The 71,593-nt window shown below is 45.5% G+C and overlaps 1 protein-coding gene, 1 long non-coding RNA gene and 1 pseudogene across 3 annotated transcripts; all 3 read left to right on the top strand.

Moving 5' to 3' along the window:
* Nucleotides 1–26,721: 26,721 nt before the first annotated feature.
* LOC129491948 (interleukin-9 receptor-like) lies at nt 26,722–32,649 on the top strand (annotated as a pseudogene).
* A 5,691-nt stretch (nt 32,650–38,340) lies between these two features.
* Nucleotides 38,341–46,679, top strand: LOC134731610 (uncharacterized). 2 transcript variants are annotated; one of them, XR_010114029.1, is made up of 3 exons: nt 38,356–38,827; nt 41,252–41,425; nt 46,209–46,679. It is a non-coding gene; the product is annotated as an uncharacterized lncRNA (long non-coding RNA). The 2 variants fall into 2 exon arrangements; XR_010114028.1 differs by lacking the exon at nt 46,209–46,679 and having other exon boundaries at nt 38,341–38,827; nt 41,252–44,082.
* Nucleotides 46,680–68,666: 21,987 nt separating this feature from the next.
* On the top strand, nt 68,667–71,049 carry TUBB8 (tubulin beta 8 class VIII). The gene is given in 5 exon segments (XM_063611022.1): nt 68,667–68,723; nt 69,035–69,143; nt 69,220–69,330; nt 69,942–69,990; nt 69,992–71,049. Coding segments are annotated over 5 exon segments (1,329 nt in total). The 3' UTR covers nt 70,995–71,049.
* Nucleotides 71,050–71,593: the final 544 nt, after the last annotated feature.

Raw genomic sequence — 71,593 nt, 5'->3', positions numbered from 1 at the left:
GGGAATCACTCCAGGAGCTTTTGCCATCGAAACCCACATTGCAGTCCCCCTGCAAAAAGTAGAGGCAGGTTATGCTGAAAGTAGCACACATGTATGGTATGAAGCTCACAAAGGAGCTGGCCTATAATGCTCTGTCCACTTAAATAGCAATCTCAGCTGCATCCCAAGATTTTAGAGGTCTTTATCTCATCAGAAAGGGATCAAGAACAACTGCTTCTCTGCCTGGTGTATAAATCTCAGTGTATTCCATTCCTCCTGAGCTTTGCTTTGTTTCTTTCTTTCTTTTTTCTTCTACTTCTTCTTCCTTCTTTTGGGGGTGGATGGGTTCCATTGTCTATTGCTTTGCTTTCTTATTTTTCAACAGAGAAAACCCTGAGGATTACAGAACAGAATTTTTCCTTCTGGGATCCTGTGTCATTCTGTTAAGTTACACAGTATTCTTCATTTCCCCATTAAGTACACTAATTTCCTAGACATACGCTTTGTCTTCATAATAGTCACAGATGTTAAGTTTCATGTATATGTATACAAAATAAAAAAAACTTAAGCCACATGAAAGGCTTACTATGGGAGGTTAAATTTAATTACTATCACATATATTTACTTATGTAGTATTACTTATTGCTATTGAGGATGACACTGACCTTTTTCTTCTCTTGTCCAAATTCCTATCTAAGGGGCCTAGGTGTCAGAGGCATTTGAACAAGAGCAACTCCATCTTGAATAGGGCTGGGTAAAACAAGGCTGAGACCTACTGGGCTACCTTCCCAGGAGGTTAGGTGTTCTTAGTCAAAGGATGAGGTAGGAGGTCAGCGCAAGATTCAGGTCACAAAGACCTTGCTGGTAAAACAGGTTGTAGTAAATAAAGAAGCCAGCCAAATTCACCAAAACCAAGACGGCTACAAAAGTGACCTCTGTCCTCACTGCTCATCCATACACTAATGATAATGCACTAGCATGTTAAAAGACACTTCCACCAGCGCCATGACAGTTTCAAATGCCTTGGCAACATCAGGAAGTTACCCTATATGGTCTAAAAGGGGAAAGAACCCTCAGTTCCAGGAATTGCCCACCCCTTTCCTGGAAACCTCATGATGAATTCACACCTTGTTTAGCACATAATCAATAAATAACTATAAGTATATTTAGTCAATCAGCCCATGTTGCTGCTCTGTTTATAGAGTAGCCATTCCTTTATTACTTTGCTTTCTTAATGAAATTGATTTCACTTTATGGACTCGGCTATAATTCTTTAATCCGTGAGGTCCAAGAACCCTCTCTTGGGTTCTGGATTGGGTCCCCTTTCTGGTAACATAGGGAGTCATGCCTACAAACCATAAAGTCTCATCAGATGTGTTTTATTTAACCCTATATAACATGGCTTACTTTCCAATCTGACCCTAGCATAATGTCACATGACAGATAAAGAAGGAAATCAAAATATTTTATCCCCAAATATGTTTATTTGTAATATTTTGAAATGGCCTGCAAAGCCATTCTGTGGAGGGAAATTCTATCTGTAAAGAACCTCTAATAATGTAAGTAGATCTTTCGCTGTTCCAGGCCCTCCCAATGCTGAAGAGAAACTGAAAGTCTAGGTCCCTTTAGAGGTCTGAATAAGAAACATTTGCCATCTATTGTCTCTAAGGGTGGTTTTATCTACATAATAAGAATCCTGATCTCCACAACCCCTTATCCTGACCCAGCCACTCCTTTCCATTGATTCCATGCCTTTAGATAACATCTCTTTCAACCATTTGCCAATCAGAAAATCTTTGAATCTGCCTATAACCTGTAAGTCACAACCCTTCAAGTTGTCCCTCCTTTCTACACGGAACCAATGCATACTCCAAATGCATTGATTGATGTCTTATGTCTCCATAAAATATATAGAACCAAGCTATAGCTCAACGACGTTAGGAAAATGTGCTAATTACCACCTGAGACGGGGCCTTGAGACTTGGCCACTCCTATTTGCTCAGAATAAGCTTCTTTAAATATTTTTACAGAGCTTGACTCCTTTCATCACTATTTTTGAAACTCAGGTAATGGTATCTTATAGTAATGAGAAATAATATCTTCTGATGTAAAATTCTATTTCTGCCCTGTCCTTGTGTATTTAAGGTTAATAATTGTCTCTTCCATATTAATGTATGTATCAATCATTCTTAAACTTTACAAGTGAATATCAGAAGTTTTCTAAGTTATTCTAGGCAAAGTCTGACAAAATAGAGTATCTGAGTATTTATGTATTTACAAAATATTTTATTTGAAGATTCTGATTGTTTTTGGTAGATGCTGTTACTCGGTGGTGGTTTAATATGTGCCTTTGACATCTGGAGTAGCATGTGGCAGTAATATCGATGGCAGTGGCAGGAGCCAGGAACAGGAGGGAGCCCTACCCCTTCCAAGTTGCGGCAGGAGCTCCCTGGGTGCTGCTGCAGCCACTCTAGTCACAGCTGTGGACCCGGGTCTCTCCCTCCAGAGAGCAGGCAGGAGCCCCACCCTCCCGGGTGCAGCTGTAGCTGCAGCTGCGCAAGTCGTCGCTGCGGGCCCGGCCTCCCTGTGCTCTTGGTGGTAGGAGGGGGCAGGAGCAGGCAGGAGCCCTGCCCTCCCAGGTGCAGCTGCAGCTGCCCAAGTCGTGGCCGCAGACCTGGGCCTCTGGCTCCACGGAGCAAGCAGGAGCCCTGCCTTCTCAGGCACAGCTGCAGCCACCCAAACCGTGGCTGTGGACCCAAGCATGTCTGCACCCTCGGGGACCCAGGAAGGCCCCCCCACTCCCCTCACAGGCTCCAAAGTTCCTGCTTCCACTGCTGGCTTCTTCCTGCTCTCAGCCCCTGCTCCAATCTCGGAGCAAAGTCGGGGCCAAGCCTGGGTGCTTTCACAGCCCAGCCGGGTGTGCACACACTCAGGGTGGTGCTAACACACCAGCCCCCTGTCGCCTTGGATCCTTCTGGACTTTGGGTGCTGATCAGCATAGGAGGGAAGTCAAGGGGGTGCTGAGGGAAGCTTGGCACTGGCCTGCAGGCACCCCTTGGCACCTACAGCCTGGGCACCGTGAACAGCAGGAGACAAACAGGTTCCAGGGTGGAAGGGGGTGTGTCCCTGGTGAGGCCTCACCTTCAGGCCAGCTGGGTCCTAAAGGCTGGTGACTGGGCTGCCAGTCCCACAGACCGGAGAGGGAACTTGCGGTGCCTTTTCTGGACTTGCCCATGGACCAATTGGTACACACTTCCTCCCCTCTGAGGCCCGTAAAAGCTCCAGGCTCAGCTGGGACTGAGCACACACTGGGATGACCTGCCAGCAGAGAGAAGCTACCCACTCCAGGGCCACTTCTCTGCTGAGAGCTGGAAAGATGACAGGGTGACCTGCCTGCAGAAAGGAGCTTTCCACCCAGGGCCTCCTCCTTGCTAGGAGCTGAACACTCGTTGGAACACCCTGGCTGTGGAAAGGAGGTACCCACTGTGGGTCTCCTCTGAGCTGTTCTGTATCATTCACTAAAGCTTCTCTTTGGCTGGCTCACCCTCCACTTGACTGTGTACCTCATTCTGCCTTGTCGCAGGACAAGAACTCAGAACCCATTGAATGGCAGGGCTAAAAGAGCTGTAACACAAACAGGGCTGAAACATGCCCCTTGCTTGCCATGTTGTGGGCAAACAGAAGGAAAGAAGAGCTGTGGCCCTTTGGGGAGCCCAGACCTGGGAGTTCCCTGAGTCAGGGCTGTGACTCCCTCTTTAGGGCCCTGTGGTTCTGCCATCTCTAAGCTTCCAGGCACCACTGTGTTCCCTGGTGCCAGCCATGGAAGCTGCTTGCAGTGCACCTGGTCCAGCTGCAGCCTTGCGGAGAGCTGGTGTCACCTGGAGCTGCCCATCCCACTGCAGCAGCCGGCATGTCTAACTGTGCTGTGGTCAGACCCGATGCTCGCTCACACACCTCTCACTGCCCCATGCCTGGCTCACCCTTGGCAGGCATGGGATCCAGGCTGGTGGCATAAGCCAAGCGCAGCCTTCCAGGCCAAGTGTGCAGAACGAGCCCAGAGTGCCTGATCAAGACTCAGGCAAAGGCACCACCGGCCAGAAAAGTGACACCTCAAGGGTCCTGTAACAGTATGTGTGTCACGCTGGTACATGCATGGAAGTGACTTTGTATAATTTTACATTTTTTAGGTCGAATAATGAACGCCAATCAACAGGGAACAGAAGTCTATGATTTCCCCTTTTTTGAACTCAGGTTTAGTTGGCTCTTTTTGGACATTTCCATTTATATATTGCAGGAAGTAATAACTTCTTGGTGCTTTTTTATTGACAAACAGGTCCAGATCTGGGAACGATTTTTCTTTTCTATCACTGCTGACTTATTTTTGGTCATTGGAATACAATTCCATTATATTCATTAACATGAGACTGATTAAATGAAAGGTTTTTTAATTGAAAAGAATCAAAATCCATCTTTGTAAATAAGGCTTGAAACCACTAGCTAGACACAGATCTCAGGAATCACACCACAGGGTTAGAACTCTCTACGCTGTGGACCAAAAGGGTCAAACATCTACCAAATAGATTTAAGATATACATTGGTTTGGTCCAGAACAATGCACGAGTTGAGTGTGGGGCTGGGGGTGAGGGGTGCTTCCAGTTTATAAGTAGATTTTTAAATTTTGTGATTGGTAATTGGTTGAAAAAGTTACTGTCAATAGAAATGAATGTTACAATAAGAGGTAGTGGAGACCAAAGTTTTGTTTTTTGTTTTTTTTTTTGAGATGGAGTCTCGCTCTGTCGCCCAGGCTGGAGTGCAGTGGCACAATCTCTGCTCACTGCAAGCTCCGCCTCCCGGATTCACGCCATTCTCCTGCCTCAGCCTACCGAGTAGCTGGGACTACAGGCGCCCACTACCGTGCCCGGCTAATTTTTTTAATATTTTTAGTAGAGAAGGGGTTTCACCGTGTTAGCCAGGATGGTCTCGATCTCCTGACCTCGTGATCCGCCTGCCTCAGCCTCCCAAAGTGCTGGGATTACAGGCATAAGCCACCGAAGTTTTATCATCCAGACTAAGCCTTCAGGTAGCAGGCTTCAGAGAGAATAGGTTGTAAATGTTTCTTATCAGACTTAAGGTCTGTGTTGATGTTAACGCTGGAGGGTATAATGAGGCATGTCTGACCCCCACTTCCCACCACTGCCTGAACTAATCTTTCAGGTTGCATTTTAGAGTGACCTGGCTCAGGAGGAAGTTCATTCAAATAGTTGGGGTGGCGAGGGGAGCTTAAAATTTTGTTTTTGGTTTAAAACTCCCAGAGGCAGAGCTCTGTATTTAAGAAAAGAAGCTGGGACAAGAAACAGCCAAGTCTAAGGCCACAGGTAGTTCTAGATATGAGGAAGTAACAGTTCTTCTACAAATGGAGTGCGGGCTTCTTGTGATTTTTTCCCATTAAAACAAAACTGCATAGATAGCCTTAGGTTTTAAAATACTACCTTTCTATGTGTAGTGCATAGTTTAGGTGTATAGTTCTTAGAGACGAAATTTTGCACTGCATTCAGCTTTTATTGCTAGTCAGTTCAAATACCATAGTTGCTCTGAGTTAACTTCTTTCTCTTAGCAATAACAGCAGTCATTTAGCGCTGTACTGTATGCTATCTCGATTCTCAGGGTACTCCGTAAGGTAGACTTTATTGTTCCTGTTTTACGTGGGAGAAACTAAATTTCAGAATGTCTAAGTGGGTTTTCTAGGATCATATACCCAAATTTCTCTGAATCCAAGGCAAGTACTCTTTGCATTTACACTATAAAACTTCATCTCTGTAACCTTACCTTGGTTGGACAAGACAGGGGCTAAATCAAGGAACCTTCTTCCATTCAGATTCGCCTTCAATTTTCGTAAAACACATTTTGGTCTCCTAATACACTTAAACACTGTGAATCATAAAAAGTTAACATTTAATGAGGCACTTGCCTGGCATATAGATTCTCTCTACTTCTTGCTTCTCCTTTACCTCCTCTGTTACTGCAGTGGCTTTGTTAAACTGGATTAGAGGAATGAAAAATGAAATTAATTGATAGCAGTACTGGCCAAAGATTGCCAAAGCATAAGACATGAATAAAATTTAGTCAAGGGATATGGAATTTTAATTTATTCTTATTAGTCTATTCAGGCTACCATAACAAATTTTCATAGATGGGGTAGGTTAAACAACAGAAATTTATTTTCTCACATTTCTGAAGGCTGGAAAGTTCAAGATTAACATTCTAGCCAGTTTGGTTTTTGGTGAGCACCCGCTTCCTGGCTAGTGGACAGCTGCCTTCTCACTGTGTCCTCGCACGGTGGGAGAAGAGAGAGAGAGAGGAAGAGAGTTTTTTGATGCCTCTTATAAGGACACTAATTCTATTGTATCATTGTATCAGGGCCCTATCCTTATGAAGGCCATATTACAGTCACATAAGAAGTTAGGGCTTCAAGATATGAATTTTGGACAGACAGAATTCAGTCAATAGCACTCCTAATTTTTCTATTTATTATACTGTGCTTGTCTGAGAGTAGAGCAGGTATGTCATTGTCATGAAAATCACATAATCCATCCAGAGCTTGAATAGTAAATCATTGGAGAGGAATTTATAAACATCTTGTTTACTTTTATTTTAAATAAATGTTTTTGAGACACGATCTCACTCTATCACTGAGGTTGGAGTGCAGTGGCACAGTCATGGCTCACTGCGGACTTGACCTCCCCACCTAGCCTCCTGAGTAGCTGGGACTACAGGCACATGCCACGACACCTGGCTAATTTTTGTATTTTTTTGTAGATGTGAGGTTTCACCATGTTTCCCAGGCTGGTCTCAAACTCCCGTGCTCAAACAATCCAACACCTTGGCCTCCCAAAGTGCTAGGATTACAGGCATGAACCACTGCACCCAATACAAAAAATTTACATTACATATAAATATGTTTAACTTATTAATAAAATTTATTGTCATTCAAAAAGAAATAATCATTGTTAACTATTTCTTCAAAAGTAATGATTTGGCCAGGTGCGATGGCTCACACCTATAATCCCAGCACTTTGGGAGGCTGAGGCGGGTGGATCACCTGGGGTCAGGAGTTCGAAACCAGCCTGGCCCACGTGGCGAAACCCCGTCTCTACTAAAATTTCAAAAATTAGCTGGATGTGGTGGTGGGCACCTGTAATCCCAGATGCTCGGCAAGCTGAGGCAGGAGACTCGCTTGAACCTGGGAGGTGGAGGTTGCAGCTAGCCAAGATCACACCACTGCATTCCAGCCTAGGTGATAGAGCAAGACTCCATCACTGTATCTCAAAAAAAAAAAAAAAAAAGTAATGATCTGACTCAAAAGTGCTCAGAATTTAGAATTGACATATAAATATTATAAAACAAACTTCACATTTAAACCAATCCAACCTATATTCAAGCCAGAGAAACACAGTTCTACAGGTATCATGGGAAATATGTGCTTTATTCCCTATAAAAACATATTAGCTATTGTGATGGTTAATATTGAGTGTCACCTTCATTGGATTGAAGGATGCAAGGTATTGTTCTTCAGTGTGTCTGTGAGGGTGTTGCCAAAGGAGATTAACATTTGAGTCAGTAGACTGGAAACGGAGGCCTACCCTCGATCAGCTGCCAGCAAGGACACAGTAAAAGCAGGGAGAAGAACATGGAAAGACTAGACTGGTTTAATCTTGTGGCCTACATATTTCTCCCATGCTGGATGCTTCCTGCCCTTGAACATAAAACTCCAACTTCTTCAGCTGTGAGACTCCGACTGGCTTCCTTGCTCCTCAGCTTGCAGATGGCCTACTGTGGGACCTTATGATCGTGTGAGTCAGTACTCCTTGATAAACTTCCCTTTCTATCTACATCTATCCTATTAGTTCTGTCCCTCTAGAGAAAGAACCCTGATGAATATAGATTTTGGTATCAGGAGTGGTTCTAGAAGAAGAGAATATTAAAGATGGAGGTCTTTCATTGGTTTTGGGGTTTCTGGAGTTGGCTGCTTAATATGATTAGACCCAAAAATACTAAGGACCCTACTTCTAATAGTATGGAGAACACTGATAGTCCTTGGCATGAACTGTTTAGAGAGTTATGCACAATAAATGCATCTGATACTCCCCGATACACTGCTCATGAAAGGCAAGGAGTTTAGTGACACTATACATAATACCTTTGACCATATGTGGAGAACTAAGGAATGTAATGAAGTTGATTGGTTGCTTCTAAGTTCACTGGCCAAAGTAGTGAAAGAAAATGATGAACTCAGGGATTCTAACTCCCAACTTCAGAAGTAGATACTGAGCCTCAAATCTGCTAAGATTGCCCTGAGCAAGAGTCTTATCTCCTGTAGAGAAAGTGCCGAAATTGTGGAAAATCAGACACAAGCTCTTATCATGTGAATGGCTGACCTGCAATGAAAGGTGCACACACACCCCTGCCAGGTGTCTGCTGTTAAGGTGAGGGTATTGATTGGAAAAGAGTGGGACCCTGCAACATGGAATAGGGACATGTGGGAGGACCCTGATGAAACTAGGGACACTGAGCTGGTGAAATCTGATGAGCCTCTTTTGCCAGAAGAAACAGCTTCCCTATCCCCAGTAGTGGCAACATCCCCTCCCTGACCCACACTGCCATCAGCCTTTCCATCTTTGTGTGAGGAGATAAACCCTGTGTGCCTGAGGCAACAGCGATGGCCTCCCCTGAGGCAGTTGCCAGGCAAGACGATGTTGATTCTTCTCAGGTCCCACCTGCAACACCCTTGTTTGCTTCTAGACCTATCCCTAGACTTAAGTCCTGGTGGGCACCTAGAGGTGAAGCTCAGAGTGTGACCCATGAGGAGGGGCAGTACACTCCAAAAGAACTGCTTGAGTTTTCTAATTTATACAAGCAGAAATCTGGAGAACAGGCATGGGAATGGATATTCAGAGTGTGGGATAATGGTGGAAGGAACATAGCATTGGGTCGGGCTGAATTTATTAATTTGGGCCCACTAAGCAGGAATTCTGCATTTAATGTTGCCGCTCAGGGAGTTAAAAAAGGCTCTAATCATTTCTTTGCTTGGTTAGCTGAAATATGGATTAAAAGATTCACTGTGCGGCCAGGCACGGTGGCTCACGCCTGTAATCCCAGCACTTTGGGAGGCTGAGTCAGGCAGATCACGAGGTCAGGAGATCGAGACCATCCTGGCTAACACAGTAAAACCCCATGTCTACTAGAAATAAAAAAAAATTAGCCAGGTGTGATGGTGGGTACTTGTAGCCCCAGCTACTCTGGAGGCTGAGGCAGGAGAATGGCGTGAACCCAGGAGTCGGAGCTTGAAGTGAGCCAAGATGGCGCCACTGCACTCCAGCCTGGATGGTAGAGCGAGACTCCATCTCAAAAACAAACAAACAAAGAAACAAACACACTGTGAATGGGCTGGAAATGCCTGATTTCCTTTGGTTTAATGTAGAGGAGGGATCCAAAGGCTTAGGAAGATTGGGATGCTGGAGTGGATTAGTCACTTTAGACCTACTCATCCCGGCTGGGAGGGTCCAGAAGATATACCCTTAACCAATACTTTTTGAAATACATTGTGGCTTCAGAGAGAATAGATGGTAAATGTTTCCTATCAGGCTTAAAGAGTCTGTCCTAACAGTCTTAAGGTCTGTGTTGATGTTAATGGTAATGAGACATGTCCAACTCTCCCTTCCCATCATAGCCTGAACTCGTTTTACAGGTTAACTTTAGGATACCATTGGCAAAGAGGAAATGCCATTCAGATGGTTGGGAAGCTTAGAATTTTATTTTTTGTTTACGGTAGGTGTTTCAATAAAGAGAATGGATAAAATCACTTAGGAAAGGTATTTAGAAAGAAGACAATAGGAATACTAACACTAATTCTTAAAATCAAGAATACATATATGCCTACATGTGTATCAGCCCTCAATGCACAAAGTATGTTACCATCTATAAACACTCAGGCATACTCATAAGTTTTCCTTTAGGCCTATTTGTGAGAATCACTGAATTATTTGTTGCTTCTTAAGTATGCTTTTCTTTCTTTTAAATTAGGGATCTTCAAAGAAATTGGTCTGATATGGTTTGACTCTTGTCCCCACCCAAATCTCATCTGAAATTGTAATCCCCACATGTCAAGGGAGGGACCTAGTGGAAGGTGATTGGATCGTGGACATGGTTTCCCCCATGCTGTTCTCATGATAGTGAGTGACTTCTCATGAAATCTGGTGGTTTAAAGGTTGTATGATTCCACCTGCCCCCTCATGACACCATGTAAGATGCACCTTCCTTCTCCTTTGCCTTCCACTATGATTGTAAATTTCCTGAGGCCTTCCCAGCCATGCAGAACTGTGAGCCAATTAAAACTCTTTTCTTTTTAAGTGACACAGTCTCAGGTAGTTCTTAATAGCAGTGTGAAACAAACTAATACAGAAAATTGGTACTGAGAGAAGTGGGACATTGCTATAAAGATACCTGAAAATGTGGAAGTGACATTGAAACTGGGTAACAGGCAGACATTGGGTAACAGGACGTGACATTGGAACTGGATAATTGGACCAGTATGAAGGCCTCAGAAGAAGACAGGAAGATGTGAAGGTTTGGAATTTCCTAGAGATTTTTGAATGGCTTTGACCAAAATGCTAATGATATGGACAATAAACATCTAGGCTTGGGTGGTCTCAGATGAAGATGAGGAACGTATTGGGAACTGGACTAAAGGTCATCCTTGCTATGCTTTAGCAAAGACAATGGTGGCATTGTGCCCCTGTCCTAGAGATCTGTGAAACTTTGAACTTGAGAGAGATGATTTAGGGTGTTTGGCAGAAGAAATTTGTAAGCAGCAAAGCATTCAAGATGTGACCTGGCTTTTTCAGAAAGCATACAGTCATATGCATTCACGCAGAGATGATCTGAAATTGTAACTTATGTTTAAAAGAGAAGCAGAGCATAAAAGTTTGGAAAATTTGCAGCCTGACCATGTGATAGAAAAGAAAAACCCATTTTCTGAGGAGAAAATCAAGCTGGCTGCAGAAATTTGCCTAAGTTGAAAGAAGCCAAATATTAATCACCAAGACAAAGGGGAAAATGTCTCCAGGGCATGTCAGAGATCTTCACGGCAGCCCCTTCCATCACAGGCCTGGAGGCTGAAGGGAAAAAATGGTTGTGTGGGCCAGGTCCAGGTTCCCACTGCTCTGTGCAGCATTGAGAATTGGTGCCCTGCATCTCAGCCACTCCAGCTCCAGCTGTGGCTAAAAGGGGCCAAGGTGCAGCTTGGGCCATAGCTTGACAGGGTGCCAGCCCCAAGCTTTAATGGCTTACACGTGGTGTTGGGCTTGCAGGTGTGTAGAAGGCAAGAACTGAGCTTTAGGAGCTTCTGCTTAGATTTCAGAGGATGTATGGAAACACCTGAATGCCTAGGCAGAAGTCTGCTTCAGGGGTGGAGCCCTCATGGAGAACCTCTACTAAGGCAATGCAGAAATGAAATGTAGGGTTGGAGCCCCCACACGGAGCCCCCACAGGGGCACTGCCTAGTTGAGCTGTGAGAAGAGGGTCACCATCCTCCAGACTGCAGAATGGTAGTTCCATTGACAGCTTACACCATGCACCTGGAAAAGCCACAGGCACTCAGCACCAGCCCATGAAGCAGCTGCAGGGGCTATACCCTGCAGAGCCACAGGGGCAGAGCTGCCCAAATCATATGCAAATTTCTAAACCTGGCTTGAGTTTCTTCCCAGAAAATGGGTTTTTCTCAAGGCCTTGAGAGCCCACCTTTTGCATCAGCATGCCCTGTATGTGGAACATGGAGTCAAAGGATATTACTTTGGAGCTTTAAGATTTAATGACTGCCCTAGATTTGTCACCATGCTTGTACAGCCTGCAGAAATGTGAGCCAAATAAGCTTCTTTTCCTTATAAATGACCTGGCCTCAGGCATTTTGTTGAGCAACACAAACAGACTAAGACAGTAGAAATCCTTGTCTTGTTCCAGATCTTACAGGACAAGTTTTAAGTATGATGTTAGCAGTTGGCTTCTCATAAATGACCTTTATTGTGTTGAGTTACAGTTCTTCTTTAAAAAAAATTGCACTCGGGGTATCCTTAAAGAGGTACACGCCTTCTATGTCTAATCTGGTGAAAGGTTTTTTTCATCTCTCTCTCTCTCTCTTTGCTTAGAGAATGGAAGATAAGAGTTTTTGTCATAAAAGGATATAAAATTTTGTCAAATGCTTTTTGGCATCTAATGAGATGATTATATGGTTTTTGTCTTTAAATTCTGTTAATGTGGCATGTCACATTTATTGATTTGCATTTGCATGTGTTGCAAATATCATATTGGCACACCATCCTTGCATTCCAATGATAAAAACATTTCTTTTTCTTTTTTTTTTATTAATTTTTTTTGCATACAAAAACAATAAACATTTTCTAAAAATACATACAAACAAAAAGATGCATATCAAACATATTAGGAAGGTTGCACATGGGAAGTCGGGGAATAGAAATGGGGGTGGGAGTTAAAATAAATGAGAGAGGGACTTTATATGGATCAGTGATAATAACTCAATCCTCTATTTGACAAAGAAGAGGGAGAAGGAAGAGGAAGAAAAAGAAAGTGGGATAAAGGATCAGAAAGGGAGGAAAATAGAGAAAATTAGAGTATGACTCCAGGGTAGACCTGTTTTGTTGTCATTGAGTTGGTTGGTTGGTTTGTCTGTTGTATTCTTCATGTTTCGCCAAGTTGGCCAGACTGGTCTCGAACTCCTAGCCCAAAGTGATCAACCCGCCTCGCCCCCCAGAGTGCCGGGACCACAGGCGTGAGCCACCACGTCCAGCCCCCACATTTCTTCTGGCCTCCATGGTAGACCTCCCAGATGGAGCGGCCAGGCAGAGGAGCTCTTCACTTCTACCCAGACATGGGGCGGCCGGGCAGAGGGGCTCCTCACTTCCCAGACGGGGCGGCCAGGCAGAGACGCTCCTCACTTCTTCCCAGACGATAGGTGGCCGGGCAGAGGCGCTCCTCACTTCCCAGACGATGGGTGGTCGGGCAGAGGCGCTCCCCACTTCCCAGACGATGGGTGGCCGGGCAGAGGCGCTCCTCACTTCTTCCCGGACGGGGCAGCCGGGCAGAGGCGCTCCTCACTTCTTCCCGGATGGGGCGGCTGGGCAGAGGCACTCCTCACTTCTTCCCGGACGGGGCGGCCGGGCAGAGGCACTCCTCACTTCTTCCCGGACGGGGTGCCCGGGCAGAGGCGCTCCTCACTTCTTCCCGGACGGGGTGGCCGGGCAGAGGCGCTGCTCACTTCCCAGACGGGGCGGCCGGGCAGAGGTGCTCCTCACTTCCCAGACGGTGGGTGGCTGGGCAGAGGCGCTCCTCACTTCTTCCCGGATGGGGCGGCCGGGCAGAGGCGCTCCTCACTTCTTCCTGGATGGGGCGCCCAGGCAGAGGCGCTCCTCATTTCTTCCCGGACGGGGCGGCCGGGCAGAGGCGCTCCTCACTTCCCAGACGGGGCGGCCGGGCAGAGGCGCTCCTCACTTCCTCCCGGATGGGGCGGCCGGGCAGAGGCGCTCCTCACCTCCCAGACGATGGGAGGCCGGGCAGAGGCGCTCCTCACTTCCCAGACGATGGGTGGCCGGGCAGAGGCGCTCCTCACTTCCCAGACGGGGCGGCCGGGCAGAGGCGCTCCTCACTTCCCAGACGGGGCGGCCGGGCAGAGGCGCTCCTCACTTCCCAGACGGGGTGGCCGGGCAGAGGCGCTCCTCACTTCCCAGACGGTGGGTGGCCGGGCAGAGGCGCTCCTCACTTCCCAGACGGTGGGTGGCCGGGCAGAGGCGCTCCTCACTTCCCAGACGGTGGGTGGCCGGGCAGAGGCGCTCCTCACTTCCCAGACGGTGGGTGGCCGGGCAGAGGCGCTCCTCACTTCCCAGACGGTGGGTGGCCGGGCAGAGGCGCTCCTCACTTCCCAGACGGTGGGTGGCCGGGCAGAGGCGCTCCTCACTTCCCAGACGGTGGGTGGCCGGGCAGAGGCGCTCCTCACTTCCCAGACGGTGGGTGGCCGGGCAGAGGCGCTCCTCACTTCCCAGACGGTGGGTGGCCGGGCAGAGGCGCTCCTCACTTCCCAGACGGTGGGTGGCCGGGCAGAGGCGCTCCTCACTTCCCAGACGGTGGGTGGCCGGGCAGAGGCGCTCCTCACTTCCCAGACGGTGGGTGGCCGGGCAGAGGCGCTCCTCACTTCCCAGACGGGGCGGCCGGGCAGAGGCGCTCCCCACCTTCCAGATGGGGCAGCGGCCGGGCAGGGGCTGCAATCCCAGCACCCTGGCAGGCCAAGGCAGGTGGCCGGGGGGTAGAGGCTGCCGCGAGGCCAGACCACGCCACCGCACTCCAGCCCGGGCAACACCGAGCACTGGGTGAGCGAGACTCCGTCTGTAGTCCCAGTACTTCGGGAGGCTGAGGCGGGCAGAGCACTCGGCGTCAGGAGCTGGCGACCAGCGTGGCCAAGATGGCAAACGCGTGCCTGCATCCAAAGGAGAAAAGGCAGGCAGCGGTGGTGCGCGCCGGCAGTCCCAGGCAGTCCGCGGCGCGGGCAGCAGCAAGCCGAGTAGATTGTAGTGTGGGCCAGAGAGGGACAGAAAGAAAGAGAGAAAGAGAGAAAGAGGGAAAGAGGGAAAGAGGGAAAAAATGATAAAAACATTTCTTAAAAGAAGACATGCAAATAGCGAACAGATATATGAAAAAATGCTCAGCATTACAAATCATTAGAGAAATTAAAATTAAAACCACAACGAGATATCATCTCTTACCTATCAGAATGTCTTTTAAAATGTTTGTTAACCAATTTACACATCTTGAACATGTACCCTAGAACTTCAAATAAAATAAAAATTAAATTTAGAAAAGATTTAATGACTGCTTTGTTGGGTTTTGGACTTGTGTGGGCCCTGTAGCCCCTTTGTTTTAGCCAATTACTCTCATTTGGAATGGGAGCATTTATTCAATGCCCATACCCCCATTGTATTTTGGAAGTAACTGACTTGCTTTTGATTTTACAGGCTCATAGGCAGAAGGGACTTTCCTTGTCTCAGATGAGACTTTGGACTTGGACTTTTGAGTTAATGCTGGAATGAGTTAAGGCTTTGGGGGACTGTTGGGAAGGCATGATTGTGCTGTGAAACGTGAGAAAGACATGAGATTTTGGAGGGGCCAGGGATAGAATGATATGGTTTGGCTCTGTGCCTCACCCAAATCTCATCTCGAATTGTAATCCCCATGTGTCAAGGAAGGGACCTGGTGGAAAGTGATTGGATCATGGGAGTGGTTCCCCCATGCTGTTCTCATGATAGTGAGGTGGTTTTAATGAGATCTGATGGTTTAAATGTGTGTGGCAAATTCCTCCTCTCTCTCTCCTGTTGCCATGTAAGACATGCCTAGCTTCCCCTTCACCTTATGCCATTATTGTAAGTTTCCTGAGGCCTCCCTAGCCATGCAGAGCTGTGATTCAATTAAACCTCTTCTCTTTATAAATGACCCAGTCTCAGGTAGTTTTTATAGCAGTATGAAAACTAACTAATACCTAGTCAGAAAATTTCTTTTAAGTAAATCTTCTGTCTAAACAAAAATAGTTTTAAGAAGTTGACAAGATTAATTCAGGAGATAGAAGATTCTGGTTAGAATTGGATGTTAGGTTAAAGACAGGGTCCTGGGGTGCTAAAGAACAAAGTAGAAAGAAAGCCCTGGGGACAGGGAAGGAATTTGTGCTTTCATCATACAAAAGGGAACTTCTGAGAATAAACGTGTAGTCTCATGACTATTATTTTCCTAAAGCCAGAAACCCTTTATTTTGCTTTTATTTAACAAGCTACACTCATTATTCAGCTTAAGGTCATTCACTGAGCAGCCATCCCTTAATACAGAGTTTATATCCCAGTAGACTCAATTTTAAAACAAAGTTCCCTGAGATAGTATCTATATTGTATTTTAGACCAAATAGTGGATCATGTATACTAGGGTTTCCTCTACCCCACTAATATTGTGATTTTACTAAGAAAATCTCTTCATTATTAGACCTGGTTTGTTCTTTAACATTTCACTATTATTTATTATTTTTAGTTTAAGTCCATTTCCAGAAGTTTTCTACTACACGTAATTTTATTAAGGTATTTAAATTGGATTCGGTTTAATATCGTTTTAAACAAAACCTTCATTTTTGTCTTTGAATTAGTACCATATTTGCTTTTTAGAAGTAATTACTGTTTCCTAGCACAAAGCAATTTAAAAAAATAACTGGCTTTGTAGACAAACCAACTTTTGCAAATAACTTTATGTAAAACTACTTATTTAAAATTTCCTAGGGATCCCTTCTCCTGTTTTGGAGAATGAAGTGTGTGTGTGTGTGTGTGTGTGTTTACACCAATACACAAATTTTGCAGAATGACATTTCTTTCTTTTTTTATCGGGTTAAAAGCTAAAAAAAAATGACTGAACTTACCCATTGAGAATCACAACATTTTCATGGTTAATTGGTGGTCTTTTTTCCCCTGAGATTAATTCAATATTCTGTTCTGTATTAATTTCCCCCAGAAAACTTATACTATAATGCATCTTGTTTTTATATGCATTCTAACCATTTTCTATTTTTATATTTAGTTGCTTAAAGAAGACCTTAAAGAAACACTAATTGGATTTTTCAGATTTATTTTCTCCATTTTTCAATTATGGAAAATTGCAAACATAAACAAAAGTCAGTGAAGAGTGGGAGTGATTCATTTTCATTTACCTCTTATCCAAGTTTAACAATTATGAACACGTGGTCAATCTCACTACATTTTTATATATTTTTACTTTAGTTGGCTTGTTTTTTCTTGTGTTTATTTGAAATGCTCTAACTTTATCTCCTGTTGTATTCAACATTTTACCCTAATTTTTGTGTACAAAACTGACCATGTTTCTGAATTACTTTAAATTTACTGTTAGTGGGAACCAATTTGTTTGGTTTTGCTTTCTCAGGCATTATTCATGCTTCATGGTGAACATTTGGATGGGTGTTCGGGGACTCCTATATGTGTTGACAAGAAAGCATTTTTGATTTAGACCTACCTGGATTCTGAGTAGAGGAAAAACTGGTGAAACCAGTTTGACTGACATAGGAAATGTGACTAAAAATAGTACATTTTTCAAGTTCGGTGAAGGTTGAAACTGACAATGTTAAGTTTCCTAATAATGGCTACACCATCAACTGTATTCCTTTGTGTTTTTCTTTCTTTGTATAAGAGGAACATTGAAGCAAGGAGTCAAAATATCATTGACTGTGTGAGGGAGGTTGGCTTCTGTTACTTTAACAAGCTCTCATTTTCTTATTCTTTCTAATGTCCAAGGAATGCTGTGGATATTAGAAATTTATTAAAACGTCAGCGAGTCATAGGTTACTGGTTCATATATTTTCTACAGTGAATTAATTAATGACAGTAATGATGCAATATGGGTCACTTTAAACAGTGCCATACAAAAGTTAGGAAAAATTTAAAAGGGTATCATATCCAGATATCATATCTGCAGACCTGTGCCTCCCACTCCATGGAGCAGAAAAGAGCCTCGTCCCCCCAGGCACAGCTGCAGCTGCCCAAACCACGGCTGTGAACCCAGGCATCCCTGCACTCTTGGGGGCCCCCAGGAAGGCCCCCCTTTCCTCACAGGCTTGGATGTGCCTGCTCCCACTACCTGGCTTCTCCGTGCTGTCAGTGCCTGCTCCAGTCTCAGAGCAGACACTCTCACAGCCCAGCCAGGTGTGCACACACTCAGGGCAGTGCTGACACTCCAGCCCCCAGCCTTGGCCCACTGCAGACTTTGGGTGTCGACGAGCATAGGAGGGAAGCCAAGGGGAGCTGAGGGCAGCTTGGTGCTGGCCTGCAGGCACACCTTGGCACCTACAGCATGGGTGCCATGAACAGCAGCAGGAGGCAGACAGGTTCCTGGGCAGAAGTGGGTGGGTCCCTAGTGAAGCCCCACCTTCAGGCCAGGGAGGACTTTAAGGCTGGTGACTGTGCTGCCAATCCCATGGATCAAAATGGGAACTTGTGGTGCCTTTTCCCGGCCCACCCATGGACCAATCAGTGCACACTTCCTCCCCTCTGAGGCCCATAAAAGCTCCCAGCTCAGCTAGAGCTGAGCAGGCATTCGGACAACCAGCTGCAGAGAGGAACTGTCCACTCCAGGGCCTTCTCTGAGCTATTCTGTCACTCAATGAAGCTCCTTTTCACCTTGCACGCCCTCCACTTGTCCGCATACTGCATTCTTCCTGGACACAGGACAAGAACTCAGGACCTCCCAAATGGCAGGACTGAAAGAGCTGTAAGACAAACAGGGCTTAAATACGTGCCTTGCTTGCCACATTGCAGGCAAAGAAAAAGAGAAATTCTGTGGCCTTCAGGGTGCCCGGACCTGGGAGCTCCCTAAGCCAGGGCTGTGACTCCCTCTTTCGGGCCCTGTGGTTCCTGAAATCTCCAAGCTTCATGGTGCCACTGCATTCCTTAGTGCCAGCTGTGGAAGCTGCTGGCAGTGCACTTGGTCCAGCCACAGCCTCATAGACAGTCAGCACCTGTGCTGGCACTTGGAGCTGCCTGCCCCACTGCAGCATGGTTGACTGTGTGCGGTGGCCAGAACCCACGCTCACTCACTCACACACCTCTCACCACTCCATGCTTGGCTTGCCCTTGGCAGGCATGAGATCCAGGCTGGTAGAATGAGCCAAATGCAGCCTGCCAGGCCAAGTGAGCAGAATGAGCCCAGTGGGCCTCCTCAAAACTCAGGGAAAGGCGCCATTAGCCACAGAGGTTTCCAGCCAGAAAAGTGACACCCCAAGGATCCTGTAAGGATGCTTGGCTATATATTTTTTTTTTTTTGAATCAGAGTCTCACTCTGTTGCCCAGACTGGAGTGAGTGCAGTGGTGCAATCTTGGCTCGCTGCAACCTATATCTCTCGGGTTCAAGCAATTATCCTGCCTCAGCCTCCTGAGTAGCTGGGATTACAAGTGTGCACCACCACACCTGGCTAATTTTTGCATTTTTAGTAGAGACAGGGTCTCATCATGTTGGCCAGGCTGGTCTCAAACTCCTGATCTCCAGTGATCCACCTGACTCGACCTCCCAAATTGCTGGGATTACAGGTGTGAGCCACTATGCCTGGCCTTGTATTTTTGGTACAGACGGGGTTTCACCATGTTGCCAGGTTGGTCTCAGACTCCTGAGCTCAAGTGATTCACCCGTCTTGGCCTCCGAAAATGCTGGGATTACAGGCGTGAGCCATTGCACCCAGCCAGAAGGCATTCTTTAAGAGCACACAGCACAACTCAAATTCATGTGGTAAAATTGTTTATATGTCTGTTTCTATGTTGAGTCCATAATACCAAGGGCACAGTCTGTATTTTATTCATCTCTGTATATGCCTTACAAACAGGAAACAGAACATTTATGTCCAAGTGAATAAAGGAGTGAGGAGATCGATATTTACATATAATGTCTACACACCAAATCACTTGTTTAGAGTACTTAGACATAGCAAACTTATTTTGAGTGAGACCACTAGGTTGTAAAACAGTGATGGTCTTTGTAAATGATGTTGGAGATGAAAATTTGAGGATAGTAGTTGTTTATGTACTTCCTGTGAAGTACTACAGGCCAGGCATTGATGATTAGAAGTTCACTACCCACTTGCGAAGTTTTAGAAAGAGAGTGCTTACAGGAAGCACATCATGGCCAAGGTTCAGGAAAGAGGGTAAACACCAGGGATGAGATTGCATCTGCATATATTTTGTCTACAAGGGCAGCCCCTAAAGACTTCAGAGCACACAGAATAAGGGCATTGCAGTGTTAGTGCGCCAAGAGCGCCTAAGAATATTGTGCAAATAGAAAGCATGTGTGTGCTAAGAATTAACCACAAAAATAGCCTTTTAAAGAGTAACCTTTATCTGAAAGTTTGGAAAATTGAGTAGTTTTGGTAACTGAAGATAACTTTAAAAGTTAAGTTGCTTTGAAAATATCATTTTGCGACACTAAAAAAAGTTGGAATAATTCTCTCTCCTTTTTAGTTGTTTTAATATCGTGGACCTGTGTGCAAATTATTTGATTTAGCTAGATATGTTATTTTTTAATTACTAACCTTATAGAAATATATTTCTTCTTTGTATTTGAATATGAAATGACACACCATCTTTATTTCCTAGCAGTTGATAAGGGATACTCTGCTCTCATTTTAAGATTAAGAGGTTGCTAAATAAGAAAGTAGCAGGTGGGGAGCATGTGCCTGTAGTCCCATCTACGCTACTTGGGAGGTTGAGGTGGGAAGATTACTTGAGCCTGGGAGTTTGGGGCTATGGTGCATGATCGTGCTTATGAATAACACTCTGGCCTGGGCAAGATAGACCTTGTCTCTTTTAAAAAAGCAATTAAAATGAGATTTTCAGAAAACACTTATTTGCACATGATGTTGCATATGCGAATCCAGTGTTTCAAAGAGCAGCGTGAAGAGGTAGAGACTGAATTTGAAGACACATTTATTCTGTATAAATCAGACCATGCAATCATTTTCTTGCTAGACAGGAAAATCTCTCTCCTTTCCTAGTAGCTTAATATGTTAACATTACTGGGAAAGATTCTTAAGCAACAGTTTCCATCCATGTATTATTTTTAGCTGGCTCCGAATATATAAAGAGCCCCAGGACATAGTACAAGTATGTCTTAGGTATGTATTATTCTTTTTGTCAGTCATAGCTTGGATGAATGATATTTTCAATATATCAGCAATCTGCACAAATGGCCTGCTACTGTTCAGTTATTTAAGAAAAACCCTATGCCACCCACCTCCCAGAAGGGGTGTGTGTGTGTGTGTGTGTGTGTGTGTGTGTGTGTGCGTGTGCGTGTGTGTGTGTGTGTTTTCCCAAAGTTAGGATTTTGTTTCAAGTTGGTGATGAATAATGAGAAATTGAGCTAGTTGTAGAATAATTTACTCTAAAGCTTTATAATGTTCTTTGCTCTGGGGTTATCTTATCTTGGGAGGCAAATCCAGAAATACCAGTGATCAGTTATGACTGGCCAGGAAGAACGGCCCCTTCTGGCCACTTTCTAGAGAGCCTGTCTACCTTCTAGAGAGCCTGGCCACCTTCTAGAGAGCCTGGCCACCTTCTAGAGAGCCTGTCTACCTTCTGGAGAGCCTGTCTACCTTCTGGAGAGCCTGTCTACCTCAGGGCTGTCCCTGGAAAGAGTGGGGATTCCCTTCAAGGTATGGGTTGTTCAGAGTGGGCTTGTGAATCCATATCCTGCTCTGAATGAAGCCTCTTCATCTAGTGCTTCTTCTTTCAATAGAGAGTTCATTCCCTGCTCGTTCTGGATTCCACTCAGGAATTTTATCTCATGTGTAGAGGATCTGGCCTGAGGCAGGCACCCTGGGTGAAGCGGGAGGAGATGCAGACACACTATTGCCTGGAGGGGAGGGCCTGAGCAACAGCTCCTGAAATATCGTCCTTGTTATTTTTAAATGTTGCAGGTAGATGGAGTCATGCTGTAGTGCCCCTCAGTACCCCCCACCCCCACTGGAAGTTAATTAGTCTAAGAAGTTAGATTCTGAGAACTGGCTGGTTATATGGTTGTTGTTTATATGCAATGAATCATGACGGGCCCACAGTAGCTGCAAAAGTATAGAGGTATGAAATCTATTTACAATGAATATTTGATGAACTGTAAACACTGTAACCAAATTGCATATCCCAGCTGTATTTCTTACATGTGATGCACTTTATGAATCAATGGTCTTAGATGCTGTTTTAAAAGATGTAATGTGTGATTCCTGTGTTCAAGGGATTTAAAATCTCGTTGAGGAGTGAAATATTAAAGGCAAAGATGCAGACACACCATAGGGAAGTATTTATTTAAATAAAAAATGACCTAAAATTCAAGAAGGGAAGTCTTCGCTGTGAGCTGGATTTATTAAATCTTAGAAAAGAGCCTGGAGAAAGACTTTGAAAAGTTAATAAGATTTATCTCAAGTCTTTCTAAGAAGCCAAGAAAATTGAGATTTATGGAATGAGGAAAAAACTAGCAAAAATGCAACATACTTGAAGTCTTCCTAGAAAGGCAGAAAACTTAAAACTAATTTACCTGATCCTTCTTATACCTTAGATTACGACAAAACAATGAAATTGGCTTGACAAGGCATGAATAACATGAAGGAAAGAGATTCCGTGATGGGCCCTGGAGGAGGTGATGAGGATGGGAAATGTCAGTAGTGCCCAAGCCAAGGTCTGTATGCTGAACTGTTGTTAGACACCCAACCCTGCAGGTTTTCTCCAAAAACACGTTTATTTTTAAATGAGTGATTGATTGAGACAGAGTCTTGTGCTGTCGCCCAGGCTGGAGTGCAGTGGTGTGATCTCAGCTCACTGCAACCTCCGCCTCCTGGGTTTAAGCGATTCTCCTGCCTCAGCCTCCTGAGTAGCTGGGATTACCGGTGCCTACCGCCATGCCTGGCTAATTTTTGTATTTTTAGTAGAGACGGGGTTTCACCATGTTGGCCAGGCTGGTGTCGAGCTCCTTACCTCAAGTGATCCGCCCACCTCGGCCTCCCAAATTGTTTGGATTACAGGCATGAGCTACCGCTCCCGGCCTCCAAAACAAGTTTAGTTCATACATGACAGACATAATTATTTCTATGCCTGCTCCTTTCAGCATGGAAAGGACCTCACTCTAAGGGCAAACTGAACATGACCATATCAGAGAGCTGCAGGACTTACCTCTGGTTACTTTTAAATGTTCTTGATTTTCAGAAGTGTGAGCATTTCTCTTAAAATTCCTATGTCTTTTAGAACTAAAGATGATCAAGATGCTTCAGAGAATAAAGGTCAAATCTACTTTAGGGTATAATGACCTGTCAGCCTTTCTATTTTAACAAGCATCACTGTTTTATTACACACTTAATATATGATATTTTCACAGTGAAGCTTTCTTTCGCAAATTCATCTGCAAAAGACCATCAAGTATCTACACATATGCCCTTGTGTTTTGATAAAGAAAAACACTCTTGAATGTGGTTAATGAAACTGGCTCATGTCTCTGAAGAAGTTATTTGAAACTGTATGAAGAAATACATCTTTCTAGATGAGATCTATATGAACAAGCAGGTGCACCTGGTTGAGTAGGGGTACCGTCCTAGCCCAGTGATCCACATTTTCTCATCCTGATTCCTTTTACTGTTGCTTTGTTCCAGAATAGCAACTTTTACCTGCTAAAAAAAATCTGATGCTAGAGACCAGGTTTCTGCAGATGGCATAGAAATTTGAATTTGAGACAGCTTAGAAACAATGTAGAGACTTAAGGTAAAATGTGGGGCATTTTGGTGTGTGATGAATTATTTTTAAAATTCAAAAATTTTTAAATAAATTGGCTGCTAAGCTCTTCCTCTTAATTTGTGCAAGCAGGAAGCCTGAGTGAACATTTAGATCTTGCAAAGTCTCACTTTGCCCTTCTGTAGGGTCACATAATTTGGGTATATAACAGACTCTGGATCCATTCATTGTATAAATATCTTCTCCAATATTGTTCTATATTTCTTTCTGTCCTGAGAACTGACTGATATGAATTGACAAGATTGTCTCAAATCCAAAACTTTGTTAACATCATAATAAAAAATTTAAGTGAAAATATTATGAAATATGGAAATTAAAGTCTCCATAGTATATCAGTACATTGATAAACTGTAATTTACTAGTATAACTAACAATTACAAAACATTTAGCATGGTACATTGCATTAGCAGTGCTAAGTTTATGCATTACTCAAAAGGTGTTCATATAAAATTTAGGATTTTTGTATAACATTATTCTTATCCACCTAGCAATACTACATATTAAGCTGTCACAATCTAAACATGCATGACAGATCATGAATATAAAAGATGAAATACTATTTTAGATACTATTTATACACTGAGGTAATTTCTTCTATGCTGGGAAGATTAGATGGGGTTCAATGAAGTGATTAGTACATTTACCAATATGCAATGGAAGATGGATGTGTTTGCTTTGATTTTTTTAGTCTCCCTGCTCAAAAGAGCATTTCATTTTCTTTAGAATTATGAAATAATTTTGGATTAGATCCATGTGAGAAAGTCAGAGAAATGTAGTTAGCAGAATTTCCTAGAGTTCCTAAATCCAAAACTAATAACATAATAGTTTGGGTAAGGGCACGCTAATGATGACATCCAACCCTAATCATGAGTTACAGGTCATCTGAGATCACTTAACAAATAAGCAGGCAGATTCTTAGAGTGTAGGTCTTTCCCAATTATCCCAGCATTGTAATCTTTTAGAGCTGCCTGTAAAAGATGTCTTGTCCAATTATCTCACTTCATAGAAGAAGAAACTAAAGGTTAGCCCAGACCTGCTGGCTTTTTTTTTTTTTTTTTTTTGGCAGGGGTCCTGCTCGTCACCCAGGCTTGAGTGCAGTGGCATCATCTCACCATCTCAGTTCATTGCAACCTCTGCCTCCTAGTGACATCCACGAGCAGGGAGCCTGCAGGTCTGGGTGTGTGCACGTGCCCTGACTGCCTGGCCCTGTGGTTAAGGATGGGGAAGGCAGCTCTGCCTGCAGCTCCACCCCATTTATAAAGCACTGTGGTGCCTTCTGCTGGGGCATGTGCTGAGTGGTGCCTCACAGGCACTGCCCTCGGGAAGTTCACTGGCTTGTGTAGAAGCTGGTGGGAATGTGCTAAGAACAGAGGTGTCAGGAGCCAGGTATTGGGCAGGTCCCAGGTCTCTGAGCCTCGGTTTCCTCATCTGCAGGAGGGTGGTAACCCTGCCCTGCTCAGCTTACCAGGTACAGATGCAAGCTTTCAGTGCAGAGGAAAAGCAGAGACCTTCCCCTCAGATGGCCATATTGCCTTATTGTGGTATCCAACTCTCCAGTGCTCCCCCAGGGGGTGTCCTGGCCTCCTTTGTAGCTCTCAGGTGTCACATGTGGGTCCTGCCCTAGCATCCCCTCTCCCTGTCTAGAAATGAGGCCTGCTGAGCTTGGAGCCACCCACTCCCTGCTCTCAAGCCATTTGCTCCTGGGTTAGCTTGTGGCTGGCCTGGCCTGATTCTACACAGATGTGGGTGTTTCTCCACTGTTAGGGCAGCGGTCATCCATCCTGGGGCCTGGGCCAGCTCTCAGCTGTGGCTGTTGTGCCTGTGCTTCCCCCAGGTCCTGGTGGTGACTCCAATCCTGCCCTCAGATGTCCCAAGAGCAGGCTGACTGTCTTCCCCATTCCCACCTTTTCAGTAGCTGCTGCAAGAAGGGACAGACACTGCTGCAGAGAACTTGCCACGGTGTTTCATGCAGTGGCTGTTGGGGCCAGGCTGCACGCTCCGTTCCAGGGAAAAGTGAGGATTCCTGATCATTGGTCTTAACAGGGGACTGTCCAGTGGGTACCTGGATAGGCTGCCAGGACTGGGGTGGAGTTGGGTTAGAGTAGTGCCTGCTGCCCGTTGAGGGTGTGTGGGTTCCTTAAGGGTGTGCATGTTGTAGTCTGCGTGCATGTCTGGTTTTTTCTCCTCCTTATCACTAATCAGTCTTGTGTAACCAGGTTGGCCCTGCTTCCTGCCTACAGGCTATGGGTGTATTACTGGAGCTGCAAATGGGATGATGGGGCACCAGCAGCTTTCCCACACCCAAGAGCTTCCTGACACCCAGCCCCTTATCTCCAGCCAACCTCTGGCTCCTCCAGGGATCCTGGGACTCAGGCTCACACTCCAGCATGGGGGGCTTTGCCCTTCTGGTGGTACTCTCCTTTGGAGGCACTTTGGAACAGGGGTGCAACAGAGTTAAGGCAGTGCCATCTGTTGCATGGATACCCCGCTGCCACTCTCGTCCACCTTCCTGGGGCAAAATCCTGGAATGGATCTTTATTTCAGAAGACAAAAGGGAGAGAGAATGCATAGAGGCCGGGAGCAGTGGCTCATGCCTGTAATCCCAGCACTTTGGGAGGCCAAGGCGGGCGGATCACTTGAGGTCAGGAGTTCAAGACCAGCCTGGCCAACATAGGGAAACCCTATCTCTACTAAAAAAAAAAAAAAAATTGGCTTGTTGTGGCAGTGGGAGCCTGTAATCCCAGCTACTCGGGAGGCTGAGGTAGGAGAATCGCTTGAACCCAGGAGTCGGAAGTTGAGTTGCAGTTAACCAAGATCACACTACTGCACTCCAGCCTGGGCAACAGAGGGAGACTCTGTCTAAAAAAAAAAAAAAAAAAAAAAGTGCATAGAAGTTGTCTGTGTGACCCTGGGCAAGTCATTTCCCTTCCTTCCCTCCTTGGGACTCAGCTCCTTGCCTGTGAACGGGGACAGTGCTTCTCCCTTACAGAGCTGTTGTGAGAATTAAAGCAGAAAATGCACCTGTAGTGGTTGTTGGTAGTGAGTTGTTCCCCCAATCCTGACTCCCCTGCAGGATGAGGCCTGGGCCCAGGGACAGGGGATGGACTGGCAGAGGATGCCTGTCCTAGAGAGGAGCCTTCTTTGCAGATGTGGAGACTTAGCTAAGTCAGAGTCCGAGATCTAAGTTGGAGGGTGCATCTTACACCCTGCAGCCAGGAGTCTGCAGCTGGGTCAAATGGCCTTTCTGAGCTTCAGTTCCTTATCGGTAAAGCCTGGGCAGTGGTGCCCAGTGTCTTTCACAGGACACCATGTGAGTGCAGATGGAGACCCACTGAGCAATCTGCTGGGGAGCAATTCATGGGGAGCACCCCTCCAGAGAGGGATGGCTCGCACGGGGCCCTCAGAGCAGTCCCTTGCAGGCTGGACCTTGGAGAGTGAGGCCCTGAGGCGAGACATGGGCACCTGGCTCCTGGCCTGCACCTGTGTCTGCTTGGGAGTCTCTGTCTCAGGGGATGGACGAGGTGAGGGCTGGGCACTAGTGTCTGTATGAGGTGGGTGGAGAACTAGGGTATGTTTGGGGGACTGGGTTGTCCAATGTCGGGCCCCTAGGGAAAGGTTTGGCCCAAACTGTGCTGGGGCATGTCCTCTCGGGGTCAGCCTGGACCTCAGTCTCTATTCTCCCTACCTTTACCTCCCCACCTTCAGTCCCTGGACCCACCCTAGTCTCCCTTCCTTCACCCTCTTGACGCCTCTCTGGGTCTTACTTGCCCATGTACCACGGGCCAGAGCCCATCACTTCCCAGGCCTCCCAGTGCTTCCCTGGACAGATTCTGGGATCATTCACTGGTGACTGCCCTGCTAGGGTGTCAGCTGTCAGATCCTCCCCAATCCCCCAACTCAGCTCTGCCCTGAAGCACTCACGGTGGGCTCCCAACCGTCACTGTCTCCAGGGCCAAGGGCTGGAAACTTCACCTGCCTCACCAACGACATTCTCAGGATCGATTGCCACTGGTCTGCCCCAGAGCTGGGCCAGGGCTCCAGCCCTGGGCTCCTCTTCACTAGGTGAGGGTGGAGGGCCATGCCCACCTGGACAGGGATGAGGGTGAGATCCCCAGGATGGCAGCAGCTACACCAGGACAGTGTAGCAGCCCCGTGGTGCTGACACTTGCCCTTTCTAGCAACCAGGCTCCTGGTGGCACACATAAGTGCATCTTGTGGGGCAGTGAGTGCACTGTAGTGCTACCACCCAAGGCAGTGCTCCGGCCGTCCGACAATTTCATCATCACTTTCCACCACTGCACGTCTGGGAGGGAGCAGGTCAGCCTGGTGGAGCTGCAGTACCTGCCCTGGAGACACGGTATCATCTATAGACCTGGGGCAGGGCCCCTTGCCAAGAACATCCTGGCTGCTTGGGGGCTGAGATCAGGGCCCTGCAGCCTGTGACCCCTGTGGCCCAGTGAGTGTTCTCAGTCCCTGCCAAGTGAGATCCAGGGCTGGGGGCAGGCTTGGCCCCTGGGAAGGGAGGGCACACATGGTTACTGCAGGGGCAGGGTTTTGGCAGAAAATAAAGATGCAGGGCTGCTAGTTGGGGCAGGGGCTGGCATTTCAGTCATGTGAAATGCACTTCAGTCATACCAGGAGGGACTCCAATAAGATGCTGGGAAGAGCTTCCAGCAGCAGACTGTGAAGGAAAGTGAAAGCAAGATTTAGAAACCACCTAGTCTAGCTGCAGAGGCCAGAGGAAGTCACTGCTGTCCCGTCACCTGGGGCTTTTCTGGACCAGTCTCCCAGTGAGGTGCCTGGTCTGAGAGGGCCTTGACCATGCCCCTTGGGAATCTTTCAGACCCAGTCTTGTGTGTGCTGACTGGCACACCCAGACCCATGGGGCTTCAGCCTTACATAGATTCTCTCTGTTCCAGTGAAGCTGGACCCACTCTCTGACTTGCAGAGCAATGTCAGCTCTGGCCACTGCATCCTGCCCTGGAGGCTCAGTCCTGCCTTGGAGCTGATGACCACACTTCTCAGCTATGAGCTGGGCTTCAAGAGGCAGGAGAGGTAACACTTTGACTGGCTTCCCCTGGAGTGCTGTCTCCTGGGAGCAGCAGTCCAGGGCAGACTCCCCACTCTAAATAAGGAGATGTCAACTTGGAGTGATGAGGAGGCGAGGAACTGGAGCCAGGTGTGTGTGTGCTTTGTGTGTGTGAGTAGGGTGAGTGTGCCTGTCTCTGTGAGTGCGTGCACATAAGTGTGGTGAGTGTGCATGCATGTGTTTATGTGTGCACACATGTGTGCACTGAGGCTGCTCACAGCCCTTGGCCCTTCCTGCCCACAGGCCCTCTGATCCCACCCTGTGGGCGGCCAGGCAATACCTTTGTTGCTGTGTCTGTCTTTCTCCTGCTGACTAGCCTGACCTACCTCCTGTTCAAGCTGTTGCCCAGGTAGGTAGCTGATGTGTGTGTGTGTGTGTGCGTGTGTATACATGTGTGAGTGGGCAAGAGTGTACATGTTAGTGTGTGTGTGCAGATGTGTCACTCTGTGCATGTGAGTGTGTGGTGGGTGGGCTGTCAAGGGCCACCCTTGTGTTGTTCCTCCCCTCCCCTCTCCACTGTCTGGTCTTGGATGGGGTGGGCTTTTCCAGTCTCTACCCTGGTCCAGAAGAGGGTTCTCAAGTTGCCAGGGGAGAGAAGGGAAGGGGGATCTGAGGCAGAGGCTGAAGATAAGGGCTGCTTGGTCCCGACCAGACCCAGAGTCACTGAGATCAAGAGCCGGAGGTCCTAGTCTCCTGCCTCTGGAGGAGCTTGGTTTGTTCTTTTGCTCACATGTTCTACGAAAGGACAGTTGGGGCATCTGGTGTGCACAGGACTCTGTTCTCACCCTGGCCAATGCCTTAGAGAACAAGATGGACAAGGACCCTCCTTAAATAAACTGTCACACCTCATGCGCCATATGTCAGCTTACAAGAGGGGGTGCAGGGGCCATGTCAGGCTGCAGATGTGAAGAAGAGTGTGTGGGTAGAGGGGTGTTGGGTGGGGCTAAGCAGGAGGATGCTTGACTTCTCCTTGGAGCAAAGGAAAGTGTGAAACTGTAACATGACCTAGTTTATGTTTTGAGGAATGGATTGCTGGGACAAGGGGACATGGGGGACCTGCTGGGGGCCAATGGGGGCCAGTGGGGTGCCCACAGGGAGATGATTTGGCATGAGCCAGTGAAAGAAGTGGAGATAGAGCAAGATGGAGGGAATTGCAGGGTCTTAGGGGGAGAAATAGAGGGGATGTGTGACTGGATGAGATCTGAGTGGTGACCCCTGAGGTGGGGAAATGGGGGACATCCTTGCGGGGAGGTTGGTGAGGTCTATTTGCACCTGTTGGGTTGGAGCCCCAGGTGACATCCTTGTGGGAGGGTCAGTGGATCTTTGGCAGCAAGTCAGGTGCTCAGGGAGACACTGGGTGGGGTGGGAGCCACAGACCTTCTGCTGATGTCAAAGATGAGGTTCCTGGAGGTGCTGGCTCCCTCTGCAGGCTGAGGACCCAGCTGGTAACTCCCCACTCTGAACCCACCATTGGAGGTCATGCTGTAAAAGACGGCTGCCTCAGTATAAATCAGTTCTGTGCGGCCGTTAGGCAAAGAGGCCCAGTTGAGACCTGCCCTGAGAGTGGGTTGGGATGTGATGAGATGGGAGAGAGGCAGTGGAAGGGACGAACTGGGCGGGCTTCCTGCTGATGGAAGGAAGCTCAGCCTCTGCAGTGACCTCAGGCCACCTGGGTCCCCATAGGCCTCTGACTGGCCTCTCCTGACCTCAGGGTGAAGAGAACCTTCTACTAGAACGTGCCCTCTCCAGCGGTGGTCTTCTAGCCCCTCTACAGTGTGCACAATGGGAGCTTCCAGGTGTGTGCAGAGACCACGGCAGCGCGTCGGGGGCAGGGGGTGCCCAGAGCTCTGGCCTGCCCGAGATATTGGCTTTCATGAGGGTTGGCGGCCAGTATGGGAGCCTTGTCAGTGCTTGGAGCCTTTTTTGTATATTCAGTGTATTTCAATTTATACGCTGTGTCTCAAATGGGGAAAAACTAGCTTTATTCTCCATTACTGATTTCTTTTTGTTCTCATGTCTCCAGTTCCACTGTTGATGGAAAATGTAAATTTCTCATGACTTATCTCTGTCCCCTCTGGTTTGCAGCTGTCTGCACACACCATGTTCCTCACCTCCTCCTTCTGCGAAGGTGTCTGTCCTGTGGCCGTGGGGAAGGGTCTGTGGTGTGTGCGCTGCCCTTGGGGCTCTCACTGCCTCTGGGCTCCTGCTCTGCCTGGTCCCCTGGCCCCCACAGATCGCATGCTGGCACCACAGATGTGGAGTGGGCTCTTCACTTCCCCCTCTGTGGCCCTGTTGGGCCCCCACAGCCCAGGAACCAGTGAGCAACTTGGGGGTTGCATCAGCCCCTCCCCTCCTTGCTGGGCTGGCAGTTCATGCCCCCTGGGTGGGAGGACGGGGAGAGGGAGGGCTCCAGTGAGTGGTCTCTGGTTGTTCCCCTCAGACTCCTCACTTCGGGCAAAGGACAAGAAGCAGTGAGGGCCCCTCCCTGGGTTCTGGGCCAAGCTGACCCCTCTTCTCCAGGATCTTCCCTCCCTGTGCGTTAGGGCATCCCTGGGCCCTGTGTGGCAAGGATGTCCCCTCCACACCGCGGCTCCAACTTACTATGCAGAAAAATCCTTCTCTCTCTCAATGAGGAGCCTAGTTTTCAAGATTTTTGTCCAAATATTCAATTTGAACCATAAACTGGGCACCTGGCTCTTGGCAGAGTCTCCCCCTTTCCCCAAGGTGGTAGGTGTGACTGTTAAAAGCCTGGGCAGCCGAGTACAAGGCTGAGCAGGACACAGATCGTGACTGTCTCTTGGACTGTCATCCTGTTGCAGGTACCAGCTCTTCCCTAGAGAACAAGGGCACCTGCCAGGGGTTATTTAGACCTGCGGGTGGGGATCTGGTGCCGTAGGTTTGTCTCCATGGAGCAGTGCAGTGATGGAGGGTGTGGTGTGTGTTGTGCGTGGCATGGAGACTCCTGGTCCCACCAAGGAACAGCTTCCTTTTGGAGGCAGGGGCCTCCTGTGGCCCCACAGAAGGATCCAGGTCTGCTGGCCATAGCCCAGCACTTTGAAAGTCACCAGTCCTGACAGCAACTCGTGTGTGTGTGTGTGTCTGTGTGTGTGTGTGTGTGTGTGTGTGTGTGTGTTGGGAATGCCCAGTCTCTGTAGCTGCTGAAAGGCCTTGAGGCACATGCTGTCAGGAGTTGGCTCTGTCCCGAGCAGATATCACCATCTGTACCTTGGTTCAGGCTGCTGTGAGCACCAGGCCCTGTGCTGGGGGAGCGGTGAGGGGCCTGAAGGGACTCAGGGTCCCACGATGAGGATGGGCTGGCACGTGGAGGAAAGATAGAATGTTCAAGACACAGGCGCTGCTTGGCCTCTGGGTGTGGACTTCAGAAGGGCTTCCTGGAGGAGGAGGGAGGCTGGGCTTGCCAGAAAGGAGGCAGCTGCTCCCAGGATGAGTTCTGAACATGCTGCCTGAGCCCTTCCCTCCTCCCACACTCTGTTCCAGACTTGGATGGGGGCCCACAGGGCCGATGTGCTGCTGAGCTAGGATTGTGCTGGCACCCGACGAGGAGCCTTGGAGCCTGCGTCCAGGAGGCCACTGCACTGCTCACCTGTGGCCCCAGCGGGTCCTTGGAAATCTGTGGTCCTGGAGGAGGAGCAGGAGGGCACTGGGACCAGCCTCTAGGGGAACCTGAGCTCAGAGGATGTGCTGCCAGCAGGGTGTAAGGAGTGGAGGGCACAGCCGCTTGCCTATCTGCTACAGGAGGACTGGGCCCCCATGTCCCCCACCAGGCCAGCTCCCCCAGACTCAGAGGGCAGCAGCAACAGCAGTGACTACTGTGCCTTGAGCTGCTACGGGGGATGCCACCCCTCAGCCCTCCCAGGTAACATGCAGAGCCCTGGGCCCATCCCAGCCCTGGCCTGTGGCCTTTTCTGTGACCATCAGGGCTTGGAGACCCAGCAAGGAGGTGCCTGGGTGCTGGCTGGTCACTGCCAGAGGCCTGGGCTGCATGAGGACCTCCAGGGCACGTTGCTCCCTTCCGTCCTCAGCAAGGCTCGGTCCTGGACATTCTTGGTCCCTGACTTGCCAGATGCATCATGTCCATTTTGCGAAAATGGACTTAAGTCTCTGGAACCCTGTCTGGGACTGAACCTCCTGAGAACGGGCCCCTAGCAGGGGTCGGAGGGCCTGTCTGGATGGAGGCTCGGGGCAGCTTCAGGGAGGAAGGATCCCTCTGCTCAGTGCCTGTGGGGAGGAACCTCTACCCTCAGCATCCTGCCCACAGTTTCCTCCTTCCGGTGTCCCTTTTCTTTATCCCTGACCTCTCGGAGAAGAGGGGTGTGGTTTCTCAGCTGCTCCACCTTCATCCCCTGAAAGGGCCAGCATGGGCCCAGTGGACACAGGTAAGGCACCATGACCACCTGCGGTGACCTCTCTGTGCCTTCCTGAGGCACCTTTCTAGAGATTAAAAGGGGCTTAATGGCTGTTCCAAAGTGTTGATGGCTGGGAGGAGGGGCCAGAGGAAGAGGGAGTGGTGAGGTTTGGCCAGCCCTGGGTTTTCTGGGCTCTAGGGACAGCGTGTTGGAGGCTCAATGACAGTTTTGGGGACAGCAGGGTGGAGGTTCAGGGACAGCTTCAGGGACAGCAGGGTGGAGGCTCAGGGGCAGCTTCAGGGACAGCAGGGTGGAGGCTCAGGGACAGTTCCTGGGAGGCCAGAGCCCTCATTCCTCCTTGTCCTCATCCTCCCATCTGCTCCAGGAAACTGAGAGCTGAGGCTGGAGCTCCCAGACAGTCAGTGCTGGAAGTGACCATCCAGCAGTGATGGTGGCCTGTGAAGGGTCCTGCTTCTGTCCTCAGCCTCTCATGGGGTGGGCTTGGGGAGGAGCTGTGGTCTGGAGAGAGCGGCAGATGGAGCAGAATGTGCCTGCATTTGTTTCCTAGGGCTGCCGTAACAAAGTGCCACAAAATGGGTAGCTTAGAACCACAGAAATTTGTTGTTTCACAGTTCCAAAGTCCAGAAGTTGGAAATAAAGATGTTGGCAGTGTTCCCGACTACATGTTCTTGGGCTCCCATGAAACAGACATTGATACAAGGCCAAGCAAGCTTCCCAGACAAGGCTTTATTAAGTCTTATGCCCCTAAAGGTTGGGCAGAAAAGAGACATATTAAGTCTTATGCCCTAAAGGTTGGCCAGGAGGAAGGATTCTTGGCTGGCTCCCCAAGGGGAATGCATTGTGGTGTCTTAAGGAGGGTGACATGCATAATTTATGAGTTAGGTGAGTGTCATTACACGTATGGGGTGGAGTGAAGGGTGCTCAGATGCAGTAAAGAATCATGTTAACACATATGTTGTGTGATCAGAAAATAGCTGAAAAGCCCATACCTGGGTGGGGACTTTAGTATTATAATGAGGCCACGGGTAAGGATCAGTCATTCTCCTGGCCTCGTGCACAAGTGGGTGATAGAGTCAACTCCCTTGAGTAGGACTTACAGCCAGATGCTGCTTATCTTAGTTTATTTCAGACAGTTGGCAAGGTCTGGCCAGCGAGTATGGCACCCGGAGGGTGGTGCTGCAAGGTGTGGTGGTCAGCAGGCACGTATGGAACAACACGTTAGTGGGGGTGGGCTGAGTCCCATTTCTACTCTGTCTCAGCAGGGCCATGCTCCCTCTGAAGGCACTAGGGAAGGATCCGTTTTGGGCCTCTCTTCAGCTTCTGTTAGTTTCTTGGCTTGTGACAGCAAAACTCCTTTTTTTTTTTAAGATGGCATCTTGGTCTGTCGCTGAGCCTGAAGTGCAGTGGCGTGATCTCAGCTCTCTGCAACCTCTGCCTCCCCGGTTCAAGTGATTCTCCTGCCTCCACCTCCCAAGTAGCTGGGATTACAGGCGTGAGCCACCACACCCAGCTAATTTTTGTATTTTTAGTAGATACAGGGTTTTGCCATGTTGGCCAGGCTGGTCTCAAATTCCTGGCCTCAAGTGATTGCCTGCCTCCCCTTCCCGAAGTGCTGAGATTACAGACATGAGCTACTGCACCCGGGCATGTCATCTGTAGATCTTTTTTGGTGAGGTGTCTATCTTTTAATTGGGTTGTTTTTCTTTTTGTTATTAGAATTTGTTTGTATATTTTGCACACAAGTCTTTTTCAGGTTTGTTTTTTAAATATTTTCTCTCAGTCTGTGGCTTGTTTTTTGATTCTCTTAATGGGGTATTTCACAGAGTAGTCATTTTAAATTTTAATAAAGTCCACATTATCATTTTTTTATTTTATGAACTGGCTTTTGGTATTGTATCTAAAGACTCAGCACCAATCCAAAGTCACATGGATTTTCTTCTATAACTTTTACAATTGTATATTTGAAAATTTAAGTCTACAGACATATCTTGAGTGATTTTTTAGGGGTGAGTTATGAAGTTTGTATCTACGTTCACTTTTTTCCCTATGGTTTCCAATTGTTCTGTCGCCGTCTGTGGAACAGACTTTTCTTTCCCCATTGAATATTTTTGCCCCTTTGACAAAAGCAGTTGACTACATTTATTTGGGTCTTTTGGGTTCTGTATTCTATTCTGTTTATCTATTTGTCCATTCCTTCACCAATATCACTCTCTTCATTACTTTAGCTTTGTGGTAAAGCTAACGGTAATGAGTGTATTGCTCCTAAACAAGGAGTATCTGCATTTATTTATATATTTTTTATTCTTCCCAACCATGATCCAAGGTTTTCTGAATGCATATTTAGATGTATTGTGTTACATTTATGCTTAATAAATTCAATTTTGGGGGTGCTATTGTAAATGGTATTTTTTTTAATTTCAAGTTCAAATTATTCCTATACATTATTGCTGATTGAAAGAAAGTCAGGCAGTGCATGGTGGCTCATGCATGTAATCCTAGCACTTTGGGAGGCTGAGTTGGGAGGATCACTTGAGCTTGGGAGTTCTAGACCAGCCTGGGCAATATAGTGAGACCCACACCCAATAAAAAATAAAATAAAATAATTAAAATAAATAAATAAAAGAAAATCAGGTGGGCATGAGCACGGTGGTTCACACCTGTAATCTCAGTGCTTTGGGAGGCTGAGGTTGGACAATCTCTTGAACCTGGGAGCTGGAAGCTGAACCCAGGAGCTGTGATTATGCCACTGTCCTCAAGCCTGGGTAACAGAACGAGACCCAGTCTCTTAAAAAGAAAAGAAAGACAATCAATTTAGTTTTGTCTACTAGCTGTCTTCTTTTTCTTTTTCTTTTTTTTTTTTTTTGAGAAGGAGTCTCGCTCTGTTGCCTAGGCTGGAGTGCAGTGGCACAATATCAGCTCACTGCAACCTCCGCCTCCCGGGTTCAAGCGATTCTCCTGCCTCAGCCTCCAGAGTAGCTTGGATTACAGGCACGCGCCATCATGCCTGCTAATTTTTGTATTTTTAGTAGAGACGAGGGTTCACCACGTTGGCCAGTCTGGTCTCGAACTCCTGACCTCAAGTGATCCACCCGCCTCAGCCTCTGAAAGTGCTGGGATTACAGGCGTGAACTGGCCATCTTCTTTGACGACTATCTCAATGCGTTCCAGTCAAGGCATAGGATGGCGGGCTCCATTTCAGTCGAAATTTCCAAAATATCGGCCTGGAAAAATCCGAGACGCTGAGTTTTAGAGATTCTACAGAGCTGCCGCGAGGGGGCGCCCGGCCCTGCCAAACTCGGAGGGCTGCGCGCGCGAACCGTGTCCCAACCGCACGGTGGAGTCCTGGGGCGTCCACTGTGAGGACAGAGCTTCCTCTCAGCACCCACCCAGGAGGGGCCGGGGCTTCGGGACACCTGGGGACACCTGGGGCCACGTCCGCTGTGAGGACAGGGAGACGCTCCGGGACACCTGGGGCCGCCGAGGAGAAAGTGAGAAAAAGGTTTCCTGCCCCCGCTGTGAGTGCAGCGGAGTGAGCGCGGCGCATTTCCCGCCTGGCCATTTGTACCCGCACTTCACTTTGTACGAGCGTCCCTTCGTGGAGGCTTGGGCGGCTCACCCCCAGCACAGGACAAGATGCCGGTTACGGATGCGATTTTGTTTCTGGGGAGAGACCTTGGTCTCGGGAGAAGAGGAGGAAGGTGGAGACGCCCTTGTGCTGTCGGGCGGTCGGGATGCTGGGGACTGGCATGGACCACAGCCTGAGGCCGAGGAAACACACGCCCCCTGATCAGTGCTCATGGTTTTTTTTTTTTTTTTTTTTTTTTTTTTTTTTTTGAGACAGAGTTTCGCTTCGGTTTTCCAGGCTGGAGTGCAATGGCGCGATCTCGGCTCACTGCAACCTCCGCCTCCCAGGTTCAAGCGATTCTCCTGCCTCAGCCTCCCGAGTAGCTGGAATTACAGGGACCCGCCATGACGCCCAGCTAATTTTTTCTATTTTTAGTAGAGACGAGTTTCAGTATGTTGGTCAGGCTGGTCTCGAACTCCTGACCTCAGGCAATGCACACGCCTTAGCCTCCCAAAGTGCTGGGATTACAGGCGTGAGCCATCTCGCCTGGCCAGTGCTTGGTGTTTTAAGGCTTATTTGTTAACGTAGTGGAAACAACACAGGAAAATGGAAAAGTAGCACATTATCATGCTCACGGCACAGCACTCCATTCTGGGCGACAGAGCGAGACCATTTTTAAGAATAAAAAGAAAAGAAAGAAAATAAATAGAGTTTTGTCTACTGGCCATCTTTTTTTTCTTTTTCTTTTTTTTTTTTTTTTTTGAGACAGTGTCTTGCTCTGTCGCCCAGGCCAGAGGGCAGTGGTGCAATCTTGGCTCACTGCAACCTCTGCCTCCCGGGTTTAAGCAATTCTCCTGCCTCAGCCTCCTGAGTAGCTAGGATTACAGGCGCCCACCACCACATCTGGCTAATTTTTGTATTTTTAGTAGGGATGGGGTTTCCTCATGTGGGCCAGGCTGGTCTCAAACTCCTGACCTCAGGTGATCCACCCGTCTCTGCCTCCCAAAGTGCTGGGGTTACAGGCGTGAGCCACCACGCCCAGCCTTTTTTCGGTTTGTTTTGTTTTGTTTTAAGAGAGAAGGTCTTGCTGTATCACCCAGGCTGGAGTGCAGTGGTATGATCATAGCTCACTGCAGCCTCGGTCTCCTGGGCTCTAGCAATCCTCCGGCCTCAGCCTCCCAAGTAATTAGGAGTATAGGCACCAGCCACCATGCACAGCTAATTTAAAAAAAAAAAAAATTGGCCGGGCACGGTGGTTCATGCCTGTAATCCCAGGCGTGAATGACTTTGGGAGGCCTTGGTGGAGGGATCACCTGAGGTCAGGAGTTTGAGACCAGCCTGGTCAACATGGCAAAACCCGGTCTCTACTAGAAATACAAAAATTAGCCATGCATGGTGGCGCGTTCCTGTAATCCCAGCTACTCGGGAGGCTGAGGCAGGGGAATTGTTTGAACCCTGGAGGTGGAGGTTGCAGTGAGCCAAGACTGTGCCATTGCACTCCAGCCTGGGCAATAAGAGTGAAACTCCGTCTCAAAACAAAAAAAAACAAAAAAACCACAAAATTTTGGCGTGGACAACAGGATCTTTATGTCGCTCAGGTTTGTCTTGAACTCCTGGGCTCAAGTGATCCTTACACCTCAGCCTCCCACAGTACTGGGATTACAGGCGTGAGCCACTGCACCTAGCCTGGAGTCTCTTAACTTCCTTCTCCCTTCCCCTTTTTTCCTTCTTCTTTCCTTCTTTCTATTTTTTTCTTTTTCTTTTTTTTTGATATTGAGTCTCGCTCTGTCGCCAGGCTGGAGTGCAGTGGCACGATCATGGCTCACTGCAACCTCGGCCTCCCGGGTTCAAGGGATTCTCCTGCCTCAGCCTCCAGAGTAGCTGAGACTACAGGCCTGTGCCACCACGCCCAGATTTTTGTATTTTTAGTAGAGATGGGGTTTTACCATGTTGGCCAGAATGGTCTCGATTTCCTGACCTCAAGTGATCCGCCCGACTCGGCCTCCCAAAGTGCTGGGATTACAGGCGTGGACTGGCCATCTTCTTTGATTGCTATCTCCATGCGTTCCGGTCAAGGCACGGGATGGTGGTCTCCAGTTCAGTTGAAATTTCCAAAATCAAGGCCTGGAAAAAATCAAGGCGCTGATTTCCAGAGATTCCCCAGAACTGCCGCGAGGGGGCGCCCGGCGCTGCCAAACCCGGAGGGCCGCGCGCGCCAACCGTGTCCAATCCGCACGGCGGCGTCCTGGGGAGTCCACTGTGAGGACGGAGCTTCCTCTCCTCAGGACCCACCCAGGAGGGGCCGGGACTTGGGACACCTGGGGCCGCGTCCGCTGTGAGGACAGGGAGACTCTGCTGCAGCTCCGGGACACCTGGGGCCGCCGAGGCGAAGGTGAGGAAAAGGCTTCCTGCCCCCGCTGTGAGTGCAGCGGAGCGAGCGCGGCCGCGTTTCCCGTCGGGCTGTTTGTACCTGGACTTCACTTCGTGCGAGCGTCCCTTCGTGGCGGCTTGGGCGGGTCACCCCCAGTGCAGGACAAGATGCCGGTTACGAATGCGAGTTTGTTTCTGGGGGGAGACCCTGGTACCGGGACAGGAGGAGGAACGCGGAGACGCCCTCGGGCGGTCGGGATGTTGGGGACTGGCAGGCGCCACAGCCTGAGGTCGAGGAAGCAGGCGCCCCCTGATCAGTGCTCATTTTTCGTTTTTTTTTTTTTTTTTTTTTTTTTTTTTGAGACGGACTTTCGCTCTTGTTTCCCAGGTTGGAGTGCAATGGCGCGATCTCGGCTCACTGCAACCTCCGCCTCCCGGGTTCAAGCGATTCTCCTGCCTCAGCCTCCTGAGTAGCTGGGAATACAGGTGTGCACCAGGATGCCTGCTAATTTTGTATTTTTAGTAGAGATGGGGTTTCACCATGTTGGTCAGGCTGATCTCTAACTCCTGACCTCAAGTGATCCACCCGCCTCTGCCTCCCAAATTATTGGGATTATAGGTGGGAGCCACTGCACCCAGCCATTACATCTTTATTTATTGATTTTTTTTTTTTTTTTTAAGAGGGAATGTCTTGCTCTGTCACTCAGGCTGGAGTGCAGTGGTGTGATCATGGCTCACTGCAGCCTTAACCTCCTGGGCTCCAGCAATCCTCCTGCCTCAGCCTCCCAAGTAGCTTGGACTATAGGCACCAGCCACCACGCACTGCTAATTTAAGCAGGATCTTTACATCGGTCAGGTTTGTCTTGAACTCCTGGGCTCAAGTGATCCTTACACGTCAGCCTCCCAAAGTGCTGGGATTACAGGCATGAGCCACTGCACCCAGCCTAAGGTCTCCCCCACTTTTTTTTTTTTTTTTTGAGACAGATTTTCACTCTTTTTTCCCATGCTGGAGTGCAATGGTGAGATCTCGGCTCACTGCAACCTCTGACTCCTGGGTTCAAACGATTCTTCTGCCTCAGCCTCCCAAGTAGCTAGGATTACAGGCATGTGGCTAATTTTATATTTTTAGTAGAGATAGGGTTTCACCACATTGGTCAGACTTGTCTAGAACTCCTGACCTCGGGTGATCCCCCTGCCTCAGCCTCCCCAAAGTGCTGGGGATTACAGGTGTGAACTACTGTGCCCGGCCCTGTGGTATTTTTCTTTTTTCTTTTTCTTTTTTTTTTGAGATGCGGTCTCACTCTGTTGCCCAGGCTAGGGTGTAGTGGTGTGATCTCCGCTCACTGCAACCTCCCCTTCCTGGACTCAAGCAATTCTCCTGCCTCAGCCTCCGAAGTAGCTGGGACTACAAGTGTGTTCCATGATGCCTGGGTAATTTTTTGTGTGTTTTTAGTAGAGGTGGGGTTTCACCATGTTGGCAAGGCTTACTCCTTACCTCAAGTGATCTGCCCGCCTTGTCCTCCCAAAGTGTTGGGATTACAGGTGTGAGCCGCTACGCCCTGCCCTTGGGGTCCTTTTTTAATGGGGATCTCTAAGGGTCACTCCAAGCTTTTCTATGCTAATCGGTGTATTTAAATTTTCCTTATTTTAGAGTCCATTTTGTTAATGTGTATTTTTACTAGGAAATCACCCATTTTCTCTTGGTTTCCAGTTTGATTCAATAAGTTTCTCCTTTTTTTTATTTTTTTATTTTTTGAGACGGGGTTTTGCTCTGTCTCCCATGCTGGAGTGCAGTGCTGCAGTGGAGATCTCGGCTGACTGCAGCCTCCGCCTCCTGTGTTCAAGCAATTCGTCCTCAGCCTCTTGAGTAGCTGGGATTACAGGTCTGCACCACCATGCCCAGCTGATTATTGAATTTTTAGTAGAGACTGGGTTTCGCCGTGTTGGCCATGCCATTCTCAAACTCCTGACCTCAGCTGATCCACCCGCCTCCGCCTCCCAAAGTACTGTGATTACAGGCATGAGCCATGTGCCTGGCCAATAAGTTTCTCTTATTTGACTTCTAATTTATCTCTTTCTAGTTTTCAACAGAATTCTTAATCCTATGTATTTGTGCTATTTGTTTCCATCAATAATATTTTTAAAATATACTTCTTAGTTTATCTTGTTTTCAATTGAGGGAATTGTTATATTAAACAATTTCTTATGACCCAATGACAAGCTTTAATTATTTTAAAATAATTCCTGCTTAATGCAACACCTTTTGCAGGAACCAGCTGTCAGTGGTATTTGTTACTGACCAGAGTTTCTTGGCTCTCTGGTAATAGAAATTGACATGAAGATGAGCAAGTTTCCCAGACAAAGCTTTTATTTAGGTGTTTTGTTTGGCTTGGTTAAATTTATTTCACAAAGCTTTTATTTTTGTGTTTTATATTCAAACACAAAGGACGCAGCAGAAGAGAGAGAATTCTCTGGCTCCCTGAAGAGTCAGGAGGAGAGTGTTTCTAAGGTCTGGCCCGATTGCCCAGGCTGGAGTGCTCTGGCACCTTCTCGGCTCACTGCATCCTCCTGGGCTTAAGCCATCCTCCCACTTCAGCCTCCCGAGTAGCTGGGACTACAGGTATATACAATCGTGCTCAGCTAATTTTTGTATTTTTTTTGTAGAGACGAGGTTTTGCCATGTTGCCCAGGCTGGCCTCAGACCCGCCCAAAGTGCTGGGATTACAAGCATGAACCACCATGCCCAGCCCAGTGTGTTCTTATTAAATTTCAGTAATTAGTCGTGCCATTTGTCTTTTGTTCAACACTGAGATTTCATTTTTCTTTCCTAATTGTCTCATACATGGACTTTGGTTCCATTAAACTATTATTTCCTTGATCTACAAATTGCGGGTGATTCTTGCAGATTAGCTAAGAAATAATTATGTTTTGTTTTTAGAAAAACCACATTATTAACTTTACTACTGTTAGATACCACAACTGCTGTGACTTTAAGGACTTTGCTGGACAATGTCTTAGACGATTTGCTAAGGGTCGACATTGGGTGAATGGCTTGAGGGAACATGCATTAAATACTCGAGACACCCAGGAGGCTGCTGTGTCCGCTTAAGAGAGAGCATATGAGACTGCAGGCCATTGGGGTTGAATGCCTTGGAAAGGGCAGTATGCAGGGGCACACAGTGTGTGGAGGTCATGGTCAGTCCTGCTGTCCTTGTTCTAAGGCCAGTGGGAACCCATTGTAAAAGTTAAATCAGAGAGTGACATTATGAACCTTCGGTTTGAAAATGAGAATTTTGCCATTATAAAGTTGAGATCACCAGTTGTGGGCAGGTGGATTGTGCTCTTTCTGGTGGGTTGCACTGAGGAGAGCAAACATTGGGCTGAGGTGTTTCCGCTGGGAACGCAGGGTCTGCATCTGCTCAGGAGGAAACATGAGGCAGACCCAGCTTGGAGTTATCTGCCAAAGTTGTGAAACTGAGGGACAGCTCAGGAACATTCCAGAAAAAGGAAAACCCAATCCAAATGGAAAGAGACACTTTCTCCCAGTTGGGGCAGGCAGTGAAGTGAAATGGGTCTGTGGATTGGATTGTCAGGTAGAGAACTTGTATTTCCTGATTTGGGGGTTATGTGGTGGTTAGCTGGGAGGCTGTCTTTGCTTTGGTAAAATACACTGGAGTGTTTTGTGTGGAGTTGCTGTAACTGCTGAGGAATCTAAGAGAAGGGATAAGTTACACTTTACACTGCTATTGCAAGATTCCTAGAAGTATGAAATTACTGTAAATTATAAACAACCACAGTAATACCATGTCAGTAAAGCAGAGACGACATGAAACTTCACTATAGAGGCCAAACCCAGTCCAAATTCAGGTCAGTGGAAGCTGTGTACCAAGCACCCCGGTGAGAGTCTGGATGCTGTATCCATATTGTGGCTGAAATATCAGTATTGAGGATGTCACATTAGTCTTAGGGGAATATCAGTATTGAGGATGTCACATTAGTCTTAGGGGTGTGATAGCAGTATTGTGGGTGTCGTATCTGTATTGTGTGTGTCATATCAGTATTGCAGGTGTCCCATCAGTCTTACGAGTGTCATATCAGTCTTACGAGTGTCATATCAGCCTTACAGGTGTCATATCAGTATTATGGGTATCATATGAGTCTTAGGAGGGTCATGAATTTTGTGGGCTTCACATCAGTCTTATGGGTGTCACAGCAGTCTTGTGGGTGTCATATCAGTATTACGATATGCCTTGATATGTTATACCAGTATGATACCTCTTCTGAAAACACCTTCACAGACATACCCACACATAGTGCTTTAACAGCTCTCTGTGTATCCCTTAATCTAGTAAAGTTGACACCTAAAATTAACCATCACAGTAATTATGCCTGATTCATGGCTAAAATTTTAGAATTTTTAAAAATTTTAGAATGAAAGCTGGGCACCATAGCCAGACACCGTCCCTACAGAAATATTAAAAAGTTAACTGGTTGTGCTTGCACGCATATGTAGTTCCAGTTACTCTAGAGGCTGAGGTGGGAGGATCTTTTGAGCCCAGGAGATTGATGCTGAAGAGCTAGGATTGTGGCACTGCATTCCAGCCTGGGTGACAGTGTGAGGCTCTCTGAAAAAACAATCAACAGTAATAATATTCTTTGGAATACATTTAACCAAGGTACAAGACTTGTACATGAGGCTGGGCATGGTGGCTCATGCCTGTAATCCCAGCACTTTGGGAGGCCAAGGCGGGTGGATCCACGAGATCAGGAGATCAATACCATCCTGGCTAACATAGTGAAACCCCGTCTGTACTAAAAATACAAAACATTAGCTGGGCATGGTGGCATGCGCATGTAATCCTAGCTACTTGGGAGGCTGAGGCTGGAGAATTGCTTGAACCTGGGAGGCAGAGGTTGCAGTGAGCTGAGATCTCACCACTGCAGTCCACCCTGGGTGACAGAGTGAGACTCTGTTTCTGGAAAAAACAAACAAACAAAAAACAACAAAATAACTTGTGCATGGAAAATTTCAAAACATTGCTGAAGTAAATTCAAGAAAGCTTACAGAAATTTAAAGACACCTCATATTCATAAACTAGAAGACTTAATAATTCTTAAGGTGGCAGTACTACACAAAGCCATCTACAGATTCTTTGTGATTCCTGTTACAATCCCAGCGTCCTTTTGGCAGAAATCAACAGGCTGATCTTGTCATTTATATGAAATTTCAAGGGATGCAGAATAGCCAAAATAGTATCAAAAAAAAAAAAAAAACAACTCAGAGGCTCACATTTCCAAATTTCAAATCTTTCTACAAGGCAACAGTAATAAAATCAACATGATTCTGGTACAATCAATTGAGTAAATCAATGGAACTGAATTTTGAGTTCAGAAGTAAACCCATATTTCTATGAGCAATTGCTTCATTTTTATTTTTTTGAGACAGGGTCTGACTCTGTCTCCCAGGCTGGAGTGCTGTGGCACGATCATGGCTCACTGCAGCCTCTGTCTCCGGGGCTCAAGTGATCCTCCCGCCTCAGCCTCCAAGTAGCTGGGACTACAGGTGTGCACCACCACATCTGGCTAATTTTTTGATTTTTTGTACAGGTAGGGTCTTGCTGTCCTGCCCAAGCTGGCCTCAAACTCCTGTTCTCAAGTGATATTCCTCTCTTGGCCTCCCAAAGCATTGGGATTACAGGTGTCAGCTACCATGTTCAGCCTGTTGACTTTTTAAAATGTAATTTCTCTTTCTTTCTTTTTCAGGGCATGGTTTTGCCCTGTTGGCCAGGTTGGAGTGCAGTGGTGCGAACGTGGCTTATTGCAGCCTCCTCTGTCACCCGAGTAACTAGGACTACAGATACGCACCATCACACCTAGCTAATTTTTAAGTTATTTGTAGAGAGAGTGTTTTCCTGTGTTGGCCAGACTGGCCTGAAACTCCTGGGTTCAAAAGATATTCCTACCTCAGCATCTCAAAGTGCTGGTATTACAGATGTGAGCCACCACCCCCAGCCTGGAATGGTTTTCATAATTATATTCTCATGTTGTTTGTTGTTAGTGTCTGGAAATACAGCAGATTACTGTGTATTGACATTTTGTGTTGTAATTTTGTGTTGTAGTTTACTAGTTTTAATAATGTTTTGGGGGTTCGTCATGATATTTCTGTACATAAGATAGCTCATGTGATCTGTGAGTAGCCATTTTTATTGCTTCCTAACACATATAAGTGCTCTTTACTTCTTTTTCTCTCCTATTTGTTGTGGATGGAACTTCCCATACAGTGTTGAATACGGTGATGAAAATGAGCATTGGTGCCTTGGTCCTGATCTTAGGAGTAAAGCACTGGGCCCTAACAATGGAGTTGGTGCTGAAGTCCTATTGAGGTGTTTGGAAAATTCCTATCCCTGGTTTGTTGGGTGTTTTTGTGATGAAATGGTGTTGACTTTGTTTAAAGTACTTCCTGCATCTGTGGAAATTAGTATGTGGGTTTCTTCTTTATTCTGTGTATTTGATGTTCCTTTGCAGTGATGGCTTTAGTATGCCAAACCAGCTTGATTTTCTGAGAAAAGGATGTAGTGATCATGTTGTGTAATCCTCAAAGTACGTGCTAGTATGAAATTACAGTTATTTTCTTGAGCATTATTATTATTATTTTTAAAATTTTTTTGAGACAGAGTCTCACTCTTGTCACCCATGCTGGAGTGCAATGGCATGATCTCAGCTCACTGCAACCTCTGGCTCCCAGGTTCAAGCGATTCTCAGCCACCTGAGTAGCTAGGATTACAGGCTTCCGCCACCACGCCTGGCTAATTTTTGTATTTTTAGTAGAGACAGGGTTTCACCATGTTGGCCAGGCTGGTCTCAAACTCCTGGCCTCAGGTGATCTGTCCGCCTTGGTCTCCCAAAGTGCTGGGATTTCAGGTGTGAGCCACCGTACCCGGCCTCTTGAGCATTATTAATTGAATAATTATACTAGACATTGATCTGTACCTTTCTGTTCTTGTGATGTCAAGTCCTAGTATGGTTTAGTATTAAATTGGGGATGGGATTGGGTATGGGTTGGTTTACTATTCAATGTATTAAGTGTTAGAAGTTTAGGGGAAAAAAATTAGCAGAAAGAAAACATACCTGAGGAATTGCAGGGAAGAGTATGATGAGGTCTGGGTCAAAGTCAGGGTTTAGGGTTAGCAAGAGAGTGCCTGTAGCCTTTGCCAACAGTAAATATCAGTCCTTTTCTTGAGAGAGGTTCTCGCTCTGTTGCCCAGGGTGGAGTGCAGTGGCACAGTCTTGGCTTATAGCAATCTCTGGCTCCAGGGTTCAAACAATTTTTAGGCCTCAGTCTTCCAAGTAGCTGGGAACACAGGCGTGTGCCAACATGCCCAACTATTTTTTTTTTTTTTTAGTGGAAATAGGGGTTTCCCCATGTTGACCAAGCTGGTCTCAAGCTTCTGGCCTCAAGTGATCCACTCACTTCGGCCTCCCAAAGTGCTGCGATTATAGGCAGGAGCCACCACTCCCAGCCTGCATACAGGTAGGCAAAGATTTTTTAATATTCTTTTAATTGGCACTTTCTTCAGTATTAGTCAGTGTAAGCAACTTTTCATTTATTTCTTAGTTTAGAGTTCTTTGGGTCACAAATCAGATGACGTTTCAGTGTGTGTAGGGGTATGCATATGTGACTGTGCTGATGTGTATGTGTGAGAGGAAGTGCAAACATAAGTATGACAGAATGAATATGCACACCTCTGTTCTTGTGTGCCTAGTGTGTTAGAGTTTGCTTAAGTTTGATTTAGCGTTGGGGTGATGGTTAGGTTTAGCTTATGGAGAAGGGTTAGATGGTTAGTATTAGGGTTAAGGGTTAGGGTGAGGGTTAGGGTGAGGGTTAGGGTTGGGGGTTAGTATTGGGGTTGGGGTTAGGGTTTTAGGGTTAGGGTTAGGGGTTAAGGGTTAGGGTTAAGGGTAGGGTTGGGGGTTGGGGTCAGTGGTTAGGGGTCATGGTTAAGGGTTAAGGGTTGGGGTTAGGGTTAGGGTAAGGTTTAGGGCTGAGGCTAGGTCTAGGGTTAGGGTTTGGGGTTAGGGTTAGGGCTAGGGCTAGGGCTTTGAATAAACTTATATGGTAGCCAAGTTGTGGTTACAGTGGGCCTTGGGTGAGACCAAGTTCTATGCCTACTTCCAGTGTGAACCAGCAGAGTCTCAGTGGTGGTGGCCTCAGGGGTGCTTATGTTACTCCAACTGCAGCTCCAGATGCCTCAGCACAGAAACAGAGACTGCTGGTTTCAGAGAAATAAAGGGAAGAGAACAAGAATCTCTACTTGATAAATCAAGAGAATTTTTCTTGATGTTAATCCAAGGCCACCAAAGCAGTACCTCTACATGTTTGCTACTGTGTTATTGGGCTTGGGACCTAAGTCTCTGAATACCTGGAATGTTTTCCTAAAAATAATGGGCACAAACAAGCCCAGACTGTGAAGACTACGATAAAGACTGAACTCTTCAATGCCCAGATTTAGGTGAACATCTACAAGTATCAAGGCCATCCAGGAAAACATGACCTCACCAAACAAGCTAAATAAGGCACCAGGGGCAAATCCTGGAAAAATAGAGATATGTGACCTTTCATACAGGAAATCCAAAATAGCTGGTTGAGGTAATTCAAAGAAATTCAATATAACACAGAAGGAATTCAAAATTCTATCAGATAAATTTAACAATGAGATTGAAATAAAAAGAAGAAAGCAGAAATTCTGAAGTTAAAATCCAATTATCATAGTGAAGAATGCATCAGAGTTACTTAAAAAATTGATCAAGGAGAAGATACATTTAGTGACTTGAAGTCAGACTATTTGAAAAGACAGAGGGGACAAAAAAGAATAAAAAATAAAGCATGCTTACAGAATCTAAAAAATAGCCTCAAAATAGGAATCTAAGAGTTATTGGCCTTAAAGAGGTGGTAGAAAAAGAGATAAGAGTTAAACATTTATTGGCCTGGTGCAGTGGCTCGTGCCTGTAATCCCAGCACTTTGGGAGGCCAAGGCGGGTGGATCACAAGGTCAGGAGACCAAGACCATCCTGGCTAACATGGTGAAATCCCGTCTCTACTAAAAATACAAAAAGAAATTAGCTGGGCGTGGTGGTGGGTGCCTGTAGTCCCAGCTCCTTGGGATGCTGAGGCAGGAGAATGGCGTGAACCCGGGAGGCGGAGCTTGCAGTGAGCCAAGATCACACCATTGCACTCCAGCCTGGGCTACAGAGCGAGACTCCATCAAAAAAAAAAAAAAATTAAACATTTATTTAAAGAAATAATATTAAATAATATTAAACAATTCCCCAACATTTGATATCAACATTCAAGTACAAGAAAGTTACAGAACATCAAGCAGATTTAACCCAAAGAAGACCACCTCAGGGCACTTAACTGAACTCCCAAAGGTTATGGATAAAGAAATGATTCCAAAAGCAGCGAGAGAAGAGACACAAATAACATTCAGTGGAACTCCAATACATCTGACAGCAGACTTTTCAGGGGAAAATTTACAGGTTGAGACAGTGGCATGATATATTAAAAAAGCTGAAGGAAAAAAAAAGACTTTTACTTTAGAATAATGTATCTGGCAAAAAGTCCTTTAAACTTGACAGAGAAATAAGAACTTTTTCCAACAAACAAAAACTGAGGTATTTCATTAACACCAGATTTGTCCTGCAAGAAATGCTAAAGGGAGTTCTTAGCCTAAAAGAAAAAAAGTGAATGAGCAATAAGTCATCTGAAGGTACAAAACTCACCAGTAATAGCACATGGAAAAGCACAGAATATTATAACATGGTAATTATGGTGTGCAAAAATCTCAAATAGAAAGAGTAAACAATAAACCAATAAAAAATAACTGTAACATATTTCCAAGACATAGACAGTAAAATAGGTAAGGAAGAGAAACAACAAAAAGTTTAAAAGAATGGCAGTGCACTTAAAGTGTAGAGTTTTTATTAGTTGCTTTGCTTGTTTCTTTGTTTATGCAATCAATGTTAAATTGTCCACAGTCTAAAATGATGTGTTATAAGATATTCAAGCCTCATGGTAATTTTAAATCAAAAAGCATACCACAGATGTACAAAAAGTAAAAAGCAATAAATTAGATAATATTAAAAGATAAATCACCTTCACTAAAAGGAAGACAGGAAGAAAGAAAAGAACGATGAGAGGACAAAAATCAATCAGAAAACAAGTAACAAAATGGCAGGAGTAAGTGCTTATCAATAATAACATTGAATGTACATGAACTAAATACTCCAATCAAAAGACAAATAGTGGATGAATGGATAGAGAAGCAAGACAATAATCTGTGACCTACAAAAAACATACTTTACCTATAAAGATACATTTAGACTGAAAATAAAGTGATGGAAAAAGTTATTCCATGCCAATAGAAACCAAAAAAGAGCAGAAATAGCTTCACTTATACCAGACAAAAATAGATTTCAACAAAAGACTGTAGGAAGATATTAAGAAGGTCATTATAAAATAATAAAGATATCAATTCTTCAAGAGGATATAATTGGAAATATATATGCACCCAACACTAAAGCACCTAGATAAATGAAGCAAATACTGTAAGAGCTAAAGAAAGAGACATCAATACAGTAATGGCTGGACACTTCAACACCCCACTTTAGTCATTGGATAGACCTTCCAGACAGAAAATCCACAAAGAAACATCAGACAATCTGCACTGTATAACAAATGAACCTGATAGATATTTACAGAAAATTTCATCCAACAGTGCAGAATACACATTCTGCTTCTCTGCACATGGGTTATTTTCAAGCATAGACCATATGTTAAGTAACAAGTCTAAAAACATTTAAAAAATTGAAGTAATATCAAGCATTTTCTCTGACCACAATGGAACAAACTAGAAATCAATTAAAAAATGAATTTCAGAAACTATACAAACACTTGGACATTAAACAGTATGCTCTTGAATGATCAGTAGGTCAATAAAAATGTTAAAAAGAAAATGGAAAAATTTCTTGAAACAAATGATAATGGAAACATAGCATAGCAAAACCTGTGGAATATAGTATAAGAGGTACTATTATAAAAGGAAAATTTGTAACTGTAAGTGCCTATATAAAAATCAGAAAAGCTGCAAATAAATAACGTAACAATACATCTTAATTCACTAGAATAAAAAGGCCAAACCAAACTCAAAATTAGAAGAAAAGAAATAATAAAAATTGGAGCAGAAATAAAATGAAGAAAACAATGCAAAAGATCATTGAAATAAAAAGTTGATTTTTTGAAAAGTAAAACAATTGACAAATATTTAGACAGGCTAGCTAAAAAACAGAGAAGTTACAAATTAATAAAATCAGAGGTAAAAAAGGAGACGTTACAAGTAACTTTTCAGAAAATCAAAGGCTCATTAGTGGCAACTATAAGTAATTGTATGCCAACAAATTAGAAAACCTAGAGGAAATTAATTCTTAGACACACACAACTTACCAAGAGTGAACTAGGAAAAAATCCAAAACCTGCACAGACCATTAACAAGTAACAAAATTAAAGCCTTAATAAAAAAATGTCTGTAGGACCAGACTGAAAAATAGACAAGGAAAGAACATTTCCAAAGTCATTCTTTGAGGCTAGTATTACACTGATATCAAAACAAGACAAAGAGACATTTAAAAAGCAAACTACGGGCCCATATTTGAGAATATTGATGCAAAAATTTGCAAAAAATCTAGCAAACTCAATTAAACAATACATAAATAGGTAATTCATAATGACCAAGTGGAATTTATCCCAGGGATACAAGGATGGTTCAACATGCAAATCAATCAATGTGATATATAAACAGAATGAAGGGGCCGGGCACAGTGGCTCACGCCTGTAATCCCAGCACTTTTGGAAGCCGAGTTAGGCAGATCACCTGAGTTCGGGAGTTCAAAACCAGCCTGGCCAACATGGCAAAACCCCATCTCTACTAAAAATACAAAAATTAGCCAGGTGCAGTGGTGGGCACCTGGAATCCCAGCTACTTGGAAGGCTGAGGCAGGAGAATCACTTGAACCCGGGAGGCAGAGGTTGCAGTGAGCTGAGATCATGCCATTGCACTCCAGCCTGGGTGACAGAGGAAGACTTCATCTCGAAAAAAAACAAAACAAAAGAATGAAGGACAAAATCCATATAATCATTTCCATTATGCTAAAAAAGCATTTGATAAAATTTAATATTCTTTAATAATAAACCCTTTAAAAACTGGGTATGGAATGAACATATCTCAACATAATAAAAGTCATATATGACAGACCCACAGCTAGTATGATACTAAGTGGGGAAAAACTAAAAGCCTTTCCTCTAAAATCTGGAAGATGACAAGAATATCCAATTTTACCACTGTTATTCAACATAATTCTGAAAGCCCTATCTGGAGCAATCAGACAAGATAAAGCAATAAAAGGCTTCCCAATTGGAAAAGAAGTCAAATTACCGTTTTTGCCAGTGATATTATATTTGGAAAAACATAAAGACCCCTCTGATAGGGTTTGAATGTGTGTCCCCACACAAATCTCATATTTAAATGTAATTCTCAATGGTGGGGTGGGCCAGGTCAAAGGTGATTTAACCATTGGGGTGGATTACTCATAAATGGCTTAGCATCATCCCATTTGGTACTATCTTCATGATAGTGAGTGAGTTCCCATAAGACCTGGTTATTTAAAAGTGTGTAACAACTCGCCCCTCTGTTTTTTGCTCCTGCTTTTTGCCCTATAATGTGCAAGATTCTGCTTCAACTTTTGCCATGACTATAAACTTCCAGAGGCCTTCCCAGAAGTGCATGCCAGTGCTGTGTCTTCTCTACAGCCTGTAGAATCATGAGACACTTAAACCTCCTTTTTAAAAAACAAATCACCCAGTCTCAGGTATTTATAGTGACGGGAAAAAAGCTTAATACAGAAAATTGGCACAAAGGAGTGGAAAATTGTTATAAGAATACCTGAAAATGTGGAATCAGCTTTGTAATTGGGTAAACAGGCAGAGGTTGGAAGAGTTTGTAGGACTCAGAAGAAGACAGAAAAATGAGGGAAAGTTGAGATTTTCTTAACTTTGAATGGCTGTGACCAAAATGCTGATAGTGATCTGGACAGTGAAGGCTGAGCTGAGGAGGTCTCAGATGAAAATTAGAAAGTTATTAGGACCGAAGCAAAGGTCATTCGTGTTGTCTTAGCAAAGTGGTTGGCTGAATTTCTGTCATGCCCTAGGGATATATAAAAGTTTGAATTTGAAAATGATGATTTAGGGTTTCTGTTGGAAAAATGTCCAAGCACCAAAGCATTCAAGATGTGGCCTGGCTGCTTCTAACAACCTATGCTCACATGTTGGAGCAAAAAAAAGTAAGTTGTAATTTATTTTTACTTGCAAGGGAAGCATAGCATAAAAGCTTAAAAACTTTGCAGCCTAGTCATGTGGCAGAAAAATAAAAAGCTTTTACAAGAGAGGAACTCGAGCAGCCTGTGGAGCAATCACTTGTTAGAGATATTTGTATAACTTAAAAAAAAAAGCAAGTGTTCATAGCCAAGACAATGGGAAAGAGGAATTGAAGGCATTTTAGAAATCTAAAAGGCAGCCCCCCATCACAGACCCTGAGGCCTAAAAGAAGAGAATAGTTTCTGGGATCAGGCCCAGGAACTGCTGCCTTGGGTAGCCTTAGAACATGGCTCCCTGCATCCTGGCCACTGCTCCAGCTCCAGGTGTAGCACAAATTGGCCCAGTTACAACTCCAGTCACTGCTTCAGAGGGTGCAAGCCATAAGCCTTGGTAGCTTTCATATGGTGTTAGGCCTGTGAGTGTACAAAATGCAAGAGTTGAGACTTGGGAGCCTCCACCTTTACTTCAAATAATGTATAAAAAAGCCAGGATGTGCAGGCAGAAGCATGCTGCAGGGGTGGAGCCCTCATGGAGAACCTCTACTAAAACAATGCAGAGAAGAAATGTAGGTTACAGTCCCCATGTGGGTTCCCCACTGGGGCATGGCCTAGTAGATCTGTGAGGAGAGGATCACTGTCCTCCAGACCCCAGAATGGTAGATCTAGCTACAGCTTGCACTTTGCTCCTGGAAAAGCCAGAAGCACACAAAACCAGCCAGAGGCACACAATACCAGCCCATGAGAGCAGCTGTGGGGGCTGAACCATGCAAAGCCACAAGATCTAAATGTCCCAAGGCATTAGTGTGCCCTGGAAATGGGACAGAGTCAAAAATAATTATTTTGGAGCCTTAAAATTCAATAACTCCCCTTCTGGCCTTAAGACTTTTATGTGTCCTGTGGCCTCTTTTTTTTAGCTGATTTTAGGAGTATTTACCCAATGCCTATGCCTCATTTGTATCTTGGAAGAACTTAATTTGTTTTTTATTTTACAGGCTTATATAGGAGAAATAAACTAGCTTTATCTTAGATGAGACTTTTGACTTTTGAATTAAGGCTGAAATGAGTTAAGACTTTGGGGATTATTGGGATGTCATGATTGTATTTTGAAATATGAGAAGGATATGAGATTTGGAATGGCCAGGGGCAAAATGATATAGTTTAGGTGTGTGTTCCCACCAAAATCTTATATTGAAATGTAATCCTCAATGTTGGAAGTGGGCCTAGTGGGGAGGTGATTGAATCATGAGGGCCGGATTTCCGTGAACACTTTGGCATCATTTCCTTTGGTGCCATTCTCACAATAGTAAGTTTTCATGAGATCTGGTTATCTATAAGTGTGTAGCCCTTCGCCCCTGCCCTCACACTTACCATGTGATGTGCAAGCACCAGACTTATTTTTCACCTTGATTGTCAGTTGTCAGAGGCTTCACCAGAAGCAGAAGCCAGTGCTATGCTTTCTGTACCAGCCTGTAGAACCATGAGCCAATTAAACCTATTTCCTTTATAAATTAACCAGTCACTGATTATTTTTACAGCAGTGTGAGAATGGCCTAATATATCCATCAAAAAACTACTAGAAGTAATAACTTGAGTAAATTTGCAGAATACAATATCAACATATACAAATCAGTAGGATTTCTATATGCCAACAGTCAACAAACTGAAAAAGAATTCAAAAGAGTAATCCTATTTGCAATAGCCACAAATAAAACAAAATGTGAGAATTTACCAAAGAAATAAAAGTTCTCAACAATTAAAAATGTAAAACACTGATAAAAGAAATGAAAGAGAAGACAAAAAAATGGAAAGTTATTTCTATGTTCACAGATTGGAAGAATCAGTATTTTAAAAAATGTCCGTATGATCCAAAGCAATCTATACATTTTGTGCCATCTCTATCAAAATAACAATGACATTCCTCAGAGAAATAGAAAAAAAAATCTGAAATATATATGGAACCACAAAACACCATAATAGTCAAAGCTATTCTGAGTATATAAACCAAAACTGGAGGTATCCCATTACCTGGTTTTAAATTATACTATCAAGCTATAGTAATTAAAACAGCATGACACTAGAATAAAAAGACATAAAGACAAATGGAATGAAATAGAGCACTTAGAAAGAAACTCATACAGCTAAACTAAACTTATTTTCAACAAAAGTGTCAATAACATACAACAAAAAATAAGACAGTTTCTGTAGTAAATAGGGCTGGGAAAACTGGCAAGGCATAGGCAGAAGAATGAAACTAGAACCCTATTTCTTGCCACATACAAAAATCAAATTAAAATGAATTAAAGACTTAAACCTAACACCTCAAACTATCAAAATTTTACAAGAAAACACTGGGGAAACTCTTTAGGGCATTGGTTTGGGCAAAAATTTCTTAAATAATGCCCCATAAGCACAGACAACCAAGGCAAACATGGACAAATGGAATTACAGCAAGTCAGAAAGCTTTTTTAAAGTGAAGGAAACAATAAACAAAGTGAAGAGAAAACCCATAGAATGGGAGAAAATATTTGTAAATTACCCATGTGAAAAGCAATTAATAGCTACATGATATGGTTAGGCTTTGTGTCCCCACCCAAATCTCATATTGAATTGTAATCCCCAGGTTTTGAGGGAGAGACCTGGTAGAAGGTGATTGGAACATGGGGGTGGTTTCCCCCAGGCTGTTCTTCTGATAATGAGTGAGTTCTCATGAGATCTGACTGTTTTATAAGGGGCTCTTCCCCCTTTGCTTCACATACATGCTCTCTCACCTGCTGTCATGGAAGAGGTGCCTGCTTCCCCATCTGCCATGATTGTAAGTTTCCTGAGGCCTCCCCAGCCATGTGGAACTGTGACTCAGTTAAACCTATTTCCTTTCTAAATTACCCAGTCTCGCCAGGCGCAGTGGCCTATGCCTGTAATCCCAGCACTTTGGGAGGCTGCGGCAGGTGGATCACGAGGTCAGGAGTTCAAGACCAGCCTGGCCAACATGGTGAAACCTCGTCTCTACTAAAAATACAAAACTTAGCTGGGCATGGTGTCAGGTGCCTGTAATCCCAGCTACTCAAGAGGCTGAGGCAGAGAATTGCTTGAACCCAGGAGGTGGAGGTTGCAGTGAACCGAGATCATACCAGTGCACTCCAGCCTGGGCGACAGAGCAAGACTTCATCTCAATACATAAAGAGATAAATAACTCAGTCTCAGTTTTTTTGTAGCAGTGCAGAAACAGACTAATACACTACAATATATTGAGTTCAAAACATTCTATAGAAAAAAATATAATCAATTAAAGAGTGGACAAAAATTTAAATGGACATTTAGGAAAAGAAGACATACAAATGGCAAACAGGCAAATGAAAAGGTTCTCCACATTACTGATCATCATAGAAATGCAAATCAAACCCAAAATGAGATACCATTTCACCTCAGTTAAGGTGGCTTTTATCCAGAAGTCAGTGAAAAACAAATGTTGCTAATAGCCAAGATTTGGAAGAAACCTAAATGTCCATCAACAGATGACTGGACAGAGAAAATGTGGTACATATACACAATGGAGTACTATTCAGCTCTAAGAAAGAATGAGAGTCTGTCATTTGCAGTAACAGAAATGGAACTAAAAGTGTTTATGTTAAGTGAAATAAGTCAGGCACAGAAAGACAAATGTTACCTGTTCTCATTTATTTGTGGGTGCTAAAATTTGAAACAATTGATGTCATAGAGATAGAGAGTATAAGGATGGTTACCAGAGGCTGGGAAGGGCAGTGGGGGAACAGGGGGTTAGTGGGGATGTGAAATGGGTACAAAAAATTGTTAGAAAGAATGAATAAGACAGTATTTGATAGCACAACAGGGTGATTATGGTAAAAAATATTTTAATTATACATTTTATAAAAACTAAAATAGTATAATTGGATTGTTTATAACACAAGCTATAAATGCTTGAGGGGACGGATACCCTGTTTTTTATTATGTATTACCCATTACGTGCCTGTATCAAAGTATGCCGTTTACCCCCATAAATATATGCACCAACTATGTACCCACAAAAATAAATTAAAAATTAAAATAAAACCAAAGGGAGGAGAGTCTAATGAGGCAGGTGTGGCCACGGCTTGAACTAGCTTTTCAGGTTTACTTTGGAACGTCCTTATCCAAGAAAAGGGGTCCATTTAGTCAATGGGGGCTTAGAAATTAATTTTTAGTTTATAAGTGGAAAAAAGAATTTTTAATCCTGAGCCATAGCTCTCAGTCAGTCAGTCCCTGCAGGGAACCCTTTTCTTTTTTTTTTTTTTTAGGTATTTTACATTTAATTTTTATTTTCATATGCATGAAAAGGGTGTTCCAAAAAAAGATTAGAGAAGTCCATGGCATGTCTTTCTGGTTAATGTTACTTTATTTTTTGATTCATCTACCATACTACTTACAAGTTACTTGATTTTTTTCATGGAAAATTTTTTTTAAATGAATTGATTTTACTTTTCATCAGCACAGTTGTTGACTAATACCAAAGTTAGTTAGAAGGTTACGATTTTTGTATTTATAGAATGGCAGGGGCAGCATTTAGATAATACATCATAGTAACTTGGCATTTATGAAATATTAGTTTTCCATAAACATGAACTCAGAGAGGAAGGTTACATTTTTTTAAATTATAATAACATTTTGAAAACCATCTGTCCTTTAAAATGTTACTAAAATATATATTGGAACTGGTGTTTTAGATGCCAGTCCTTCCTGAAGAGTGTTTTGAGATTTTTTTCAAATACTGCCTCAGTTCTATATAAAATAGAAAAAATTCTGCCTTGTAAAATGACTACTGGATGTAGGTAAGAAGAAGTTAAGGAAATATTACATAAAAGTAGATTTGCAAAGGTAATTTGCTGAAGGATTATTTACACTTTGATGAGTGGATCTGGATATTTTGATACTAAGTGAAAGTGGTTCCACTGGAATTAGAAGGGAACAGAGATCTGCAAGCAGGAGTGAAAAGAATGTGTGCAAGCCGGGCACGGTGGCTCATGCCTGACCTCAGGTGAGCCGCCCACCTCAGCCTCCCAAAGTGCTGGGATGACACGCTTGTTAAGTGGTACTCTAATTAATCAGTAACTTAAACCTCAAAAGAGATTCATTATGTACACAAAATTAATCTTGTGTAATCAAGTGTATAAGTAAAATTAATTGAAGAAATCAAAAAATGCACGGTGGCTGACACCTGTAATCTCAGTGCTTTCGGAAGTCCAGGTGGGAGGATCCCTTGACTTAAGGAGGCTGAGACCAGTCAAGCAACACGGTGGGACCCATCTCTGTAAAAAAATTAGCCGGGGATGGTGGTGCGTGCCTGTAGTCCGAGCTACTTGACAGGCCGAGGCAAAAGTATCGCTTGAGCCTAGGACTTGGAGTCTGCAGTGAGCTATGATCACACCACTGACTCCAGCCAGAGCAACAGAGGGAGACAATGAGAACACGTGGACACAGGAAGGGGAACATCACACTCCGGGGACTGTTGTGGGGTGGGGGGAGGGGGCAGGGACAGCATCATGAGATACACCCAATGCTAAATGACGAGCCAATGGGCGCAGCACACCAACATGGCACATGGATACATATGCAACCAACCTGCATGTTGTGCACATGTACCCCAAAACTCAAAGCATAACAATAAATAAATAATAAATCACAAAACACTTGTAATTCCAAATCCAGATATATAAACCACAGGAATACTTAGATAAACACACGCTATACACACATATAGTATATATATGATAAAATATATTTGTATGTTCAACTTGGGAAAGGTTGATGATTTTAGAAACAAACTAATAATTCTTTTTTTTTTTTTTTTTTATTATACTTTAGGGTTTTAGGTTATATGTGCACAATGTGCAGGTTTGTTACATATGTATCCATGTGCCATGTTGATTTCCTGCACCCATCAATTCGTCACTTAGCATTAGGTGCATCTCCCAATGCCGTCCCTCCCCCCTCCCCCCACCCCACAACAGTCCCCGGAGCGCGATGTTCCCCTTCCTGTGTCCATGAGTTCTCATTGTTCAATTCCCACCTATGAGTGAGAACATGCGGTGTTTGGTTTTTTGTCCTTGCGATAGTTTGCTGAGAATGATGTTTTCCAGTTTCATCCATGTCCCTACAAAGGACACGAACTCATCATTTTTTATGGCTGCATAGTAGTCCATGGTGTATATGTGCCACATTTTCTTAATCCAGTCTATCGTTGTTGGACATTTGGGTTGGTTCCAACTCTTTGCTATTGTGAATAGTGCCGCAATAAACATACGTGTGCATGTGTCTTTATAGCAGCATGATTTATAGTCCTTTGGGTATATACCCAGTAATGGGATGGCTGGGTCAAATGGTATTTCTAGTTCTAGATCCCTGAGGAATCGCCACACTGACTTCCACAATGGTTGAACTAGTTTACAGTCCCACCAACAGTGTAAAAGTGTTCCTATTTCTCCACATCCTCTCCAGCACCTGTTGTTTCCTGATTTTTTAATGATGGCCATTCTAACTGGTGTGAGATGGTATCTCACTGTGGTTTTGATTTGCATTTCTCTGATGGCCAGTGATGAGGAGCATTTCTTCATGTGTTTTTTGGCTGCATAAATGTCTTCTTTTGAGAAGTGTCTGTTCATGTCCTCTGCCCACTTTTTGATGGGGTTGTTTGTTTTTTTCTTGTAAATTTGTTTGAGTTCATTGTAGATTCTGGAAATTAGCCCTTTGTCAGATGAGTAGGTTGCAAAAATTTTCTCCCATTGTGTAGGTTGCCTGTTCACTCTGATGATAGTTTCTTTTGCTGTGCAGAAGCTCTTTAGTTTAATGAGATCCCATTTGTCGATTTTAGCTTTTGTTGCCATTGCTTTTGGTGTTTTAGACATGAAGTCCTTGCCCACGCCTATGTCCTGAATGGTATTGCCTAGGTTTTCTTGTAGGATTTTAATGGTTTTAGGTCTAACATATAAGTCTTTAATCCATCTTGAATTAATTTTTGTATAAGGTGTAAGGAAGGGATCCAGTTGCAGCTTTCTACATATGGCTAGCCAGTTTTCCCAGCACCATTTATTAAATAGGGAATCCTTTCCCCATTTCTTGTTTTTGTCAGGTTTGTCAAAGATCAGATAGTTGTAGCTATGCGGCATCATTTCTGAGGGCTCTGTTCTGTTCCATTGATCTATGTCTCTGTTGTGGTACCAGTACCATGCTGTTTTGGTTACTGTAGCCTTGTAGTATAGTTCAAAGTCAGGTAGCGTGATGCCTCCAGCTTTGTTCTTTTGGCTTAGGATTGACTTGGCGATGCGGGCTCTTTTTTGGTTCCATATGAACTTTAAAGTAGTTTTTTCCAATTCTGTGAAGAAAGTCATTGGTAGCTTGATGGGGATGGCATTGAATCTATAAATTACCTTGGGCAGTATGGCCATTTTCACGATATTGATTCTTCCAACCCATGAGCATGGAATGTTCTTCCATTTGTTTGTATCCTCTTTTATTTCATTGAGCAGTGGTTTGTAGTTCTCCTTGAAGAGATCCTTCACATCCCTGGTAAGTTGGATTCCTAGGTATTTTATTCTCTTTGAAGCAATTGTGAATGGGAGTTCACTCATGATTTGGCTCTCTGTTTGTCTGTTATTGGTGTACAAGAATGCTTGTGATTTTTGTACATTAATTTTGTATCCTGAGACTTTGCTGAAGTTGCTAATCAGCTTAAGGAGATTTTGGGCTGAGACAATGGGGTTTTCTAGATATACAATCATGTCATCTGCAAACAGGGACAATTTGACTTCCTCTTTTCCTAATTGAATACCCTTTATTTCCTTCTCCTGCCTGATTGCTCTGGCCAGAACTTCCAGCACTATGTTGAATAGTAGTGGTGAGAGAGGGCATCCCTGTCTTGTGCCAGTTTTCAGAGGGAATGCTTCCAGTTTTTGCCCATTCAGTATGATATTGGCTGTGGGTTTGTTGTAGATAGCTCTTATTATTTTGAGATACGTCCCATCAATACCTAATTTATTGAGAGTTTTTAGCATGAAGGGTTGTTGAATTTTGTCAAAGGCCTTTTCTGCATCTATTGAGATAATCATGTGGTTTTTGTCTTTGGTTCTGTTTATATGCTGGATTACATTTATTGATTTGCGTATGTTGAACCAGCCTTGCATCCCAGGGATGAAGCCCACTTGATCATGGTGGATAAGCTTTTTGATGTGCTGCTGGATTCAGTTTGCCAGTATTTTATTGAGGATTTTTGCATCAATGTTCATCAAGGATATTGGTCTGAAATTCTCTTTTTTGGTTATGTCCCTGCCAGGTTTTGGTATCAGGACGATGCTGGCTTCGTAAAATGTGTTAGGGAGGATTCCCTCTTTTTCTATCGATTGGAATAGTTTCAGAAGGAATGGTACCAGTTCCTCCTTGTACCTCTGGTAGAATTCAGCTGTGAATCCATCAGGTCCTGGACTCTTTTTGGTTGGTAAGCTATTGATTATTGCCACAATTTCAGAACCTGTTATTGGTCTATTCAGAGATTCAACTTCTTCCTGGTTTAGTCTTGGGAGGGTGTATTTGTCGAGGAATTTATCCATTTCTTCCAGATTTTCTAGTTTATTTGCATAGAGGTGTTTGTAGTATTCTCTGATGGTAGATTGTATTTCTGTGGGATCGGTGGTGATATCCCCTTTTTCGTTTTTTATTGCATCTATTTGATTCTTCTCTCTTTTCTTCTTTATTAGTCTTGCTAGCGGTCCATCAATTTTGTTGATCTTTTCAAAAAACTAGCTCCTAGATTCATTAATTTTTTGAAGGGTTTTTTGTGTCTCTATTTCCTTCAGTTCTGCTCTGATTTTAGTTATTTCTAGCCTTCTGCTAGCTTTTGAATGTGTTTGCTCTTGCTTTTCTAGTTCTTTTAATTGTGATGTTAGGGTGTCAATTTTGGATCTTTCCTGCTTTCTCTTGTGGGCATTTAGTGCTATAAATTTCCCTCTACACACTGCTTTGAACGTGTCCCAGAGATTCTGGTATGTTGTGTCTTTGTTCTCGTTGGTTTCAAAGAACATCTTTATTTCTGCCTTCATTTCATTATGTACCCAATAGTCATTCAGGAGCAGGTTGTTCAGTTTCCATGTAGTTGAGCGGTTTTGACTGAGTTTCTTAATCCTGAGTTCTAGTTTGATTGCACTGTGGTCTGAGAGACAGTTTGTTATAATCTCTGTTCTTTTACATTTGCTGAGAAGAGCTTTACTTCCAACTATGTGGTCAATTTTGGAATAGGTGTGGTGTGGTGCTGAAAAAAATGTATATTCTGTTGATTTGGGGTGGAGAGTTCTGTAGATGTCTATTAGGTCCACTTTATGTAGAGCTGAGTTCAATTCCTGGATATCCTTGTTAACTTTCTGTCTCGTTGATCTGTCTAATGCTGACAGTGGGGTGTTAAAATCTCCCATTATTATTGTGTGGGAGTTTAAGTCCCTTTGTAGGTCACTGAGGACTTGCTTTATGAATCTGGGTGCTCCTGTGTTGGGTGCATATATATTTAGGATAGTTAGGTCTTCTTGTTGAATTGATCCCTTTACCATTATGTAATGGCCTTCTTTGTCTCTTTTGATCTTTGTTGGTTTAAAGTCTATTTTATCAGAGACTAGGATTGCAACCCCTGCCTTTTTTTGTTTTCCAGTTGCTTGGTAGATCTTCCTCCATCCCTTTATTTTGAGTCTATGTGTGTCTCTGCACGTGAGATGGGTTTCCTGAATACAGCACACTGATGGGTCCTGACTCCTTATCCAGTTTGCCAGTCTGTGTCTTTTGATTGGAGCATTTAGCCCATTTACATTTAACGTGAATATTGTTATGTGTGAATCTGATCCTGTCATTATGATGTTAGTTGGTTATTTTGCTCGTTAGTTGCTATAGTTTCTTCCTAGCCTCGATGGTCTTTACAATTTGGCATGTTTTTGCAGGGGCTGGTACCGGTTGTTCCTTTCCATGTTTAGTGCTTCCTTCAGGAGCTCTTTTAGGGCAGGCCTGGTGGTGACAAAATCACTCAGCGTTTGCTTGTCTGTAAAGTATTTTATTTCTCCTTCACTTATGAAGCTTAGTTTGGCAGGATAGGAAATTCTGGGTTGAAAATTCTTTTCTTTAAGAATGTTGAATATCGGCCCCCACTCTCTTCTGGCTTGTAGAGTTTCTGTTGAGAGATCAGCTGTTAGTCTGATGGGCTTCCCTTTGTGGGTAACCCGACCTTTCTCTCTGGCTGCCCTTAACATTTTTTCCTTCATTTCCACTTTGGTGAATCTGACAATTATGTGTCTTGGAGTTGCCCTTCTCGAGGAGTATCTTTGTGGCGTTCTCTGTATTTCCTGAATCTGAATGCTGGCCTGCCTTGCTAGATTGGGGAAGTTCTCCTGGATAATATCTTGCAGAGTGTTTTCCAACTTGGTTCCATTCTCCCCATCATTTTCAGGTACACCAATCAGACGTAGGTTTGGTCTTTTCACATAGTCCCAAATTTCTTGGAGGCTTTGTTCATTTCTTTTTATTCTTTTTTCTCTAAACTTCCCTTCTCTCTTCATTTCATTCATTTCATCTTCTATCAGCGATACCCTTTCTTCCAGTTGATCGCATCTGCTACTGAGGCTTCTGCATTCTTCGCGTAGTTCTCGGAACTTGGCTTTCAGCTCCATCATCTCCTTTAAGCCCTTCTCTCCATTGGTTATTCTAGTTATCCATTCTTCTAATTTTTTTTCAAAGTTTTTAACTTCTTTGCTATTGTGTTGAATTTCCTCTCGTAGCTCAGAGTAGTTTGATCGTCTGAAGCCTTCTTCTCTCAACTCATCAAAGTCATCCTCCATCCAGCTTTGTTCCGTTGCTGGTGAGGAACTGCGTTCCTTTGGAGGAGGAGAGGTGCTCTGTTTTTTAGAGTTTCCAGTTTTTTTGGTCTGTTTTTTCCCCATCTTTGTGGTTTTGTCTACTTTTTGTCTTCGATGATGGTGATGTACAGATGGGTTTTTGGTGTGGATGTCCTTTCTGTTTGTTAATTTTCCTTCCACCAGACAAGATCCTCAGCTGCAGGTCTGTTGGAGTTTACTAGAGGTCCACTCCAGACCCTGTTTAGCTGGGTGTCAGCACCGGTGGCTGCAGAACAGCGGATTTTCGTGAGACCACAAATTCAGCTGTCTGATAGTTCCTCTGAAAGTTTTGTCTCAGAGGAGTACCCGGTTGAATGAGGTGTCAGTCTGTCCCACTGGGGGGGTGCCTCCCAGTTAGGCTGCTCAGGGGTGAGGGACCCACTTTAGGAGGCAGTCTGTCCATTCTCAGATCTCCAGCTGCATGCTGGGAGAACCACTACTCTCTTCAAAGCTGTCAGTCAGACAGGGACATTTAAGGCTGTGGAGGTTCTCACTGAGTTTTTGGTTGTCTGTGCCCTGCCCCCAGAGGTGGAGCCTACAGAGGCAGGCGGGCCTCCTTGAGCTGTGGTGGGCTCCACCCAGTTCGAGCTTCCTGGCTGCTTTGTTTACCTAAGCAAGCCTGGGCAATGGCGGGCGCCCCTCCCCCAGCCTCGTTGCCGCCTTGCAGCGTGATCTCAGACTGCTGTGCTAGCAATCAGCAAGACTCTGTGGGCATAGGACCCTCCGAGCCAGGTGAGGGACACAATCTCCTAGTGTGCCGTTTTCCAGGCCCGTTGGAAAAGCGCAGTATTAGGACGGGACTGACCCGATATTCCAGGTGCCGTCTGTTTTCCCTTTCTTTGACTAGGAAAGGGAACTCCCTGACCCCTTGCGCTTCCCGAGTGAGGCAATGCCTCGCCCTGCTTCGGCTCGCGCACAGTGCGCTTCACCGACTGTCCTGAACCCACTGTTAGGCACTCCCTAGTGAGATGAAACCGGTACCTCAAGCAGAAATGCAGAAATCACCCGTCTTCTGTGTCGCTGGGGCTGGGAGCTGGAGACCGGAGCTGTTCCTATTCGGCCATCTTGGCTCCACCCTCCCCTTTTCTTTACTCTGGAGATAAACACTGTTTTTCTTTTCCACTGAATAACACCACATTTCAAAATGAGGGGAAACATCTTGAAACTAAGAGATAAGGCCTTATTAAATTTGATTTGGTTTCCATTGTAATTAATTTAATCACATGTGTTCTAGTTTGTCCTCAGTCTGCTCCTACTTTGGGCCCATGATCTGTTGAATTTGCTCAGCTCCCTGCTCAACAGCAGGAAATTAGAATTATTTAAAAACCTCATTGTGGCTGGGAGCAGTGGCTCATGCCTGTAGTCCCAGCAATTTGGGAGGCCAAGGTGGGCAGATCGCTTGTTGTCAGGGGTTTGAGACCAGCCTGGCCAACAGAGTGAAACCCCATTTCTACTAAAGATACAAAAATTAGCTGGGTGTGGTGATTCATGCCTGTAATCCCAGGTACTTGGGAGGCTGAGGCAGGAGAATCACTTGAACCTGGGAGGCAGAGGTTTCAGTGAACCACTGCACTCCAGCCTGGGCAACAGACCAAGACTCTGTCTCAAAATAATAATAATAAATACAAATAAAAATCTCATTGTGTTTCAAACAAAATTTCTTTTGCATATCAACTGTGTCAACTTGCATATTAACTATAATCATTTTGTTTATATCCAATCCTGAGAAATCTTTGAGGACTAATTTCACTCTTTTCTGCCATTTTGGTAAACAAAACAAATGCCATCAAACAAAATGCACAAAACTCCTGAGAAATACATTTTCTCCTTGAGGACTAGACTTGCTGTGTTAGAGGAACTCATGGTTATCAAGCTTCTAGTTTAATAAACATGACTAGAATTCTCTATCTTAATATGAGTAGCTAGGTATTCACAAGGCATCTAGAAGGTTAATACCTGTGGTCTGAAAATAGCCACATTTTTTTACTGGCCACAAATTACAATTGCAGAATATTTATGGCCATACAAGACATCTTCCATCAAGCCTGAAAAATGTATAAATGTCCTAAGAGTGCAGTATTTTTTCTTAAAGATAATATTAATGAGCTAGCTCAGGTCAACGGGTTAATGGTCATTGTTAAAACCAATAGCCCCGACTTTAGTGAGTACATCTGCACCTTCCAAGTTTAATTATAACTCTTTCTCTTTATAGTTAGAGACACTAACAAAAGACGATGTATTCCTGCTCTTGTTTTCTGAGGGTGTCCAACTCTGTAATGGAGTCATTTCTAATAAACTTGCTTCTCTCACTTTGCTCTCTGACTCACCTCAAATTTTTTCCTGCACAAGATCTAAGAATCCTACTTTGTGGTCTGTATCAGGACCCTCTTTTCCAGCAACCTCTTTCAGCAACACCATGAAGGGACACCAAGACAAGACCCCCACTCCGAGGAAGACAATCCACATAGAATCAGTCAGCTGGCAAGTGGGCTGTCTTTTAGAGTCGTGAAGCATTCAGGTTGGCAAGAATGATTATCCACTATTACTTAAGTGAGAGGCCCTAGGGTATAATATCAGGGTGAGAGACTCAGCCCAAAGTTAGAGACCTGGGGGTGTCATACTCAGATTAGAGGCCAAGCCCACAGGGTTAGAGGCCCTGGGGAATGTTGAGAAGAATGGATTTGGCTAAACAAAATGTTTGCCACTTTCTCTTTTTGGACTGTCCACCTTGTGCTCTTTGTCCTTCACCTGAGTGCTCTGCATATTGTTGCCTTTCTGCTCACCGCCTCTGTTTTGTAGTAGCCTGGAGGCTGCCTCAGGAAAGAGGCCCCAAACAGTTTTGCTTTTACTTTCCTCAGCGATCCTGTGACTTTTAGCCTTGATGTCTTAGAGCTATTGCTGCTACCACTTTTCTAGTTGGCAAAGCTAATAAACTAACATTAGAACAGCACCTACAGGTTTTTGACCCCACACGAAGGGAAGGTGGTCCTAGAAGCTAAAGGGCACCAGTAGATAATAGGAGAACATTTATGAAAGTGTCAGGCCTTATTGCTAGACACTCCAGACATAACCCTTAAAGCCTGCCAAACCATAAACCCAGCTACTTATCCGCCAGAGTCCACAGGTGCTCTCAGCCTTTCTGGCATATAGGTTGTGTTAGTCTGTTCTCATGCTGCTAATAAAGACATATCTGAGGCTGGGTAATTTGTAAAGAGAAGAGGTTTAATTGACTCACAGTTGCACATGGTCGGGGAGGCCTCACGCTCATGGCAGAAGGCAAATTAGGAGCAAAGTCACATCTCTTACATGGCAGCAGGCAAAAGAGCTTGTGTAGGGGAACTCCCCTTTATAAGACCATCTGCTGTAATCCCAGCACTGTGGGAGTCCAAGGCAGTGGATGACCTGAGGTGAGGAGATCGAGGCCAGCCTGGCCAACATGGTGAAACCCCGTCTATACTAAAAGTACAAAAATTAGACAGGCATGGTGGTGGGCGCCTGTAATCCCAGCTACTCAGGAGGCTGAGACAGGACAATCGCTTGAACCCAGGAGTCAGAGGTTGCAGTGAGCCAAGATCATGATAATGCACTCCAGCCTGAGAACAGAGCAAGACTCTGTCTCAAAAATAAATAAACCATCAGATCTCATGAGGCTCATTCACTGTCACGAGAACAGCATGGGAAAGACCCATCCTCTGACTCGATTACCTCCCACTGGATCCCTCCCATGGTATAGGGGAATTAGGGGAGCTACAATTCAAGATAAGATTTGACTGGGGACACAGCCAAAGCATGTCACAGGTTATGAAACAAATTTATTCTAGCAGGTCAGCCTTAAGAGAGATGAGCCCCTTGACCATCCTAAGGAAGAATGGTTAACAGATGCAAGTTGTTTTATGCATCAGGAAAACAGGAGGGCTAGATATCCTATTATTAGTCAGTACAAGAGAATCAAGGCACAAGCCTTGCTGGCCTCAACCTCAGCTCAAAAAACTGAGTTAATTGAACTTACTAGGCCCCTGCAGTTGGGAAAGGATTTAAAAGTTAACATTTACACTGATTCCAAGTATGATTTTTTAGTGCTTCATGCTTATGCTGCCATTTGGAATGGGTAGGGACTCCTGGCCCCCAAGGGCTTTTCCACACAATATCATTCAGATTTGGAGCTTGTTAGAATGCTGCTTTGCTGCTAAAAAGTGACTATAATTAATTGCAGAGGACATCAAAAGAGAGACTGACCATGTAAAAGGAAATGCCCTTGTAGACGCTGCAGCCAAGGCCCCTGCACTGAAAGGGCTAATGAAGCTTATGGGCGTGCTGGTCAGCATACATAGAACTGGGCCAGAATACTCTGAAGAAGAACAAAAATGGGCCAGGGATTGCATTTCAGTCCAGGGCCCCTCTGGCTGACTGAATGATGGTAATAAATTACTAATGCCAAGTAGCAATCATAGGAATATAACTCAGCACTTTCATAATTCTTTTCACCCTAGAAGGGATTCTTTGTTTCTGTTAATGTCACATTTGTTTATAGGGGTAAATCTTTTCAAGACACTAAAACAGGTGACTCAGCTCTGTGAGCTCTGTGCCTGACATGACCCAAACGGCCAGCAACTTTCTCCTTCTCCAGTTAAACCTGTCCAAAAATTGAGGAACCTATCCAGGTGAGAACTGTCAACTCTAATTTACCCCGATGCCTTTCTGCAGGAGATTCAAATATTTGCTAATGCTTACTGATACCTTCACTGGTTAGATCGAGGCATTCCCCACCCCATCTGAAAAATGTATACCAGAAGAAATAACTCCTCGGTTTGGGTAATCTAAAAGCCTGTGGAGTGACAATGGCCCATCTTCCACAGCAGGCGTAACCCATCACCTATCCTCAGCTTTAAGAATCCAATATCACCTTCACTCTGCTGGAGACCGCAGTCCTCTGGAAAGGTGAAAGGGCTAATCCTACTCTGAAGAAGACTGTAGCTAAATCAGAGGCCTGTCTCTAACACCCATAGCTTACTGCGGGTTAGAACTCCTCCAAGTAAAATGTAAAACTTTGAGTAAAACTCAAAGTCTTGTTGAGTTAACATATGGAAGGCCTTTCCTAACCACAGATCTCCTAATAGATGAAAAGGCGCATCCATTACAAAAATATGTCCTCAATCTAGGACAGGTGCAAAGGCACTCTGTGAATATGGAAACGAGACTTCCCCTCCCACATGGGAAGAAAATTCAGTTTCAGCTCAGCTAGGGGTTTAGTCTCACTAAAGACGCGGGAGGAAGTTCTCCAGCTGAGCAGCTTTCCCCAACGTGGAAAAAATCACACAAGGACACCTGAGCTCTCCAACAGACGTTCAACGCCAAGGGATTCACAGGTGGGTGCACCTGTGTGGAAGCAAAGCTGTTGGGAGCCCGATCCGAGGCCGAGGGAGGTGGGCGCGGGGCTATTTAAGTGTTGGCGGAGGGTGGGCCGGGTCGCTGCGCGTCTGCTCCTTCTCGTGCTTCTGCTGCCTCCCTAATCCGGTCTTGGCCATGAGGGAGATTGTGCTCACGCAGGCCGGGCAGCGCAGGAACCAGATCGGCGCCAAGGTTGGCAGCCTGGGCTCTGAGGGCCCAGCTCGGGCCTGCCGGGTGGCCAGGGAAGATGTTGGCAGTGGCGGGGCGGTGCCCCTGCATTGCGGCCCCTGGGCTCCCTGCCGGGGACGGTGGAACTGGGTGGCTGGCGAGGCGGCCGGGGTGGACCCCAGGGACACGGCGGCCTAGGGATGGGGGTGCGGATGAGGGTGGGGTGGGAGACGGCAGCCTAGGGATGGGGGTGCGGATGAGGGTGGGGTGGGAGAGCGGCTGGGGCGCCTCCGTGACTCAGCCCTGGCCTGTCTGGCCCCTCCCGTCTCTGGCAGTTCTGGGAGGTGATCTCTGATGAACATGCCATTGACTCCGCTGGCACCTACCATGGGGACAGCCACCTGCAGTTGGAGCGCATCAACGTGTACTACAACGAGGCCAGCGGTGAGACCCCGTCCTTCCCCCACCGCCCTCCTGAGAACGAGGCTCTCCCCTGCTAATGCTCTCCCACCCCACTCAGGTGGCAGGTACGTGCCCCGCGCTGTGCTCATGGATCTGGAGCCCGGCACCATGGACTCTGTGTGCTCAGGGCCCTTCGGGCAGATCTTCAGGCCACACAACTTCATCTTCAGTGAGCTGCGGGTGAGGACAGGGGTGCAGCTCCTTAGCCAGGGCAGCTCAAAATCCAGGAGTGCCCCAAAGTCATCACTGTGGGCACTGTGGAGCCAGGGCCCCTAAACCCCCTCCTATCCCCCTAGTCGAGTCGCCCGATCTGCCTCTCCTAAACGGGCTTTGGGAGGAAGGCCCGGGTGTCTGCTCAAGGTGAGGAGCTACTGATGTAAACTCCCTGCCAGGAGCTGAGCTGGGGCCGTGGCTACTGCCTTCCCTGAAAATGGGTAGGAGCCACCTGCAGCGAGGTCTGCTAGCCCGTCTCAGGTTTGACTCCTGACTTAATTCCTAACAGGGGAAGCTGCTGTCCTGTAACTCCCGGGGAGGGGGTTTCACTTACTCCACCTGCAGCGAGGTCTGTTAGCCCGCCTGAGGTTTGACTCCTGACTTAATTCCTAACAGGGGAAGCTGCTGTCCTGTATGTAACTCAGGGGAGGGGGTTTCACTTGCTCCACCTGCAGGACGCATGGTGCCCTCACCTCACACGTGGTACTTGGCGCTTTCTGCATTATGGTGGTGACCACTGATGACCGTACACCTGGCCATCGAGTGACTGTCTGTACTGTCTTACAGGCCAGTGTGGGGCGGGAAACAACTGGGCCAAGGGGCACTACACAGAAGGCGGAGTTGATGGAGTCAGTGATGGACGTTGTCAGAAAGGAGGCTGAGAGCTGCGACTGCCTGCAGGGTTTCCAGCTGACCCACTCCCTGGGTGGCGGGACTGGGTCTGGGATGGGTACCCTTCTGCTCAGTAAGATCCGGGAGGAGTACCCAGACAGGATCATAAACACATTCAGCATCCTGCCCTCGCCCAAGGTGTCAGACACCGTGGTGGAGCCCTACAACGCCACCCTCTCAGTCCACCAGCTCATAGAAAATGCGGACGAGACCTTCTGCATAGATAACGAAGCGCTATATGACATATGTTCCAGGACCCTAAAACTGCCCACACCCACCTATGGTGACCTGAACCACCTGGTGTCTGCTACCATGAGCGGGTTCACCACGTGCCTGCGCTTCCCAGGCCAGCTGAATGCTGACCTGCGGAAGCTGGCCGTCAACATGGTCCCGTTTCCGCGGCTGCATTTCTTCATGCCTGGCTTTGCCCCACTGACCAGCCGGGGCAGCCAGCAGTACCGGGCCTTGACTGTGGCTGAGCTTACCCAGCAGATGTTTGATGCTAAGAATATGATGGCCGCTTGTGACCCCCGCCATGGCCGCTACCTAATGGCGGCTGCCATTTTCAGGGGTCGCATGCCCATGAGGGAGGTGGATGAACAAATGTTCAACATTCAGGATAAGAACAGCAGCTACTTTGCTGACTGGCTCCCCAACAATGTAAAAACAGCCGTCTGTGACATCCCACCCCGGGGGTTAAAAATGTCGGCCACCTTCATTGGGAATAATATGGCCATCCAGGAACTCTTCAAGCGTGTCTCAGAGCAGTTTACAGCAATGTTCAGGCGCAAGGCCTTCCTCCACTGGTACACGGGCGAGGGCATGGATGAGATGGAATTCACCGAGGCCGAGAGCAACATGAACGACCTGGTGTCTGAATATCAGCAATATCAGGATGCCACGGCCAAGGAGGAGGAGTTTGAGGAGTATGCTGAGGAGGTGGCCTAGAACTTTCCTTTTCTAGGTAAAGGGGGGAAACAGTGTGGATTCTTTACTGTGTTCTGATAGCCATGTGTCGCTACACACTTGTTTGTGTCTTCACCTCTCCTCCTGCTACATTTTAAAGCAGTTCTATAGTACGCAGTTTTGCCTAATTATTATCACAGCATCTGGTTTCACCTCCAACTTCTATGGGCCCTCTGGCTACTGCTGCCAGATTCGCACAGTTGTCCTGAAAGGCTGAAGCTGTCTGGGTTTATCACATGCCCAGGAACAAGCATTCCAGTGGCTCCAGGCGGGGTCGGCATGGGCTGTGGACGTGGCAGGCAGGCTTCACATGAACTTGGGGATGCCCTGGGCCTTGGGCAGCGACGTGGTGGAAAATCTGTTCCTGAAGGCAAGCCTTGGCTTGTCCCATGTGCTAAACTTCTAGGGGACCAGCTGGCCACGTTTCTGGAACTTTAAAAGGGGTCAGTGACCCTGGTGGACAATGTCCCCAAAGTCTCATCTTGGGGTAGGAATGTGGTCAGACAGCTGGCTCTGAAGGATGGACAAATGGGACCCCAGCCACTCCATCACCATGACGGCCTGGGTGTGTGTGTGTGGCC

The sequence above is a fragment of the Symphalangus syndactylus genome, chromosome 10, assembly GCF_028878055.3.
Source record: "Symphalangus syndactylus isolate Jambi chromosome 10, NHGRI_mSymSyn1-v2.1_pri, whole genome shotgun sequence".
In the NCBI taxonomy this organism is placed as follows: Eukaryota; Metazoa; Chordata; class Mammalia; order Primates; family Hylobatidae; genus Symphalangus; species Symphalangus syndactylus.
This window is presented reverse-complemented; position numbering and strand designations above follow the sequence as displayed.